The sequence below is a fragment of the Erythrolamprus reginae genome, chromosome 8 (genome assembly GCF_031021105.1).
Source record: "Erythrolamprus reginae isolate rEryReg1 chromosome 8, rEryReg1.hap1, whole genome shotgun sequence".
Classification (NCBI taxonomy): Eukaryota; Metazoa; Chordata; class Lepidosauria; order Squamata; family Dipsadidae; genus Erythrolamprus; species Erythrolamprus reginae.
In genome coordinates, this window is record NC_091957.1 from 1,565,359 (window position 1) to 1,636,417 (window position 71,059).

The 71,059-nt window shown below is 42.8% G+C and overlaps 3 protein-coding genes across 4 annotated transcripts in view; 2 read left to right on the plus strand and 1 right to left on the minus strand.

Moving 5' to 3' along the window:
* Positions 1-8,382: 8,382 nt before the first annotated feature.
* PRRX2 (paired related homeobox 2) lies at positions 8,383-31,942 on the plus strand. The gene is made up of 4 exons (XM_070758172.1): positions 8,383-8,650; positions 29,355-29,545; positions 30,208-30,386; positions 31,120-31,942. The coding sequence occupies exons 1-4, from the start codon at positions 8,383-8,385 to the stop codon at positions 31,256-31,258; spliced, it is 777 nt and encodes a 258-aa protein (XP_070614273.1). The 3' UTR covers positions 31,259-31,942.
* A 6,679-nt stretch (positions 31,943-38,621) lies between these two features.
* PTGES (prostaglandin E synthase) lies at positions 38,622-56,687 on the minus strand. Of its 2 annotated transcripts, none has more exons than XM_070758173.1 (4): positions 56,600-56,687; positions 56,339-56,503; positions 49,003-49,085; positions 38,622-39,330 (listed from the first exon to the last, which is right to left on the minus strand). In XM_070758173.1, the coding sequence occupies exons 2-4, from the start codon at positions 56,444-56,446 to the stop codon at positions 39,084-39,086; spliced, it is 438 nt and encodes a 145-aa protein (XP_070614274.1). In that variant the 5' UTR covers positions 56,447-56,503; positions 56,600-56,687; the 3' UTR covers positions 38,622-39,083. The 2 variants fall into 2 exon arrangements, with proteins under 2 accessions (XP_070614274.1, XP_070614275.1); XM_070758174.1 differs by having other exon boundaries at positions 56,607-56,685.
* Positions 56,688-68,283: 11,596 nt separating this feature from the next.
* The window catches only part of TOR1B (torsin family 1 member B), an 8,890-nt gene continuing 6,114 nt past the window's right edge, over positions 68,284-71,059 (plus strand). Inside the window, exons 1-2 of the mRNA XM_070758473.1 lie at positions 68,284-68,538; positions 69,556-69,821. Coding sequence (XP_070614574.1) covers positions 68,343-68,538; positions 69,556-69,821 — 462 coding nt within the window. The 5' untranslated portion in view covers positions 68,284-68,342. The remainder of the gene's footprint in view (positions 68,539-69,555; positions 69,822-71,059) is intronic.

Consider the following 71,059-nt stretch of genomic DNA (forward strand, 5'->3'; position numbering starts at 1 on the left):
CTCAACCAGCATAGAGAAAGAGAGAGAAAGAAGGAAGGAGAGAGAGAGAGAGAAAGAGAGGGAAAGAAGGAAGGAGAGAAAGAGAGAAAGAAGGAAGGAGAGAGAGGGGGGAAAGAAGGAAGGAGAGAAAGAAAGAAAGAGAGGGAAAGAAGGAAGGAGAGAGAGAGAGAAAGAGAGAGAAAGAAGGAAGGAGAGAGAGAGAGAAAGAGAGGGAAAGAAGGCAGGAGAGAGAGCGAGAGAAAGAAGGAAGGAGAGAGAGGGGGGAAAGAAGGAAGGAGAGAGAGAGAAAGAGGGAAAGAAGGAAGGAGAGAGAGAGAGAAAGAGAGAGAGAGAAGGAAGGAGAGAGAGAGAGAGAGAAGGAAGGAGAAAGCATAAGAACCTAAGAAGGGCCCTGCTGAATCAGGCCAAAGCCCATCGAGTCCAGCATTCTGTGTCTCACAGTGGCCCACCAATTGTCCATGGGGATCTTGAGCAGAAGGAGAAGGAAAACCCTCCCTTTCCCTTGACCCCCAACAAATGGGACCCAAGGGGACCCTGCCTGCCTCAACCAACATAGAGGCGGCACATGGACACCTGTTTCAATCACCACCAATACACTTGGCATCCATGAATCTGTCTAATCCTGCCTTGAAGCCCTCATGACCTCTTCTGGAAGGGAATCCCATCAACCAAGGACCCTCTGGGGAAAGAAATATCTCCCTTTATTTGTCCTCACTTTCTTACCTGTGAGATTTGGGGAGGGCCCCCTCGTCCTAGTATGGTGTGATAGAGAAAAGGATTTTTCTCCATCCACCTTTTCTATCCCATGCCTGATTTTATACACTTCGATCAAGTCCCCCCTTCAACGCCGTCTTTCAAAGCTGAAGAGACCAAGGCCTTGCAACCTGGTTTCATAAGGGAGGGGCTCCATTCCCTTGATCCTTCTTGAGGAGAGGAGAAGAGAAAGAGAAAGAGAGAAAGGAAAACAAAAACACTTTATTTTTCCACCTTCGGGCTTGGAGCAAATATTCCAGCAAAGCTTGGAAAACGTTGCAGCCAGAATTCTTTGCTCTTGTCACACAGAGACTTATATGGATTTCACCCTTAATTTATGTCCGTAGCGCTACAGAATTTACCCTCTGAGTAGCCAGCTAGCACTCCCGAGAGAGGAAGGAAAGTCTGTTTTCCCACGAAGGAGCGAAGGAGCGAGGGGAGAAGCTGGAGGAGGCAGGAGGAACTACGCAATGTGCAAATAAAAGGGAAGAAGTAGGGAAGACATCTTTGACCCCCAAAGCATAAGAAACTAACTTGAATCACCTCATTGCTCATTTAAAGAGTCAACATAGAATAACAGAGTTGGAAGGGACCTTGGAGGTCATCTAGTCCAAAGCAGGAGAGCCTACCGACACTTATCCAGTCAAATGGTTGCCCAATCTTTTCTTGAAGACCTCCAGAGATGGATGGAGGGATAATGATATAGATAAGAGAGAGAGAGATAAATACATATAAATAGATAATGAGAGAGAGAGATGGATGGATGGATGGATGATAGATAGATAGATAGATAGAAAGAAAGAGATAATAAGAGAGAGGGAGAGAGAGATGAAAGAGAGTGATAAATAGATTGGATGGATGGATGATGATATAGATAGGTGAGAGAGATAAATACATATAAATAGATAATGAGAGAGAGAGAGAGAGAGAGAGAGAGATAGATAGATAGATAGATAGATAGATAGATAGATAGAGCAAGCAAGAGAGATAATAAAAGAGAGGGAGAGAGAGATGAAAGACAGAGATAAATAGGTTGGATGGATGGATGATGATATAGATAAGAGAGATAAATACATATACCGTAAATAGATAATGAGAAAGCGATCAGAGATAGATGGATGGATAGATAGATAATAGATAGATAGATAGATAGATAGATAGATAGATAGATAGATAGATAGATATAGAGAGAGATAATAAGAGAGAGGGAGATGAAAGAGAGATAAATAGATTGGATGGATGGATAATGATATAGATAAGAGAGAGAGATAAATACATATAAATAGATAACGAGAGAGTGATGAGAGAGAGATGGATGGATGGATGGATGGATGGAGAGAGAGAGAGAGAGAGAGAGAGAGATGATAAGCAGACAATAGCTACAGAGTGCTAATAGGTAGCTGATTGGATGACAGAGATACAGATGATAGATAATAAGAGAGAGAGAGAGAGAGATTACTGCTTCAGTGTAAGGCTAATAAGCCTGTTAACGGGTCCTTATGCCTTGCCTGCAAATTTACTGATGGAAAACTGATCCCTCCTTCATCCATGGAAGGAAACAGGCCAACAGAGATAAAAGCACCTGATTCTCTTTAATTGTGACCAGACGGACTGCCCCCCCTTTCCCACCCACCCCCTCCGGGCACACCCCTCCTTATAACTGGGACCTCTTAAAAAGAACCAGACGGGCCCTCAAGGCATTTAATCCCATCCTAAAGCATTGAAGGTGGGGAGAGGAGAAGAGGGCAGAGGGGGAGGAGAGGGGGAGAGGTGAAGTAGAGACCCTCCCCTCTTCACCCCCTCCCCTCCTCAAATTCCCCCCCCCCCTTCTTACGCAGTGTCTTTAAGTACCCAAACACCAGGAAATGGCATTTAATGCCCCTTGTTTAATTTATTTATTTGACTTTGCAAATCACCACCTTGACCTGCAGGGCAGGGAAGTGTTTGCTTGTGTGTGTGTGTGTTTGTGTGTGTGTGTGTAAGGGCTTTGTGAGATTCCCAATCTGCCCCCCCCCTTTCCAACCTCCAAAATTTTCTCAATGACTTACTGTTCCAGCTGTGCGAGGAAGGGTCCAGGGCTAATTCTGGGGGTCCCGCAGAGCGCCCACGTCTTGGCGTGTCTAAAGAAACTTTAGCCGCCTGCCAAGAACACTTTCATCGGCCTCCCCCCTCCCGAAATCGGCAACCTTTAATTCCCCCTCTCGGGCTCTCTCCATCCCCCCCTCCCCAACCAGACCCCCCTCCCTCCTTCCTCCTTTTTTGCTTTAGAACTCGGCTCTCCTTTGATCATAAAAAAAATGAAACGCTCGTATTTCACTTTCCAAATACCAGCAATCATCGCAGGATCCGCAGGGAGGCTGGAGACTTGATTATATGCTCTCCACATCATTATTTAACGCCCTGAGCAGCTACTCAGATGCGTTAGGGGGTCTCTCTCTCTCTCTCTTTCTCCCCCCTCCCAACCTTGGCTGGCCTCCCATCCCCGGCAGAGAAACAGAAAGGAGAGAAGGAATTCCAAAGGAGCATCTCCTGGTTAAGACAGCCGGCTAGAAACTGGGAGATCGGGAGTTCTAGTCCGGCCTTGGGCATGAGAACTGTCTGGGTGGCTTTGGGTCAATCAGTAGGAGAGAAAAATAATAATTTCTAGTCCCTCCTTAGGAAGGAAAGCCAACTGGGACGTTTTGGGGACAATCTCACCTGGTGATGGGGAATTCTAGTCCAACCTTAGGCAAGCTGGATGAATTTGGGCCAATTATCAAGAGAAAGAGGAAGACAAGGAGGCGACAAAGAAGAGAAGGAGCAGATGAAAGGAGGAGAAGAAAGAAGAGGAAAAGGGAGAAGTTGAGGAGGAGGAGGAAGAAGAAGAAGAAGAAAGAAGAGGAAACAGGAGAAGGATTAACCAATCCTTGTTAACAGGAGATGTTCCTGAGGATTGGAGAATGGCAAGTGTTGTGCCTATCCACAAGAAGGGCAGTAGAGAAGAAGCTGGTAACTACAGGCCAGTTAGCTTGACATCAGTTGTCGTTAAAATGATGGAGACTCTACTGAAAAAGAGGATAAATCAGCACCTAAAAAACAATAAATTATTGGACCCGAATCAGCATGGCTTTACTGAAGGCAAATCATGTCAGACTAATCTCATTGATTTCTTTGACTATGTCACAAAGGTGTTGGATGAAGGTGGTGCCGTGGATATTGCCTACCTGGACTTCAGCAAAGCCTTTGATACGGTTCCACATAAAGAGCTGATAGATAAATTAGTGAAGATTGGACTTAATCCCTGGATAGTTCAATGGATTTGCAGCTGGCTGAAGCATAGACACCAGAGGGTTGTTGTGAATGGCGAGTATTCTGAGCAGAGTCAGGTTACAAGCGGTGTGCCACAAGGGTCTGTTCTGGGTCCTATTCTTTTTAATATGTTTGTGAGTGACATAGGGGAAGGTCTGGTAGGGAAGGTTTGCCTATTTGCCGATGACTCTAAAGTGTGCAATAGGGTTGATATTCCTGGAGGCGTCGGCAATATGGTAAATGATTTAGCTTTACTAGATAAATGGTCAAAGCAATGGAAACTGCAGTTTAATGTTTCCAAATGTAAAATAATGCACTTGGGGAAAAGGAATCCTCAATCTGACTATTGTATTGGCAGTTCTGTGTTAGCAAATACTTCAAAAGAAAAGGATTTAGGCGTAGTGATTTCTGACAGTCTCAAAATGGGTGAACAGTGCAGTCAGGCAGTAGGGAAAGCAAGTAGGATGCTTGGCTGCATAGCTAGAGGTATAACAAGCAGAAAGAGGGAGATTATGATCCCGCTATATAGAATGCTGGTGAGACCACATTTGGAATACTGTGTTCAGTTCTGGAGACCTCACCTACAAAAAGATATTGACAAAATTGAACGGGTCCAAAGACGGGCTACAAGAATGGTGGAAGGTCTTAAGTATAAAACGTATCAGGAAAGACTTAATGAACTCAATCTGTATAGTCTGGAGGACAGAAGGAAAAGGGGGGACATGATCGAAACATTTAAATATATTAAAGGGTTAAATAAGGTCCAGGAGGGAAGTGTTTTTAATAGGAAAGTGAACACAAGAACAAGGGGACACAATCTGAGGTTAGTTGGGGGAAAGATCAAAAGCAACATGAGAAAATATTATTTTACTGAAAGAGTAGTAGATCCTTGGAACAAACTTCCAGCAGACGTGGTAGATAAATCCACAGTAACTGAATTTAAACATGCCTGGGATAAACATATATCCATCCTAAGATAAAATACAGAAAATAGTATAAGGGCAGACTAGATGGACCATGGGGTCTTTTTCTGCCGTCAGACTTCTATGTTTCTATGTTTCTAAGAGGAAGAGGAGGAGGAAGAAGGCCAAGGAGGTGGAAGAGAAGGAGAAGGAGAAGAAGGAGAGGGAGAGAGATAAGGAGGAAGAGGAGGAGGAGAAGAAGAGGAAGAAGGAGGACAAGGAGAAGAAGAAGAGGAAGAGGAAGGAGAGGGAGAAGGAGGAGGAGGAGGAGAAGAAAAAAGAAGAAGAAGAAGGAAGAAGGAAGAAGAGGAGGAAGAAGAAGAAGAAGAAGAAGAAGAAGAAGAAGAAGAAGAAGAAGAAGAAGAAGAAGAAGAAGACTGTAACAACGTTGGTATTTTTATCAGCCAAGTTGTCCATCTTCTCCACTGGAAAACTTTTATCTTTCTTTAAAAAAAACCAGAGTCATGTGTTGTCAAGTCTTCCAATAAAAACAAATCGTGTCTGTGCCAGTAAACTGATTGTCAGCCAGAATCGAGGAAGGGAGAAGGGAGCAAAGCTCTTTGGCCCTGCTGCTTTCTTTCTGGGAGCCATAATCTGCCAGTAGGGAATCAACCCAACCCATCTTGGAAGGGCAACTTCCACAATTCTCCACCAGTGCAGGCAGGAGGTGTGCATTGTTTAATCCACGGCTTATTGAAGAGAGAAGGAGAGTGGCCACTGTTTACTTGCTGTGCTAGAAGAGGGGAAGAAGAAGGTCAGGAGAGGAAAAGAGGAGAGAAGAGGAGGAGGAGGAAAAGGAAGGAGGAAGAAGAAGGAGGGGAATGAAGAGGAAGAGGGAGGAAGAGGAAAAAGGAGGAGAAGGAGGAAGTAAAGAAGGAGAAAGAGGAAGAAGGACGAGAAAGGAGGAAGAAGAAAGAGGTTGAAGAGGAAGAAGGAGAAGGAAGGAGGAGGAGGAAGAAGGAAGAGAAGAGGAGGAGGAGGAAGAAGGAAGAGGAGGAAGAGGAGGAGCCCTTCAACACATATAATAAAGTTGAGTTGACTCTTCTAACCTTTAACATCAGGACCAAGATGTTTTGCGATTATCATCTTCGGAGGTCAGCTTCAGATCCGCCATCTCTCTCCGTCCTCTCCAGAGATTCCAGGAGTGGCAAGGACGCCTCAACTCAGGCTTCCCAAGGCTCTCGGATGCTACGGCTGGCCGACTCTACCCCACACCAAAGTTGGAATTTGGGCTATGGGGGTCAGAGGTCACGTATGGGCAGATCCTGGGCTAGTCCCCTGGGGAGAGACCTCTGGCCCCTCCGCATGTTTTATTTCTGCCTGGCCCCTGACCCCCAGCAGCATAACTCCGAGAACTTTCCTTTCGGACCTCTCCCCAAGACAATCCATGTTGTCCCCTCTTGGGACCTTCTCAAGACACATTTTACGACGGACTTTAAACACCAGATGCTGCCTTCCCAGGGTGGCCAGTAAAGTTAACGCCTTTTTTGCCCATGATCCCCCCACCCCATAGGCATAGGAATGACCTATACAATGGTACCTCTACTTAAGAACTTAATTTGTTCCGTGACCAGGTTCTTAAGTAGAAATGTTCTTAAGTAGAAGCAACCTCTACCTAAGAAGGCCTCTACTTACAAACTTTTCTAGATAAGAACCGGGTGTTCAAGATTTTTTTGCCTCTTCTCAAGAACCATTTTCCACTTACAAATCCAAGCCTCCAAAACTGTAACTGGTAAGGGCAGGGAGAAGCCTCCGTGGGGCCTCTCTAGGACTCTCCTGGGAGGAAACAGGGCCTCCACCCTCCCTGTGGTTTCCCCAATCGCACACATTATTTGCTTTTACATTGGTTCCTATGGGAAAAATTGCTTCTTCTTACAAACTTTTCTACATAAGAACCTGGTCACAGAATGGATTAAGTTCGTAAGTTGAGGTATATATACTGTCTATACAGTATATCAAAGGGGACTTTTTATATAGCAGAAAAGTTTTAAAAGTTGCATTGAAAGACAAGCGGGTCCTAATTGGACAAGCCTGCCCCCTTCATCTGCATAACTCCGCCCTCAAAAGCTGACACATTTAGGAAAACAAACATTGACTTATTTTAACACCCCTGCGGGGGCGACAATTTGCTATAAGCCCCCAAGGTCCATTGTTATTATTATTATTATATTTTCTTTATAGCTTTGTTTTCCTTCTGGGAAACTTTGCAAGTTTCAAATGTCCGACGATTTGAATTCACAAAACCTTTGCAAGGCAGCTCGGTTTTAGGAGGGGGGACAGCTAGCGCGGGGGTGGGGGAGGTCCGGGAAAGGCATTTCTTCCCCCCCCCCCACGCCACCCTTCTCCAAATTATATTTCAAACTCAATAAGCTGGGTTGGCTTTCCTCTAATTCAACTCTTATTTATTTATTGCATAATTCAACTCTTCCTGTTTCCAAAGTGGGACTGAGGGGGGCAGATTGAGGGAGTGCGGGGGGGGGAGGAAGGGCAGTTGAGGAAGGGGGGGGGGGTTGTCACGTTGACGGACTTCAAGAAGGCTCCGCCAGTCGGTTTCTGGAGAAAACAGCGGTCGGGGACGGGTCAATTTCAATCTGGATGGTGGGAAAAATAAAAGTTTGGTTCCAACTTTCTGACCGGGGGGAAGTTTTCCCGAGCGGCGGAGAGAGGGTGCGCGGGGGAGGAGGGGGAGGGCGGCAACGGAGAGACCCCTAGTAAAATGTTTGGAGACGTTCTTTCTCTCGCTGGGTTCACAAGCTAGACGGGAGAGGCCTTGAGAGAGAGAGAGAGAGAGAGAGGGAGGGGGGAGGGAGGGAGGGAGGCAAAATTAGAGCAAGAAAGACACCCAGAGAGGAGTGAAAGAGGGAGAGAAGGACAGAGAGAAAAGCAAAAAGAAGAAGTGAGAAGAAGAGAGAGAGAGGAAGAGAGAGAGGAAGAGAGAAAGGGGAAGAGTAGATGCAGAGAAAGAAAGAGTGAAAGAGGAGAGGAAGGAAGAGAGAAAGAGAGAAAGAAAGAAGAAAGAAAGAGATAGAAAGACATAAAGAGAAAGGAAGGAAGGGAAAGAAGGAAGGAAGGAAGGGAAAGAGGGAAGGAGAGAAAGAAAGAGAGAGAGAGAAAGAGAGAAAGAAAGAAAGGCGGTGGGTGTAAGAAAGACTCCCACGCACAACCTCAGAAGCAGGCCCACACATACATACACGCGCGCGCGCGCTCACACCCCACCAGGGAAACGTAGGTGGCGGAGGAGGAAGACTGCGCGTGTGTGCGCAAATCAAAGCAGGAGAAAAAGTTTCTTTGGAGGGGGGGGCCGAGGGGCTTTGGGGGGCGGCGAGGGAGGCCCTCCGGGCGGGGGTCTCCTCTGCCCCACAAGCTGGATCCCGGCGCGATGGAAGCGGCGGCGGGCGCCTACGGAGGCGCGGAGAAGCCCTTCGTGCCCAGCGCGGCGCGGATCTCGGAGCCCGCCGACTGCGCCCAAGCGCGCAAGAACTTCAGCGTCAGCCACCTCTTGGATCTGGAGGAAGCGGCCGTCGGCATGAACGGGGCGGCCCAGCAGGACGAGGCTCGCCCAGGCGGCAAGGGGGCTTTCGACCCCTTCGGGGGCAGCAGCGGCAGCGAAGGAGGAGGAGGAGGAGGAGGAGGCGAGCTCCGGGAAGGTGAGCGCGTCGGAGCGCGCGCAACGGGCAAAGCAAAGGCGAAGAAAGGGAAAAGGCGCAAGGCGCGGAAGAGATGGGGAGGGTCTCCTAGGGGAGGGGAGGGAAGGGGCCTCTGGCCTCGGGGCCCTTTGGGGAGCCTGCCCCCTCCCAGAGCCTTGGAGGGGAGGGTCCCCTGCGCTGCGCAAAAGCCCGCTGCGCCTTAACGGGCTTAGTTATCTCCTTGGCTTTTGGATTGCTCCGCTGTCCAGCGTCGGACAAACTTGGGAATCCCAGACTTGGGGGGGGGGCATTGAGCGGAGGGAAGTCTTTCTTTGGGGAGGGGGAAGCTCCAAATATGCTTTTTCAAGAGGCAACGGGTGAAGCGGAAGAAACTTCTTGGGTGAGGAGTGAAAGGTCTTCAAAGATAAACCAGAAAGTCCAATTTTGGGGGGCAAAAAAAAAAGCATTTTGGGGACAACTAGGACTTGATAATTGAGAATCTCTATAGACTTTGCAAGGGGAATAACCTTTGGAGGGAGTTTGGGGGGAGGGTTGTGTGATTCAGACAGTTGGGAATCAGGAAGAAAAGTCAATAGAGAACCAAGAACCTGGTCTTTGAAAAGATGATGTCCAATATCCACAGAATGAAGCTCAGTGTCTTTAGTAGTTGGTATTTAACTCATGGAAACATAGAAAATTGGCGGTAGAAAGAGACCCCATGGTCCATCTAGTCTGCCCTTATACTATTTCTTGTATTTTATCTTAGGATGGATAGATGTTTATCCCAGGCATGTTTAAATTCAGTTACTGTGGATTGACCAACCACGTCTGCTGGAAGATTGTTCCAAGCATCTACTACTCTTTCAGTCAAATAATATTTCCTCACATTGGTTCTGATTTTCCCCCAACTAACCTCAGATTGTGTCCCCTTGTTCTTGGGTTCACTTTCCTATTAAAAACACTTCTCTCCTGAACCTTATTTAACCCTGTAACATACTGTATTTAAATGTTTCGATCATGTCCCCCCTTTTCCTTCTGTCCTCCAGACTAGACAGGTTGAGTTCATGAAGTCTTTCCTGACGAGTTCTATGCTTAAGACCTTCCACCATTTTTGTAGCCCGTCTTTGAACCCGTTCAGTTTTATCAATATTTTTTTGTAGGTGAGGTCTCCAGAACTGGACACGGTATTATTCCAAACGTGGTCTCACCAGCGCTCTGCTTGTTATACCTCTAGCTATGCAGCCAAGCACCCTACTTGCTTTCCCTACTGCCCGGTTCACCCATTTGGAGACTGTCAGAAATTAGGACCCCTAAATCCTTCTCTTCTGGAGTTTTTCTCCATTTCTTCCTTCATCTTTGGATTTGGAACAGGGGAAGGGGAAAAAAAAAGAATTCACCTATTGCAGGTTAATCCAGGAAGCCCCATTTGGCTGGAAACAAACCTGGGGAATTTAAGGCATTGAGTTGAAATGGTGGGCACCTAATTTGGAAGATAAATCCTGCCTAAGTTGGTCAGGCACATTGCAGGGGGTAAAAAAACCCAGCAGTTGTGGAAACAGGCGGACAACTTCAGGTATCCTTGGGGCCTTTTGAGCTCCATAGTTTTCTTTCAGACGTTTCATAACCCAGCTAGGTGACATCATCCATGCTCTTGATAGTGAGCACTGATGATGTTATTTAATTCGGTCATGAAATGTCTACAAGAAAAACACTGAGCTCAGAGAGTATCAAAGAGTTCACACTTCAGCCTTGAGCAACAAATAATCCTATTAGTGGATTGTAATAAGGAGAATTCTACTTTATAGAAAGGCGAAGGCCTTTTAAAGACCCTTCATGCAGTTGCTTGTTTACTCTGTCCTGGGTACAAGAGAGAAAACCAGGCGTAGCTTCACCTGCTTTTGTGTTTGACATGATAAAACACCCTTTATTTTTATTTTACTCTGTTATTTTTTATTTTGTTATTTCATTTCATTTTTAAAATTTTATTCATCATCTTTCTATAACTCCAATCTCACGGGACACCGCACGACCTCCCTTTAAATTTGCCGTACATATAATTCACACACAAAACATTTGAAGGGTAGGAAACCAACCCTGATCGTCTTTTGGATACCAAACAGCTTGTCATATTTGAAGATGTGTGTTTCACAAGCCCAATAAATGGAATAAACAACATAAAAAGCAGGTTTTCATCTTGAAAACAAGGTTAGTGTCCTGGCCATTTTACAGAAAGGCGAAAACCCTGGAGTCAGCTTTTGCAGATCCATAGCCTTTTCCCACTTTTAGCCAGGTTCTCCTTGTCTGTTTCTTGGTTTAACGATCATTATAAAATTCCCGCGCTGATTTTCACCGACTGAACCATCCTTAAAAAGGACCTTCTTCCATCCTGCCATGCCAGTGGAAAATAATTTTATTTACTTATTGGCAAACCTTGTTGGTTGCCCATCTTACCATAGGGTAACCCCAGACGGCCTTAGAGTCGTAAAAGTTTGCCTGTACTTACAATGGAAAGATAAATAAATTAAAAACCAGTCATCAAAAGCCAAGGACAAGTGTGGAGGAAGGGAGGGCCGTTCCCAAAACAGAAATTCCAAATATTTTAGCATATTTCCTTCTGACTGGCAATATCAGATTCCCCTCTCAAAGAAGTCTTGGTTTTCCCATCAGTGAAATGAGTGTAATTATCACTGAACGGTTTTTTTGTGCTGCCATGAAAGCGAGGATGACGAAAGCAATAGGAGTTGTTTTGCCTCTTGGTGAGAAAAAATCCATGGATGCAAAAAGGGCATTCAAGATTATTCATTTTATCTATCTATCTGTCTATCTATCTGTCTATCTATCTATCTATCTATCTAGTATTGAAGTATTGAATTATAGTTAGAAACATAGAAGATTGATGGCAAAAAAAGACCTCCTGGTCCATCTAGTCTGCCCTTATACTATTTCCTGTATTTTATCTTAGGATGGATATATGTTTATCCCAGGCATGTTTACATTCAGTTACTGTGGATTCTTCCTTCGTTCCTTCCTTCATTTGTTCGTTCCTTCGTTCCTTCTTTCTTTCTCTTCCTTTCTTCTTTCCTTCCTCCCTCCCTTCCTCATTCATAGAAACATAGAAGATTGACGGCAGAAAAAGACCTCATGGTCCATCTAGTCTGCCCTTCTACTATTTCCTGTATTTTATCTTAGGATGGATCTATGTTTATCCCAGGCATGTTTAAATTCAGTTACAGTGGATTCTTCCCTCCTTCCTTCTTTCTCTTCCTTCTTTTCTCCTTTCATTCTTCCCTTCCTTCCTCATTCATAGAAACATAGAAGATTGACGTCAGAAAAAGACTTCATGGTCCATCTAGTCTGCCCTTATACTATTTCCTATATTTTATCTTAAGTTGGATCTATGTTTATCCCAGGCACGTTTAAATTCAGTTACTGTGGATTGACCAACCAAGTCTGCTGGATGTTTGTTCCAAGCCTCTACTACTCTTTCAGTCAAATAATATTTTCTCATGTTGCTTCTGATCATTCTCCCAACTAACCTGAGATTGTGCCCCCTTGTTCTTGTCTTCACTTTCCTAGTAGTTTGTATTAGCATAATAGAAGTAGAAAGTAGTGATAGAAAGGATAAGACCGTCGGACAGGGAGGGTAGGCACAATGGTGCTCTCATACACACCCCTTACAGACCTCTTAGAAACGGGGAGAGGTCGACTGTAGATAATGTAAGGTTGAAGGTTTTGGGGTTAGGGGAGGAACCGACAGAGTCAGGTAGTGAATTCCAGGCATTGACCCCTCTATTGTTGAAATTGTATTTTCTGCAGTCTACTTTGGAGCGATTTACATTTAATTTGCATCTATTACGTGCTCTTGTGTTGCTGTTATGGGGTAAGTTATAGAGTTACCGAGTTATGGAGATTATGCGTCGTTTTCATGGAAATTGAAGCCCCTTTGAAGTTAGATACATTCAGAGAAGCGTCATTTCCAAGCAACTGGTTCAGTCCCACAGAGATGGCCTTCTAACAGGTCCCATCAACTAGACAATGTTGCTTGGTGGAGCCTAGGGGAAGGGCCTTCTCTGTGGAGGGCCCGGCCCTCTGAAATCAGCTCCCCCTGGAGATTCACACTGCCCCTACCCTCCTCACCTTCCGAAAGAGTCTAAAGACTCAATTATGCCACCAAGCTTGGGGTTATTGGACTCTGCCCCCGGGCCAAGGAATGAGTTAATTTGAATGGATATGTGTGTATTTTAATAGGTTTTTTAGTTTTTAAATGTAACTTTCAATTCAAATTAACGGTATCTCGATGTATACTATATTTTTTATATGTTGTACGCTGCCCCGAGTCCTCGGAGAGGGGCGTCATATAAATTTAAATTAATAATAATAATAATAATAATAATAATAATAATAATAATAATAATAATAATAATAATACGAAGAAATACGAAGATCTAAAAATTGAGCTGCAACGACTCTGGCATAAGCCAGTGAAAGTGGTCCCAGTGGTACTTAGCACGCTGGGCGCAGTACCAAAGGATCTCAGCAGATATTTAAAAGCCAATCGGAATTGACAAAATCTCCATCTGTCAATTGCAAAAGGCCGCTTTACTGGGATCGGCAAACATAATTCGCCGCTACATCATGCAGTTCTAGGTGCTTGGGAAGCGCCTGACTGGTGATGAAATACGAGATCCAGCATAGTGATCTCGTTTGCTGTGTTGTACTGACATAATAATAATAATAATAATAATAATAATAATAATAATAATAATAGGATGAATTCTGCCAATGAAACTATTCTGATGGGACAAGGTAAGAGGATACGTACTTAGTAGAATTCGAGACCAAGGTATAAAGAATAAATTAGAATTACTTTATAATATGTAAATAGATATATTTGCTCTTAAGTTAAAATGGTATATAGAAAATAAGCCCCCATCTGGGTGGAGGCGTATGAATGTTGTCTGGTAGTAGGCACTTTGAGCATTGAGCAAATTGTTATATCTTGTGTGAAAGTTTTGCTGTTATTATAAAAATCAATAATTTTTATTATTATTAATAACAACAACAACAACAACTTCCCTCTGTGCCCAAAGAAAAATGTTTTTTTTTTAATTTATGTGTGATTCCTGCTCTAAAATAGCCTGGTGAAACATGGACCTTCTAACGTCACAATCGATACAGCAGCTTCGAGGGGCGGAAAGAGCCACGGAAAGGTAGACAGTAGACCTCACAAGACAAGATAGGAAGAGCTGCCCATGGATTTAGGGAAGGATGGAAAGTAGAGGAAATTGTCTGGTCACATAGCAAGAGGAACAGATAGCAGGTGAGTCTTAAGAAGCTTAAGTAGCCAAGAAGTGAAGAAGAAGGGACTGAAGATGTTGAAGAAGGAAAACAACACGGCAGGGAACTTTTGAGAAGAATTTTACTTCTTCTTTTGTAGCAAAACTATACTGCTCAAAAAAATAAAGGGAACACTCCAAGAACCCATCCTAGATCTGAAAGAATGAAATGTTCTCCTTGAATACTTTGTTCTGTGTAAAGTTGAATGTGCACAACAGCAGGTGACATTGATTGTCCATCAGTGTTGCTTCCTAAGTGGACAGTTTGATTTTACAGAAGTTTGATTGACTTGGAGTTATAATAATAATTATAATAATAATTTATTAGATTTGTATGCCGCCCCTCTTCGAAGACTCGGAGATATTCGGTTATATTCTGTTGTTTAAGCTTTTCCTTTATTTTTTTGAGCCGTGTATATTCCCTTATATTCGATTTACAGAACAGCAATATTATTTTACTAGACAGCACACTGCCACTAACCACAGACTACCACTAACCACAGACTACAAACCAACAACAAACCACACAGAACTATCCACTACGAACCACTACAAAACCACATTTATGCGAAGGTGCATTACACTTTATACAATTCTTAACCAATCAGATTGTAGCAGATTCATCGTGACTCAGCAGCTTTTCCCACTTTACAATAATTACAGCTTTTCTCCTGTATTTGGAATGTTACCCCAATACTAATCCTGACAAGGTGGCAGTTGCAGAATGGATCCCACTGGTTCGAAAGGGTCCATGAAAGCGACCCAAAACAAAATGGATCTGCAAATATGTCCAGACCCAACGGGCAAAAAAAGGAAAGAAAAGAGAAATAAAAACTCAGAACCATCTAGGTTCTCTCCGAGTCTCTGGAGAGGGGGGGCATACAAAACTAATTAATAATAATAACAACAACAACAACAACAACAACAACAACAATAATAATAATATAACAACAACAACAACATGCAGAAGAGGTCTTCATCCTGCAGTGGATGGACAGTGGCTAGAATGATGATGATGAAGATAAAGGTGAATTTTGTACAGGTAATTCAGAGTTCATGATGACACCTGCTCAGAAATGGTCCAATGGAGATCGGATAGATAAACCATCTTATTTTCTCATTCCTTCCTTCCTTCCTCTTTCTTTCTTTCTTTCTTTCCTTCTTCCCTTCCTTCCTTCCTTCTTCCCTTCCTTCCTCTTTCTTTCCTTCCTTCCTTCCTTCCTTCTTTCTTTCTTTCTTTCTTTCTTTCTTTCTTTCTTTCTTTCTTGCCAAATCAAGCAATAGATGTGCACATGTGAAAACGTGGCATCTCCAAAACCTATTTATTTTACTCCCCTTCATTCCATCGGGCTTCCTGCTGCCAAGTGAGAATTGTGATGGCCATGACTTAGAAACAACTTTATTACTTTCCCGGTGGATACACAGATTTCTCCCCGTGGTGTTTCCTCCGGAGTAGAAAGGCGGCATTCTCACTTGCTCTGCATCCTTGTCTGCCTTTAAACCAAACCTGGTTTCGTTTAGAAGATTACAGTTCTGCCGAATACCTTTTCCTTTCTTTTCTTCCTGGATTCCATTCTTCAGGCCTCATACATTTTATTGGCAGCTCCAAAATTCAATGAATAAGTTAGTTAACATGCAACCCTTTGAAATTCAGGAGCCTTTCGGAGTGGAGCTATAAAGAAAGAAGAGGAGGAGGAGGAGGAAGATGAAAGAGAAGAAGAGGAAGAGGAAGAAGCTAGAAGAGGAGGAGGAGAAAGGAGGAGGAGGAGGAGGAAGGGGAGGATGATGATGATGATAGATGAGGAGGAGAAAAGAGGAAGAGGAAGAAGAGGAGGAGGAGGAGGAGGAAAAAGAAGATGAAAGAGAAGAAGATGAAGAAGATAGAAGAGGAGGAGGAGAAAGAAGAAGAAGAAGAGTTTGAAGAAGGTTTGAAGAAGAAGAAGAGTTTGAAGAAGAAGAAGAAGAGTTTGAAGAAGAAGAGTTTGAAGAAGAAGAAGAGTTTGAAGAAGAGGAGGAGGAGGAGGAGGAGGAGGAGTTTGAAGAAGGAGGAGTTTGAAGAAGGAGGAGTTTGAAGAAGGAGCCTGTTGGCAGGGATTCCTTTTTCCATGGCAGAATTTTCCATGGCAGAATATTCTCTGCTTTTCTTCAGAAGGGCAAAATTTCTTGTTGATATAAAGAAATATAATTTTTGGAAATGAAGTGAAATACGAGAGGATGGATGGATGGAGAAAGGGGGAGCAGAAAGGGGAAGGGGAGGGAAGCAATGAAGGTAGGCAGTAAGGAGGAAGAGGGGAAGGAAAGACAGAAGGAGAGGGTGGAGTAAAGTAGGAAGGAAGGAGGGAGAGAGGGAGGAAGGAAGGAAGGAAGGAAGGAATTCTCATTTCTCCCCCCTCCCATTGCCTGGTGAAACACAATCTACATTGTGTCTTCCCAACATTTATCTCTAATATATAACAGAATAACAGAATTGGAAGGGACCTTGAAGGTCTTCTAGACCAACCCTTTGCTCAGGCAAGAAACCCTATGTAACAATGATGTCCTTTCAAAAGGTGGAAGAATGGAAGCGGGTCAGATCAGCCCGTGGGTCCAACGTTCTGTCAGTGAGGGGGGTCCTCACACACAGCTGGGGTGTTGCTGCTCTCACATTCCGTACAGTTGAGATCAGCCATTGCTCAACTGTGGCTGGTCCGTTTGCCTGTGCCAGGCTAAAAAGCGACAGGATTATTTTGAACCTATGGAGATGGAAACGTCACCTTCTGAACTTCATTTAGCCAAAACAAAAAACCCACCTGTTTATATTGGGACTACGGTAGATGCAATCCATGTTAGGTATTTCCTTCCTCCCTTCCTTTCTCCCTCCCTCCCTCCCTTATGGTATATTATCTGATTCCTCGCTCTTTCCCTCCCTCCCTCCCTTCTTTCCTCCCTCCCTCCCTTATAATATATTATTTGATTCCTCCGTCCCTTCTTTACTTCCTTCCTTCTTCTTCCCTCCCTTCCTTCCCCCTCCCTCCCTCCCTTATAGTATATTATCTGATTACTCCCTCCTTCCCTCCCTCCCTCCCTTCCTTCCTCCTTCCCTCTCTTATACTATATTATCTGATTCCTCCCTCTTTCCCTCCCTTCCTTCTTTCCTTCCTTCCTTCCTCTCTTATAGTATATTATCTGATTCCTCTCTCTTTCCCTCCCTCCCTTCTTTCCTTCTTTCTTCTTCCCTCCCTCCCTTATAGTACATTATCTGATTCCTCCCTCCTTCTTTCCTTCCTTCTTTCTTCCCCTTCATTACCTCTCCTTCTCTTCATCCCTCTCTCCATTTCTTCTTCCCTCCCCTTCCTCCCTTCCTTCCTCCCTCCCTCTCTTCTTCCCTCCATCCCATAACTATCTATCCAGATAATTTAGCTCCCAAGAAAACTAGACCACCAAAACTTCTGTAATAGCTACTATAAGATTAATCTTGAGATGAAACTTGGCTATTGTTACCAAAAAAACCACCCCATACTATGTAACGTAATAACGAAAAGTTCTGCAGATCTGGATATGGTTATAAAAGAATGAATAAGGAGCCGCACAAGACAGGAAACCCCTTCATTGGTTATTCATTTTATTAGGAGTCATAATGGAAAGTCAGCTCAGATCTTCCCCTGCTTCTGAAATGAAAGAGGAGAAGGTACCGCAGGACGAGAAGCAACCGATGGAATCTCATCAAGGAGACATCCAACCTTGAATTAAGGAGAAATTTCTGGACGATTAATCCATTGTCTCTGGAAGTTGTGGGTGCTCCATCACTGGAGGTTTTCAAAAATAGACTGGACCATCGTTTAACTGAGATAGTGTAAACTCTCCATGCCTTAAGCACTTGGACTAGAAGATCTCAGGGGGCCCTTCTACGAGGGTCGTCCAGAAAGTAATGCACCTTTTCCCCCCTCAACTTGCAGTAATGGTACAAATGCGAAACTTTAGATATACAGTGGCACCTCTACTTAAGAACTTAATCCATTCCGTGACCAGGTTCTTAAGTAGAAAATTTTGTAAGTAGAAGCAATTTTTCCCATGGGAATGAATGTAAAAGCAAGTAATGTGTGCAAACCCATTAGGAAAGAAATAAAAGCTCAGAATTTGGGTGGGAGGAAAAGGAGGAAGAAGAGGAGGAGGACAGTTGCTGCCCAGAATGAAGGGAGCGTTTCTTTTCTCTGGGCACTGGCAGAGGTTTATTCCCTGTTCAAGCGCCCAGAGAAAGGAAAATGCTTCGTTTGCTCTGGACTGCCAAAGCCTCCTTATGCACCACCAAAAGGCTCCTCTGGCAGCCCAGAAAAGCCCGAGATGGCCGGGATTAATGGGGGAATGGCAGGAAACTGGCCAGGCCTTTGTGCCACTCTCAAATTTCCTGGGAAAATTTTCCGGGCTCGGGTTCTTAAGTAGAAAATGGTTCTTAAGAAGAGGCAAAAAAAATATTTATTTATTTATTAGATTTGTATGCTGCCCCTCTCCATAGACTCGGGGAGGCTCACAACAGCAATAAAACAATTCATGACAAATCTAATAATTTAAAAACATTTTAAAAACCCAGTTATTAAGCAGACATACACACAAACATACCATACATAAATTGTATAGGCCCGGGGAAGTTATCTCAGTTTCCCCATGCCTGGCGGCAGAGGTGGGTTTTAAGGAGTTTACAAAAGGCAAGGAGGGTGGGGGCAGTTCTAATCTCCGGGGGGAGCTGGTTCCAGGGAGTCAGGGCTGCCACAGAGAAGGCTCTTCCCCTGGGGCCCGCCAAATGACATTGTTTAGTCGACAGGACCCGGAGAAGGCCAACTCTGTCGGACTTAATCGGTCGCTGGGATTCATGCGGCAGAAGGCGGTCCCAGAGAAAATCTTGAACACCTGGTTCTTATCTAGAAAAGTTCTTAAGTAGAGGTACCACTGAACGTTATTTGAATTGCTAGGATGCACATGTAAATTTTGTGTTTTTTCAGCCTCCCTCCGCCCAAATTAATTCATCTTGATCTCGATTCCCCGCACATCTCAGACACGCGCCATGCATCCGACTGCTACCTTTTTAATTTTCCTCTCAACCATCCCGCCTCCCTCTTTTCTTTTTTGGTCCTTGTGTATTTTCCTTAGTTCTTGAAAAATGTGTCTCTCTCTCTCGACTTCCTCTTCTCTCAGCCTGACCTGTCCGTCTCCTTTGCCGCTAACTGGAGCCAGGTGTGGGATTGTAAGGAAAGTTGGTTTAGGCTTTAGGGCTCTTAATTCCCACCTTGGACGTTGGGGAGGTGTAGTGATGCTAACTCCCGAGGAGAGAAAAGGAAGAGATTTGGGTTGTGTGCACGGTTGTGTGTTTTTTTAAGGGGGGAATCTTTGTAAACTCCAAACAGTGTTTCTGTCAACTAGTCTTGGGGGGGGGGTGTTAAATGCAGGAAGTGAACTAAGCCTAATTTGGCTTCAAATCATCTCCGATATTGCTTCCATAGGATTCAGCCAGTGCTACCGAGCAAGGAATATTAAGGTCATTTGTTGTGTTATTTTACAAACACACAAAACATAATAATAATAATAATAATAATAATAATAATAATAATAATAATAATAATGAGGAGGAGGAGGAAAAGGAAAAGGAGGTGGAGGAGAAGAAGAAGAAGAAGAAGAAGAAGAAGAAGAAGAAGGGAGAAGAAGAAAGAAGAAGGAAGAAGAAGAAGAAGAAGGAAGAAGAAGGAGAAGGAGAAGGAGAAGAAGAAAACAAAAACAACAACAACAGAATTGGAAGGCACCTTGGAGGTCTTCTAGTCCAACCCCCTGCTTAGGAAGGAAAATCTACACTACGTCAGACAGATGATTATCCAACATCTGCTTAAAAACTTCTAGTGTTGGGGCATTCACAACTTCTGGAGGCAGGCAGTTCCACTGATCAACCCCCTCTGATCGAGATAAATGGCTGGCGTCATGAAGACCTCCAATGATGGAGCACCCACAACTAAATTAAATTACATTAAACGAATAAATAAACTTCTGGAGGCAAGTCAGTCCATACCCCAGGTGTAAAATCACGAATGACTCATTGAACTTACTTGCTCAGGGATGTATATTCTGACCCAAACAGTGGTTGTAAAGTGAGGACTACCTGTCAAGATGCTCTTTTTGCCACTAGTAGGACAGGAGGCAAGTCTACCTTTGAGAAATATCTGGAAATTTTATTTTATTTTCCCCTTTCCCTGGAGAATTTGGAGGAATGTCAACCCACTCGCCTTCTTTGGCCAGAAATTTGGGGCTGGGGGTGGAAATGTTTGAAAGTCTGTGGGGCCCAGTTCTGTAACCATAGCCTGTTTTGGCTTCGGTTTATGGCAGAATAGAGGAGAAACAGTTTAGATATCAGAGCAGCAGCCAACAAAGGCAACGTGATCCTAGGCTGCATTAACGAAGGATGCCGGACAGGCCGTGAGGTGGCAGTTCTGAGCACGGAGGGAATCAAGGCCACGTGAAGTGTTAGTACCATTTTGTAAAGCTATAGTAAGACCACGCCTGGAATCCTGCACCCAGTCCTGGTCACCCCATTGTTGAAATCACTGACAAACTTTTCCCAGTGTGGCAACCGGAGTTAAATCTTGGGTGTTCTCACCCAACCTTACCACAACATTTTCAGTGCGATGCTGTGCAAACCCACAAGGACGCCAAACATTTGTAAGATGTTAAACAGTTGGAGGATTTGAGCCAGTTTTGGATAAAGAAACGAGGAGGATTAATCCTGGGAAGGCGGGTTGTAGGAGGCGGATGCTACTTACTTTCTCTTGTATATGTGGTACCTTGCTCAAGAGTAGTTACTGTGAGAGGGACCTTGGAGTCCTGGTGGACAACCGTTGAAATAGGAGCCAGCCGTGAGCAGCAGCTGCCAAAAAAGCCCACACAGTTCTAGGCTGCATGAACAGAGGGAGAGAATCAAGATCACATGAAGGGTTAATACCACTTTACAAGGCCTTGGTTCTTCTTTAGGGTGTGTTATTCCACACACCTCTGGGTTTGAGGGGTGGCCAGAGGCTGTGAAGTCATCCCTTTCTTACAGAGAGCATCTTCTCACAGCTGCCTGCCTCTTGCTTGCTTCTGCAGCCCTTTTTTCGCCTTCCTTCCTTACTTTCTTCCTTCCTTCCTTCCTTTCTTTCTTTCTTTCCTTCCTTTCTCTTTTTCTTCCTTTCTTTCTCTCTGTCTTTTTCTTTCTTTCTTTCTTTATCTCTCCTTCCTTCCTTCCTTCTTTCTTTCTCTTTCTTTCTTTCTTTTCTCTCTTTCTCTTTCTTTCCTTCCTTCCTTTCTCTCTCTCTTTTTCTTTCTTTCTTTCTTTCTTTATCTCTCCTTCCTTCCTTCCTTCTTTCAGTCTGTCTTTATCTTTATCTTTATCTCTCTCTCTTTCTCTCTCTCTTTCCTCCCTCCCTCCCTCCCTTCCTTCCTTCCTTTCTTTCTTTTCTTCCTTCTCTCTTTGTCTCTCTCTCTCTCTTTCCTTCCTTCCTTCCTTCCTTCTTTCTTTCTCTTTCTTTCTTTCTTTTCTCTCTTTCTCTTTCTTTCTTTCCTTCCTTCCTTTCTCTCTCTCTTTTTCTTTCTTTCTTTCTTTATCTCTCCTTCCTTCTTTCAGTCTGTCTTTATCTTTATCTTTCTCTCTCTCTCTTTCTCTCTCTCTCTCTCTCTTTCCTTCCTCCCTCCCTCCCTTCCTTCCTCTCTCCCTTCCTTCCTTCCTTCCTTTCTTCCTTCTTTCTTTCTTTTCTTCCTTCTCTCTCTTTCCTCCCTCCCTCCCTTTTTTCCTTCCTTCCTCTCTTTCTCAAAGGGCAGCACAGACCTGCGCTCTCCCTGAAAACCCCCCTCTCCCTTTGCAGCCATAGCCCCGGCTGGCTCGGCAAACTGTGTGCGTCTATTAAAGTCTGTGCGCCTCTCTCGACTGAAGTCTGTGGCTTTCGGCCGGCGCCAGCCTTCCACTTCGAACCAGATGTGGAGAGGCGCCATGGTTCCCAGCCAACAAGGCTGGCCTTCTGAGGGGCCTCACACGCGAGGAGACCTGGAAGGCACATGGAAGAGCCCGGACCGGTGCCGGCTGAGGGGGGGGGGCAGAGTAAAGGGGGGGGGCGCAAATGTCCTTGCCCAAAAGTTCTGCATGGAAAAAATCTGGGTGGGGCTGAGTGGGGAGGAGAAGCAAAGTTAGTAGAGGGGGAAAAGACCAGGAGAAGAAGCTGCAGGTTCAAAGGGGAAGAGGACAGAAGCCTTGGTCGCTTATAAGTCTGATTATAATAATAATTTATTCGATTTGTATGCTGCCCCACTCCGGAGACTCAGGGCAGATTATCTATCCATCCACCCACCTCTCTCTCTTTCTCTCTCTATCATCTATCTATCAACCCATCCATCCATATACCCATATACCTATCTCTCTACCTACCTGCCTGCTTACCTATCTATCTATCTGTCTGTCTGTCTGTCTGTCTGTCTATCTCCTGTGCATGCGTGTGTGTGTGTGTGTGTATATATATATATATATATATATATATATACTGTATACTTTCTACATCCAATTAACTAATTACCTATCTACCTATCTCTATCTATCATCTATCTATCTATCTATCTATCTATCTATCTCCATCTCTCTCTCCATCTCTCTCTCTCTCTCTACCTTCTTTCTATATCCAATTAACTAATTACCTAATTATCTATCTATCTATCTATCTATCTCCATCTCTCTCTCCATCTCTCTCTCTCTCTCTCTCTACCTTCTTTCTATATCCAATTAACTAATTACCTAATTATCTATCTATCTGTCTATCTGTCTATCTGTCTATCTATCTATCTATCTATCTATCTCCATCTCTCTCTCTCTCTCTCTCTCTCTCTCTCTCTCTCTATCTATCTATCTATCTATCTACCTTCTTTCTATATCCAATTAACTAATTACCTAATTATCTACTTCTATCTATCTATCCATCCATCCATCCATCCATCCATCCACCCATCCATCTATATCTATATGTATCTACCTACCTACCTATCTCTCTATCTCTATCTCTATCTCTCTATCCATTCATCCATCCATCTATATTTGTTTGTATGTATGTATGTATGTATGTATGTATGTATGTATGTATGTATGTACCTCCCTCTCTCTCTCTCTCCCTCCCTCTCTCTCTCTCTGCATCTACACTGTATCTACTGTATTCACCATCTATTTATCACCTGCACTTATGTACAGATGCATTACATCTGTAATGTATTTATCTGTAAAATTTCTGCTCGGCTTCTCTTGCCCAGAGCCAAAGTTCTCCACGAAGGCTGAGACTGGATCCTTCCTTCTGACTGACCGTCCCTCCTCTTTCCCAGTCCTGCCCTCCGTCCATCCATCGTTTCCTGGGGGGGGCAGTGAAGGGAAAAGAGGGGGGGGCTTTCTCTCTCCCCGCCCTGTGGCTTTTTTGACAGCCTGGATGGATCGGAAGGAAAACTGAGATGCCCTTAAACGTTTTCAGATGGAGGACTTCAGAAACAGCAGAGGGGGGGGGGGTCACCTGTCTTTGGCCCTCCCCCTCCTCCTCCTCCATTACCTCGGTGGGGTTTAAAAACTCTGCCCTTTTGCATTTTTCTAACCCCCTTGGAGGCAAAAAGTCAACGCTGCTTTTCAAAGGCTGGGGAGGAAGGGAGCCTGGGGTGGGGGGCTAGGTGGGAAGGAGGTGATGGAGGGGGGTTTCGTTCCCAAAAGAGCTCTGAGGCATAATAAATGAAGGAAGCTGTCAATCAGGGTAGATGGAGAAGCTTTGGAAAACCATTCCTGCCTCCCCCCTCTTTCAATCTTTCTCTCCCTTCTTCTCTCTTTTCTATCATTCTTTTTTTCTCTCTCTCTCTCTTTCATTCTTTCTCTCCCTTCCTCTCTCTTCTCTATCATTCTCTTCTCTCTCTTTCTATCACTCTTTCATTATTTCTCTTTCTTCCTCTCTCTTCTATCATTCTCTTCTCTCTCTCTTTCTCCATCACTCTTTCATTCTTTCTTTCTCTTTCTTCCTCTCTCTCATTTCTATCATTCTCTCTCTCTGTCTGTCGCTGTTTCATTCTTCCTCTTTCTTCCTCTCTCTCTCTTTTCTATTGTACTTTGTCTCTCTCTCTCTCTCTCTGTCACTCTTTCATTCTTTCTTTTTCTTCCTCTCTCTTTTCTATTATTCTTTTTCTTTCTTTCCCTTTCTGTCACTTTTTCATTCTTTCTCTTTCTTCCTCTCTCTTTTCTCTCATTCTCTTCTCTCTCTCTTTCTCTGTCACTCTTTCATCCTTTCTTCCTTTCTTCATCTCTTTTCTATCATTCTCTTTCTTCTCTCTCTCTCTCTCTTTCTGTCACTCTTTCATTCTTTCTCTTTCTTCCTCTCTCTTTTCTATCATTCTCTTCTGTTATTCCGTTATTCTCTTAGCTGGTCCATTCGAGGTCCGTTGTTCAAAAATTGTTGCTGTACAGATTTTGAAAAAAGAGGGATGGTTATGATGGGTACAAGCTAGAGAAACTTTCTAATATGTAATGGAATGATAATAGAACTATCCACTTAGGGAAGGATTTAGAGGATGGATGGGAAGTAGGAAGGAAGGAGGGAAAGAAAGGGGAGTGTGGAGAAAGAGTAGCAGGAAGGAGGAAAGAAGGAGTGTAGTAGAAGGAGGGAGAAGGAGTAAAAAGGCAGGTAGTAGAGGTGAAGTGGAGAGAAGAAAGCTTGAATACAGGTGAAATATCATAAAGGAAACCTGGAACGTGATTTAGTTTATTGTATTTCAATAATGATATATATATACAGTGTTCCCTCGATTTCCGCAGGGGATGCGTTCTGAGACCGCCCGCGAAAGTCGAATTTCCGCGAAGTAGAGATGCGGAAGTAAATACACCATTTTTGGCTATGGACAGTGTCACAAGCCTTCCCTTAACACTTTAAACCCCTAAATTACCATTTCCCATTCCCTTAATGACCATTTACTCACCATTATTACTGGTACTCACCATTGAATAAGACACTTAGTGATTCTGATATTTATAAACATAATTATTTATTAACAATAATTTTTGTGTGTGTTATTTATTTGCAAAAATTATTAGTTTGGCGATGACATATGACGTCATTGGGTGGGAAAAACCGTGGTATAAGAAAAAAACCGCAAAGTATTTTTTAATTAATGTTTTTTGAAAAACCGTGGTATAGGCTATTCGCAAAGTTCGAACCCGCGAAAATCGAGGGAACACTGTAATAAGATGTATTGAAGGTATATGAAGTTGTATGTTGGATGTGGAGAATTTTTTTTAAAAAATTTGTTGCCATATGATGCCCAGTTCGCCCAGTTCAATGATTGAATGATGTTTAAATGTTATTAGAGTTTTTAAAGTTTTTCAGCGATATTAATTGGATTTTTAGATATGTACATTGTATATTGCTTGAGATGTTGTGGGCTGCCTCATGTCCTCGGAGGGGGATGGCATACAAATTAATTAATTAATTAATTATGAATAAATAAATAAAATAAAATAAAGGTTACACACAAACAGGAGAGTTGTAATAGCGTATAGAAAGCCAAACATTGTGAGTTTTTCCACCCGACTCCTGAATGTGTAACTTCTGACCAAGGCTGTGAACATGAAAAATCCCCTTAAGAACCTGACCTGGGTCCTGTTTATTTTTCTTAATTCCCCGAGACCGGAGAACAAATTGGTATCCAGGAACGACCCGTGTTAATTAATAAAATCTATTTATTTGATTTAGGAGTCCTAGCACACACACACACACCAAGCTGTCTTGGCTATAATTATTATTTCAATAAAAAAGCAGTATCCGTCTTGGAGTTGTTGAAAGAAGAAAGGAAGTTGGAAAAGAGGCAGGATTTGTTTTTTTTTCCGGAAGAATTTAGGACTAATAGCCTTGAGGCTATTTCAATCCACTCGCATTTTTTAAAAAACAAAAAAGGGGGGCATGAAAAAAGGGAAAAAGGAGGGGAGAATAGAGAGGTGAGACAAAAGGAAGGGGGAAGGAGAGAAAACCAACTTTGAACCAGGGATAGTGCCGACGTTCAAAATTACTCCCTTTGTAAATTGAATTTGACATCCTTGTAATTCACAAGCCTGGGCTTCTGTCCAATTAATTTTTACAATTATGGAATTTGAATACGTACATCTGTATTTCCAAGGGCAATCGTGCTGTTTAAGAGCCCAGAGGCTTCCCCCCCACCCCCTTCCGTGAACTTTCAGGCATTCAAGTTGGCCTCTGGAGTTTCTAAATTATTTCTCCTTTTTTATTATTATTTCGTAACTCTTAAAAGGGTTGAAGCTTTGAGTTGTAGGGCTTTGACATTTTTTTAGTTTTGCAAAAGACTTTTATTTTCTTGAGAGATTTCCTTCCTTCTTTCCTTCCCCTCTCTCCTTCATTCCCCTCTCTCCTTCCTTCCCTCCCTCATTTCTTCATTCATTCCTTTCTTCCTTCTTTCCTTCCTTCCTTCCCTCCTTCCTTCCTTACTTCTTTCTTTCTCTCCCTCTCCCTCCCTCCCACTCTCCCTTCCTTCCTTCCTTCCTTTCCCTCTCCCTCCCTCAACTCCTACCTTCCCTCCCTCCCTCTCTTCCTTCCTTCCTTGTTTCTCTCCCTCTCCCTTCCTCCCACTCTCCCTCCCTTTCCTTCCTTTCCCGCTCCCTCCCTCCCTCAACTCCTTCCTTGTTTCTCTCCCTCCCTCCTTCCTTCCTTCCTTTCCTTCCCTCTCCTTCCCTCTCTTCCTTCCTTCCTTGTTTCTCTCCCTCTCCCTCCCTCCTTCCTTCCTTTCCTTCCCTCTGGTTGAAAGCACAGGCGGTCCTCCACCCACCTTCCCTGAGCCCAATGTTCTGTCGCTCAGCAAGACAGGGGTTAAGTGAGTTTTGCTGAGTTAATTACCCAGTGACAAATTTAAGAACCGAACCCCACTTCCCTTAACAAACACAGCCAGAAATGTTGTAAAAATGGGGAGGGGGGAGGATTTCCTTCAAAAATGTCTCACCAAGTTATATACATTTTGGGCTCAATTGTGGTCGTACTTTGAGGACTTAAAACACCTGAATTTGGCTCCGTCGTCGTTAAGAGGGATTATCAGAATGATGACCGACTTTTGTTGTCAGTAACTCCAAGCAGCTACCAAGTGTTCGTAAGCCGAGGACCACCTCTAAACGCTTCCAAATGTTGGCAAGAGGGAAGCATACTTTCGTAGCCAGGCACGCATTTGCAGGAAAGAAAACAACCAAAAGCAAAGATTATTTTAAAGCGAGGTTTTATTTCATTTTTTTTCATCGGTGTCCTTTTGCATCGCTCCGATTGCCGTTTCCGGACAAAATTCTCAAAGGTCCTTTTACGAAGGAATTCTCCGAGCGGGCGAGAGATTATATATATATCTATTTCTCTCCTTTTTTTGACTCCCCCCCGCCCCGTCATTTTTTTTCTCTTTTGCCACATCATAACTGCTCATGCTTGACATATAGCAGAGGAATTCCAGGGTAACTGGTACAAATCAGAGAGCTGTCATAAAAGTATTCCAAATTTTTAAAACCATCCCAAAATAAAGGGGTTTTATTTTTCCCAACCCCACCTTCCGTTAGAGACCAAATGGAAAGCAGATGTTGGGGCAAAAATGGCCAGATCGTGTTTCAGAGGAGAATTTAAATGAAGGCCTTCTCCTCTGCGGATTGTCCCTTCCCCAAAAGTCTAAATTTCGTGGGATTTGCTGCTGGGATCCTTGAATATGGGCTGTTGTCAGGAGGCATTTAAAAATATGCGAAGCGGAGAAAGGAGGCCCAGGGGAGATTTCAAGTCAGGTGGAAATGAGTCTGAATATGGAGAGATGTTTTGGCAGGGTTGTAGGGCGCTCTGCTGGTTAGAACATGGAATAATTGGAGTTGAGAGGGACCTTGGAGGTCTTCTAGTCCAACCCCTTGCTTGTGTAAACCACTTCGGACAAATGATTGCCCAGTCTCTTCTTCAAAGCCTCCAATGATGGAGCACTCACAACTTCTGGAGGCGAGTTGTTCCATTGGTTAATTGCTCTAGACAACTAGACAGAAGAAACATAGAAACATAGAAACATAGAAGTCTGACGGCAGAAAAAGACCTCATGGTCCATCTAGTCTGCCCTTATACTATTTTCTGTATTTTATCTTAGGATGGATCTATGTTTATCCCAGGCAGGTTTAAATTCAGTTACTGTGGATTTATCTACCACGTCTGCTGGAAGTTTGTTCCAAGGATCTACTACTCTTTCAGTAAAATAATATTTTCTCATGTTGCTTTTGATCTTTCCCCCAACTAACTTCAGATTGTGTCCCCTTGTTCTTGTGTTCACTTTCCTATTAACAGTTTTTCCCTGAATGCCATCACTCAGCTAAACAAATAATTCTCTCAAAACTGTCAAATTATTTCCAAAGTCTGCACTACTATTACTACTAGATTTTTCTCATAGTTCCTATCAGCCATCTCCTCCCACTTAGGACTGCAAGGCTGTGACTTGTTGCTTGTATCCTTACAATTTATATTAATATTGATTGTTTCTTCATTGATTTGTACCTAGTGATAATCATTAAGTATTGTACCTGATGATTCTTGACAAATACTATATATTTTCTTTTATGTACACTGAGAGCATCTGCACCAAGACAAATTCCTTGTGTCTCCAATCACACTTGGCCAATAAAGAATTCTGTTCTGTTCTATTCTATTTTATTCTATTCTATATTCTATTCTATATTCTACAGTATACTCTATTCTATATTCTATTCTATTCTATATTCTGTTCTATATTCTATATTCTACTCTGTATTCATATTCTATGTTCTAATATTCTATATTCTAATATTCTATATTCTATTCTATTCTATTGTCTAATACTATTCTATTCTATATTCTATTGTATTCTATATTATGTATTATATTCTATTTTCTATTCTGTATTCATATTCTGTGTTCTAATATTCTATATTCTATTATTCTCTATTCTCTATTCTATATCATATATCCTATACCCTTTACCCTATATTCTATTCTATTCTATTTATATTCTATATTCTATTCTGTATTCATATTCTATGTTCTAATATTCTATATTCTAATATTCTATATTCTATTCTATTGTCTAATACTATTCTATTCTATATTCTACAGTATATTCTATTTTGTCCTGTCCTGTCCTGTCCTCTCCTGTTCTGTCCTGTCCTGTTCTATTCTATTCTATTCTATCCTATCCTATTCTATATTCTATTCTAAATTCTATTCTGTATCCATATTCTATGTTCTAATCTATATTCCTCATTCCATATTCTATTCTATTCTATTGTCTAAAACTATTCTATTCTATTCTATGTTTTATATCCTGTATCCTTAACCCCAACCCTCTCCTGTCCGCAGGGCAGAGCCTGAGTCCGACCGCCTCCTCCTCCTCCTCCAAGCGGAAGAAGAAGCAACGGAGGAACCGAACCACCTTCAACAGCAGCCAGCTGCAAGCGCTGGAGCGGGTCTTCGAGCGGACCCACTACCCGGATGCCTTCGTCCGGGAAGAGCTAGCCCGAAGGGTGAGCCTTAGTGAAGCCAGAGTCCAGGTGAGAGGGATGGGATTCACCCACAGGTAGCCCTCGCCATGGGACCACACCTGGGAGCGGCTCTTCCGTGAGTCCCCTCCTCCTCCTCCACCTCCTCTCCACAAACCCTCCCTCCCTCTAGCCCTCATGGTGTTACCTAGTAGGGTCATGAAACGTCTGCAACAAAAAACAATCATTATATATGGTATATAATGGGGAGAAACCCCACACTCCTAGCATTGATGATGTTACTTAGCTGGGCCATGAGACGCCTCCATGGGAAACCTCTGCAAGCTCAGAGAGAACCCAGGAACCCCGTGCTACAAATCTTTATTATTTTATTTTAATTTATTTTAATTTATTATTTTATTATTATATTATTATATATGCTCAAAAAATAAAGGGAACACTTAAACAACAAACTATAACTCTCCAAGTAAATCAAATTTCTGTGAAATCCAACTTCTGTGGAATCAAACTGTCCACTTAGGAAGCAACACTGATTGACAATCAATTTCACCTGCTGTTGTGCACCATCAACTTTGTACAGAACAAAAGATTCCAGGAGAATATTTCATTCATTCTGATCTAGGATGGGTTCTTTGAGGGTTGCCTTTATTCTTTTGAGCAGTATATATAATATAAAATATAAAACATAAAAGCATATATTTTCTCCCCTCCAGGTGTGGTTTCAGAACCGAAGAGCAAAATTCCGCCGGAACGAGAGAGCGATGTTAGCCAACCGGTCAGTCTTGCTCCTTAAATCCTACACCCAAGACACAGCGATTGAGCAGCCCGTGGCTCCCCGGCCCACCACCCTCAGTCCCGACTACCTATCGTGGTCTAGCACCACCCCCTACAGGTGGGTTCTAGCTCCTCCCATCCCTCCCTCCATCCCTCCTTCCTCCATCCCTCCTTCCTCCATCCCTCCTTCCTCCCTCTCTCCATCCCCCCTCCATCCCTCCTTCCTTCATCCCTCCATCCCTCCTTCCTCCCTCCCTCCCTCTCTCCATCCCCCCCCTCCATCCCTCCTTCCTCCATCCCTCCCTCCATCCCTCCTTCCATCCCTCCCTCCCTCCATCCCTCCATCCATCCCTGCTTCTCATGTTTCCTTCCTCTCCAGGTTAGTTCCAATTCACAATGAGAGAGAGAGAGAGAGAGAGAGGGAAGGAGGGAGAGAGAGAGAGAGAAGATAGAATCCTTTATTGGCCAAGTGTGGTTGGACACACAAGGAATTTGTCTTTGGTGCAGATGCTCTCCGTGTCCATAAAAGAAAAAGAGACATTGGTAAAGAATCAGGCGGTACATTCTTTGGAGGGAGTAACAGTGAAAGAACCTGCAAAGTGAGAGCTGGGAAGACCGTTAGCACCTAGTTAGGGCTGGGGGGGGAAAGATACATTCAGAGTATAAGACCCCCCTGAATTTTCAGCCTCTTTTAGGGAGGAAAAAGTGTGTCTTATGCTCCAAAAATAAAGTATGTATCCTCGCCAAGATTAATAGAGTTGAAATCTTCTCCAATGTCTAATGCTTCTTTTCTATTGCTTCCCCTGTGTGTGTGCCTGTCTCCTTCCTCCCATCGCCCCTACCTCTTCCAGCAACACGATGCCTTCCTACGCTTCCAGTGGCCCCAACACACCCACGCCGGGTGTCAACATGGCCAACAGCATTGCCAGCTTGCGCCTTAAAGCCAAAGAGTTCAGCCTCCACCAGAACCAGGTACCCACCGTGAACTGACACGCCCATCCTTCCTCGGCTGTCCCTAGCCCTCTTCACCAATCAAGACATTGGAGATATTCATGGTCAATCGAGGCTCAAATGTCTTCTCCTGGCCCCTGACCTCTCCTTCTCTTGAAGGCCAAAGGAGACAGCTTCCACCAAGTTGAGAAACTTCTCAAAGCTCCCTTGGGGGATGAGGGCAGCCTCTTCGAGATCTTGCTGGTAGACCGTGACTTCTTCAAGGAAAAGCAAATGACCTAGTAGACGTGGCCTTCAAGAAATGAAGACGTGGATCTTGGAGAGCTTTCAGGTTAGCTTGAAAGCCTAAAGACCTAACACTTCAAGAACCCAAATATAACCTGGTTACTTCGTTTGCCTTTTCAAGCCTGATTATCTCGCCCTTTCTTCTTTGGGTGTGGTGACCTTGAGGGGGGGGGCACTGAGATTTGGCACGGAGCAGTTTTTAATTCCAAATGGACATGTCTCTCCTGTACACGTTAGTTTGCCCGTCTCCACAGAATGGTCACGCGTCAAGGACAAAGAGCCCCTGCTTGGCTTTAAAGCGGAAAAACAGTGCTTGTTAAATTCACCACGTGCCTCAAATTCACGGAGGAAGCAGTGATGGGCAGCTGTCTCAGAAGGACTCGGATGGCAGCTGATGGATGGCAGTCATAGCCTGTGCTTGGCAGACCAGTTGGGTTGCACGGCTGCAATTCCTTTCTGGAGGGGGCAGTACAGGAAAAAAACCAGGGCTGGACGCTGCAATTAAATAATTCCCGTTGCAATATCGGCTTTGCATTCCAATAACCCTCACTCGGTTTCATTTCTCTCCAGGTTTTCTTGGTTGGGGGGCAGGAATGGGAAAAAGTACATATTAATTTTGCTGGGATAATACATTGCCCCAAATTTGGGGAGGGCTTTTCATTCTGTTCTGTCGATGTGAGAAAGACATTGTGTTCCAGTACGTTCATCCGTTTCCATTCACCAGAATTCCCACAAGGTGTCCTGCCCCCCCTCCCCCCGCTACTGAAACCCTCAAATCTTCCCCAAAACTTTAATCTTCAAACAAAGAAATCCTTCTATTTTCTCTTCAACAGTTCAAAACACACACAGGGTTTTTTCTAGAAGCAAAACAAGCTGGCATGCAGGACTAGGAATTCTTCTATCTTAAAGGAGTTGATGGCTTTGTGGGGCAATTAACATTCCATTCCAATTAATTAATTAATTGGATTTGTATGCCGCCCCTCTCTGCAGACTCGGCAGCATACAAATAGCTGGGAGGCAAAGGCTATAAAATCTCTATTTAAGTGGAAATCTTACCAGTACACAAGGAGCACTTACCGAAACTACTTCTGTCTCATTTGCACATGATTTATCTAAAACTTTCTTTTCAAGGAGCGAATAACATGCGCCATATTTTATCAAGCAGTTTGTCCGAATGCAACCTTCTTTTTCCGGTTCCTCCTGGAAGCAACGGGTCCCAAACGTTGATTTTATCAGTCTCCTATATTTTGGGTTTAACCACTCACTGTTTGATAATTCACCACTATCTGACAGGGAACTACTCCCCCTAGTAACTTCAGCCCCGTGAGGTTCTTCTAAATCAGTGTTCCCTTCGCTCTCATCTCCACTGCCCTCTGATAACCTCCCTAAACCAGGATAAACTAAGGGATCTGTTTCTTCATCTTCAGAATCCTGAGGCTGACAAGGATCGCTCACAACATAACATAAGGTCCTCAATTTATGGCCATCCATTTAAAGCTAAGATGGGGATGAAAAAATAGGTGATTAGTGATTGGTTTTTCAGACCATCGTGGCATCTCCAGCTTCTGATGAGGAAAGTCAACGGGGAAGTCAGATTTTCTTAACAACTGCACAATTCACTTAACAACCTGTTCTGTCCGGCTCTCTGGTAGAATCCTCCCAAAAATGCACAGATACAATTTCAGACACACACACGTTTGAAAATTCAAAACAATGTTCTTTATACTGAAAATGCACTTAAACCAAGCCCTCTTTTTGTTGAGCAAAGAGCCCTCGTCTCCAAACAAACTGGTAATTTGTACAAGTCCCTGATCAGTTCCGTGATACTTAGCTTGCAGCTGTGAGGCAATTCACAGTCCTTCTTCTTTCACAAAGTGACACACACTTTGCTCTGGTTTAGTTTCAAAGCAGGGAAAAATCAGCACACACAAGGTCAAAGTCAGCAAAGCAGTCACGAAACACAACGATCAGATAATCCTCCACAATGGCCAAACCCACAGGCTGCTCTTTATAGCAGCCTCACTAATGACCACAGCCCCACCCGACCACAGGTGGCCTCATTTTCTGTGATAATAATCTCTCAGTTGTTGCTGCCTATGCATCGCTCTCCACATGCTTGGCTGTATCATTAACTCTTGTTCTGAATCCAAGGAGGAGCTAGATAATTGATCTCCTTCTGAGCTGTCTGCCACACTCTCCTCCTCCCTGTCACTCATGTCTTCTTGGTCAGAGGAGCCTTCATCAGCAGATTCCACCGGGGGCAAAACAGGCCTGCAGCATGTGGATGTCTCCCCCACATCCACAGTCCTTGGGGCAGGAGCTGGGCCAGAGCTAACCACAACACCAACCACTGGAAGAAAAGGCATAAGATTGTGAGGGACCCATTTAATGGCTCCATCGCTTGAGGACAAAAGCCCAGTTATTGGTCGTAAGCCAAGGCCTGTTAGTATTTGGATTTCCCAGAATCTCCCAATGAAAGGACTATAGTCTAATTTCCTTCCAATCAAAACAGACCCTCGAGTTTTTGCTCTGGAAATTCCGATCAGAATGGAACTTTTATCAGGAGACTCAAATCCTTGGAGCAATTTATACGTCTGTTTCCTTTGCCCACTCACTCCTTTGCCTAGAGAAAATAAAAATCTGAAATCTCAGCCTTATATAGTGGTTTTTTCACCCCATTCCACACACCTGACAAATATCTGTGCATTGCTTTTCATTTTTGTTGGTATTATTTATTTGGGTGTTTTTGTTTTTATTTATTTGTAGCCATCTTATTATTTTTACAAATAACTCATGGCGGTGAACATATCCAACATCCCTTCTTTCTCCTATTTTTCCCACAATAACAACCACCTTGTGAGGTGGACCGGGCTTAGAAAGAGACCCTGGCTCAAAATTACCGAGCCCACTTTCATGGCTAAGGCAGGATTAGAACTCGCCAGAACCATTTCTAAGCCAGCTGCAACTCCCGTTCTTTTGTGATCGTATTGGATAATTTCTAGCAGTCTGTTTCTGGGATCCAAGCCTGGTTTGTGGGAATTCTCTAAAATGCGACTTAGCGTGGCCAGAAAAAAGAATAAAAACAAAAATATAAAAAACAAATAAGTAAATACAGTATAACTTTAAAAAACTTAAATATTACATTTTTACTAGAGACACTAGAGGGCAGTGTTGTATCATCAAATGCATATTTCTGTTTTTATTCTCTCGGGTAATTTTAACTGCAGAATAATGTTCTGTGGATTAAACGATAGGGAATCATTTCTAAGGATTTTAATTTAGGGATTTTTCCCTTGTGGGATTAAGGATGAGTGTCCACATCCTTCTACATTAACCGAGGTGGTGCAGTGGTTAGAGTGCAGCCCTGCAGGCTACTTCAGGTAACTGCTAACTGTAGTTCAGCAGTTCAAATCTCACCACTGGCTCAAAGTTGACTCAGCCTCCTTCCAAGGTGGGTCAAATGAGGACCCAGATTGTTGGGGTTTGCAAGAGGCTGATGCTGTAAAATGCTTAGAGAGGGCTGGAGAAGCACTGTGAAGTGGTATATAAGTTTAAGCGCTATTGCTAATGCCACGAGGGTTGCCCAGAAAGTAATGCACTACATTTTATTTTCTCCAACAATGAAACATGAAACTTACACGCGAGAAAGAAGGATGTTTCTTCTACACTCCCTATCTTCCCACATCATCTCCGTCCCGTTCTGTGGCCTTCCTCCAGCGAGACACAAGGGCGTGAATGCCCTGTCGGTACCACTCCTGGTTCTGGTCACAAAGTCATTTCTGCACTGCAATGGCCTCACCCTCTTTGCCCAGCGACTAACCGTACCTCTGTCGACTGCGGATTCTCCATCAACTCTACACAAACGTTGGTGAATGTTCCCAACAGTTTCTTTCTCCGAAGTGAGAAATTCAGTGACAACCGTTGCTTGTAACATACATCACTGACAGACACCATTTCGAAACACGGCTGCAGCTACGCTCTCTGTCTGAAGAAACTCAAAATTTACACGTGCACTCCTGACAAGTCAAATATTGTATATCTAAAGTTTCACATCCATACCATTACTGTAGGCTGAGAGAAAAAAATGTGGTGCGTCACTTTCTGGGCGACCCTCGTATTAACCAGTGGAAGGACATGCCTCCAGAAATTGTGGGTTCTCCATCACTGAAGGATTTTAAAGAAGACACTAGACAGGGTGTAGGTTCTCCTACAGGAGGGTGGGCTAGATGACTTCCAAGGTCCCTTCCAGTTCATTTTTTCTATTCAGGCAGGGGCAACTAAAGGTGAGAAATTCGGACGTTAAGTCATGTTGAGTGGACTTCCAAAAAGGAGTCCACTTTGTTGGGGGAGAGATCAGAAGCAACATGAGAAAATATTATTTTACCAAAAGAGTCGTAGATGCGTGGAACAAATTTCCAGCAGATGTGGTTGGTAAATCCATAGTAACTGAATTGAAATATGCCTGGGATAAACATCGATCCATAAACATAGATAAAATACAGGAAATAGTAAAAGGGCAGGCTAGATGGACCAGAAGGTCTTTTTCTGCTGTCGGTCTTCTGTGTTTCTAAGAACAGAAGCTGTGAATTCAAAGTCGTTGATAACTTTACCTGGGTGACTCAAAATCTTCACTGACATACAGGTAAGAAACATTACTCAAAAAAATTAATAATAAATAAATTAGAAGCAGGGCAAGAGTGTTTCTGTCCTATTTCACTTCCTGCTTTCTTTTGCTTTAGATTTGCATTGAACTCTGCACGTCCTCTTGAGAAACTAACTGTTGTGGTTAGCTCTGGCCCAGCTCCTGCCCCAAGGACTGTGGATGCAGGGGAGACATCCACATGCTGCAGGCCTGTTTTGCCCCTGGTGGAATCTGCTGATGAAGGCTCCTCTGACCAAGAAGACATGAGTGACAGGGAGGAGGAGAGTCTGGCAGACAGCTCAGAAGGAGATCAATTATCTAGCTCCTCCTTGGATTCAGAACAAGAGTTAAGGATACAGTCACACATGCGGAGAGCGATGCATAGGCAGCAACAACTGAGAGATTATTATCAAAGAAAATGAGGCCACCTGTGGTTGGGTGGGGCTGTGGTCATTAGTGAGGCTGCTATAAAGAGCAGCCTGTGGGTTTGGCCATTGTGGAGGATTATCTGATCGTTGTGTTTCTTGCCTGCTTTGCTGCGTTTGACCTTTTGTGTGCTGATTTTCCCCCGCTTTGAAACTAAACCAGAGCAAAGTGTGTTTCACTTTGTGAAAGAAGAAGGACTGTGAATTGCCTCACAGCTGCAAGCTAAGTATCACAGAACTGATAAGGGACTTGTACAAATTACCAGTTTGTTTGGAGACCAGTGCTCTTTGCTATACCAAAAGAGGGCTTAGTTTAAGTGACTTTTCATTATAAAGAACATTGTTTTGAATTTTCAAACGTGTGTGTGTCTGAAATTTATACCTGTGAATTTTTGGGGGGAGTCTACCGGAGAGCCCGACAGAACACCCCTTAGGAAGCAACACTGATTGACAATCAATTTCACAGGCTGTTGTACATTTTCAACTTTGTGCAGAACAAAGTATTCAATGAGAATATTTCATTCATTCAGATCTAGGATGGGTTCTTTGAGTGTTCATTTTTTTGAGGAGTATATATTGTAAATATATGGATGACCAGAGAGCCCGACATAACACTAACCACCTGTTTTTCCCCCACAAAGTGCTTGGGGTCAATGGGGAAGCAGCCAGGAGGTTGATGAGTCAACCAAAAAAGGTTCCATTTGGAGGAAAAAACCCTCATAATTCACCATGGTGATAGTTACGGCCTTGAGATCACCGAGTGGTCTCCCCTTCAAGTACCAACGGGTTTGACTGTGCTTAGCTGCTTTTTTTTTTTTTTTGAGATGGGAACCTGCTTTGGAAGGGTGAGGCCCCTTGTTGTAACCTTGGTGAGGAAGTATAACAAATAGCAGTGCCTACACACAGAGTAAACACTCGTTCACAGACTTGGAAGAAGATTTCCCATAGAACCTGCTTCTCCGGAAAAGAATTCAAGATTCCCTGAGAGTGATCTGTCCTGCCCCAACCTGAATTCACCCAAACTTGAAGTTACTCATGTGGATTAGTGGTTCCACTCTCTAATTGCTTTCCTGTCTGGACATTCCCCCACTCTAACATTTATTGAGAACCTGGTATTCTGTACTTTAAGAACCGAAGAACCTAAGAAGAGCCCTGCTGAATTGGGCCAAAGCCCATCGAGTCCAGCATTCTGTGTCCCACAGTGGCCCCCAATTGTCCATTTATTTTATTTATTATTTATTACTTGGATTTGTATGCCGCCCCTCTCCGAAGACTCGGGGCGGCTCACAACATGTAAAAGACAAATCATAAGTAAGATCCATGGGGATCTTGAGCAGAAAGAGGAGGCAAGACCCTCCCTTTCCCTTGACCCCCAACAAATGGGACCCAAGGGAACCCTGCCTGCCTCAACCAATATAGAGAAAGAGAGAGAAAGAAGGAAGGAAGGAGAGAGAAAGAGAAAGAGGGAAAGAAGGAAGGAGAGAGGGAGGGAGGGAGAGAGCATAAGAACCTAAGAAGAGCCCTGCTGAATCGGGCGAAAGCCCATCGAGTCCAGCATTCTGTGTCCCACAGTGGCCCCCAATTGTCCATGGGGATCTTGAGCAGAAAGAGGAGGCAAGACCCTCCCTTTCCCTTGACCCCCAACAAATGGGACCCAAGGGAACCCTGCCTGCCTCAACCAACATAGAGGCGGTACATGGACATGCATGAAATCTATGTATCTTGACATCCATGGAATCTATGCATCTCAAGGACCTCCTACAACTCCCAAAATCCCCCAATCTTCCGGCCAAGAGACATAATGTAATGGACGTTTAAGAGGGTTGAGAAAAAAATATAATCTAAAAAAACAGGAGTTTTACACAATGGAAAAATGGAAAAATCCGCTCCAAGTCCTCAGAGAGGGGTGGCACACAAATCTAATAAATAATAATAATAATAATAATTATTATTATTATTATTATTATTATTATTATTATTATTATTAATGTGTAAAGAAACTTTCCCACCTATGGCAAAGTTTGGGGATGGAAAATGCCAGGACTTCAAATGTCTTTTAATTTTGGGTTTTTTTATTCGCTCAATTACAAACAGTGCGAAGATGAAGAGGCGTGTCCATCACTCAACCCACGCTGGACTCTGAACACCTTGTAGCTGGAATGGTCACCTCAAGGGATTTCCAATGAGGTTGGCTACACCCTGCCCGGTGAGAAAGTATTTCATCCTTCAACTGATGCAAGGAAGAACTCTTTGCACTCACAGCCACACAAGTTGTGATGTTCCTGGCTTGCCCACGTCTTAAATTTCTCCAAAGCAAACCTGGACATTGCAAAAATCACCATCCACGCTTTACAAGCAGAGAGCAGGAGATAAGAAATCTGTCCATTATAGTCTTTTTTTCTCCCAAAAGAGAGAAGCCAGAACGATAACTCAGCTGTAAGGCGAAGCATTTATTCTTCATGTCCTCCCTTTAAATTCACGCAGTGAGGAGGACGAAGGTCACGGATGGTCCCTAATGCCTGATCACTGAAACGAGGATCTGCAAAGCCATGGAGAAACACGGGATCTGAGCCACGCTGTAGGCCACGGAACGGGTGGGAGCTCTCAGTTTGAGGAGGTAGGCTGCGCTGTGGACCATCCGGCCCAGAAAGAAAACCAGGAAGTGGATCCGAGCCACCAATGGATTGGGATGCAGGAGGCTATAGACAGCCCCGATGAAGAGGAAGGGGTAGATGGTTTCCATGTCATTGCGGTGAACCCTGGAGACAAGAGAAAGACACAAGAGGAACGTGATTAGACTCAGTCATGTAGACCCAACATTGGGAAGAGTCATCTGGGCTTCTGGGTACTATTATAGGGTTCCAGATGGACAGGTTAGAGCTGGTTGGCCCAAAGGTGCTTTTTCAAGGCACCTGAACGTCTTCGTTTTTGCTTGAAGATATTCCACCTCATCCAAGAAGCTTCCTCGATTCTAAGCTGAAGGATGATGAATGGAAGACGTTTCTTGGATGAGAAGAAGTGAAACATCTTGAAGTAAAAATAAAGATATCCAGTTGCCTTTTGAAAAAGCACCTTTGGGTCAACCTTGACCTGGATGATGGAGAACCTCCACAAGTTCAGAGGTGTGGGTATGTGTGTGTCACAGGCAGTATGTGGACATGATTTCTGAACGTAGTCAAAGGACCTGGTGTTTCAGTCTGGAGGGCAGAAGACTGGGAAGGGACCCGTTGGCCCTATTCAGATATTTTATGTTGTTTGTTAGCTCTGCCCCAGCTGCTGCCCCAAGGACTGTGGGTGTGGGGGAGACATCCACATGCTGCAGGCCTGTTTTGCCCCCGGTGGAATCAGATGATGAAGGCTCCTCTGACCAAGAAGACATGAGTGACAGGGAGGAGGAGAGTGTGGCAGACAGCTCAGAAGAAGATCAATTCTCCAGCTCCTCCTTGGATTCAGAACAAGAGTTAATGATACAGCCACGCATGCGGAGAGCGATGCATAGGCAGCAACAACTGAGAGATTATTATCAAAGAAAATGAGGCCACCTGTGGTTGGGGGGGCTGTGGTCATTAGTGAGGCTGCTATAAACAGCAGTCTGTGGGTTTGGCCATTGTGGAGGACTATCTGATCGTTGTGTTTCGTGACTGCTTTGCTGACTTGGACCTTTTGTGTGCTGATTTTTCCCCGCTTTGAAACTAAACCAGGGCAAAGTGTGTTTCACTTTGTGAAAGAAGAAGGACTGTGAATTGCCTCACAGCTGCAAGCTAAGTATCACAGAACTGATAAGGGACTTGTACAAATTACCAGTTTGTTTGGAGACCAGTGCTCTTTGCTATACCAAAAGAGGGCTTCGTTTATTTGCATTTTTCGGTATAAAGAACATTGTTTTGAATTTTCAAACGTGTGTGTGTGTCTGAAATTGTATCTGTGCATTTTTGGGAGGAGTCTACCAGAGAGCTCGGCAGAACATTTAGAAGAGAAATTGGTGAGAAAAGTTTAATTCCGTTCTCCTTTTTCAGCTCACAAGTGAAATGCAAAACCTCTCTTAAAATTTTAAGCTTTGCAGAAGGAAGAAACAGATTCCGCATTCCAATACAAGACGCCATTATTCAAGCGAATGTATTCTGTTAGGCAGGCTGGCTTGGAAACCCCACGATGGAATTAAATAACGTTTAATTGCATCATTAGAAAGCAGGAACAGAAAGCCTGCCAGATCATTGCAATGAATATCGTCAAACTGGCTCCCCCAGTTAAAGTCACAGAGGTGATCTCAGAGGTGAAACAAATCAGGGGAAGCCACTTCCCAGCAAAGTTGCGGCTGGTTGGTTTTGCAAAATAAAATAAAATGAAAACACGATAACCAAAAAGAACAACAGTGAATGCCGACGACTTCTATTCACCAGAAAATAATTTGATATGCTGCAAGACTGTAACTCTCCTTCTCTCAAGAGGAAATTGATGATATTTTTATGTTATTTGTAATTTTGTAATTGTCCAGGTGTTTTTGGTTTGTTTAGAAGTGTATGTATGTTTTTCTATTTTCTTTTTTGTGTATTGCAACTATGTCAATGTATATATTTTCTTGATTATGCTTTTTAAAATAAATTTGTTAATTGTTAAAAAAATAAAAAATAAAATGAAAACTTGACAAACACCTTCAAAACAAACTTTGATTTCATCTTTTTCCCGACTAGTGGAAAATCCCTTCTAGCCTGAATCAGCTGCAGTCCGAAACAAACCTGGCACCTAATTGGTGAATTGTACCTGCAGTCCATACCTCTAACTGGGTTCACACATTTGGCAGAGGTGTTGCTTTTGTTGAACGGTGATTTATGCAAGACAGCAACAACAAAAGTTTTGTACAGGCAGCCCTCAATTTACATCCATTTCAGTAATGTGATCATACGAGTACAGTCAGGTGCACATAATCAGTAAAAAAAAATCCGGGCACGTAGAAAAAAATTGAATTTTCTTTTCCCTTCTGGGCTCTGGGTCTGTTTTTCCTATCATAGTAAATGAGGTTGAATGTGTATAATTTTAGAAGAGCTGTGAGTGTGTGTGTGTACATACACATACAGTTTATATAGTAGATAAAGTTTATTTTTGTGTGCCTCTGTGTAATATATACGTACACCTATGGCATATATACATAGAATTAAATAGTATATTTTGGATGTTCAGTCATAGTAAATAGAGAGGGAAATTCTCTTTGAAGCGAGGAGGGGCCAGGTACCCTAACCCTTGATGTGAGTGACGTCAAGTTGGCCACCTTTAAGCCAGTCACATGACCTTTAAGCCATCCCCCAGGTCACATGATTGATCATCAAGCCACTTCCAGCTGGTCACATGGTTGGCAAGCCACACCTGCAAAGTAAGCCATGTCTCAGTGTAGTAGTAAATTTTTTTGAAGCCCTTCCCTGGTCCATTTGCATAAGGAAGAATAGTTGCAGCTCAGGGTTGAAATGTTGGCTCTTTGGTGCTCCCTAAAAGCGCGATTGTTTTCTTGCAGATGTTTCATTGCCAAACTAGATAACATCATCAGTGCTGCCGTAGAAGGGAATGGAGTTTGGGAGGAGAAAGAGGACTGTGAGTTCCTTAATGCTCTCTGAACTTGGTTCTTTTCTTGCCAACATTTCATTACCAAAGTAGATAACAAGGGAGTGGAGTTTGCTCTCATATTATAAATTAAAATGCTGCATCAGTGAAAAATGTGGAAGAAATGCTTCGTGTGGCACCTTCTTCAGGTCTGTTGTCATTAAACCAAATGGTGGCAAGTCCAGGATTGCATGTACTTTCCTGCCTCACAACTTCCACGAAAAACTCTTAAGAGTCTTTTGCGTTCTCAGCCATGCAAATCCTTCCCAGAAGTCAGAGCAAGGCCTGGGCTTTTTACATAAGTCTCTCTACAGCTCATGGGCCAGAGATCACTGCAACTACGGCAAGCACTCACATCTGTAATCAGCCGTGTTATTTGCAAAGCAGATGGACGCATACTTAGCCCGATAAACACCCAATAAATCCACTTGAACGGAGACTTGGCGATTAGAAATCCCTCTGAAATGGGTTTTGTTTACCCATGCAAATGTACAGATGGCCGGAAGCCTCATCTTCAGGAATGACTCAAAAGAAGGTCCTCAACTCGCTAGCTTCAACTTCAAGGGAAGGACTCAAGGCCAAAAGAATCTCAAATCTCAACTCTCTAGATTCAACTTTAAGAGAAGGACTTAAGGCCAAAAGAACCTCCTCTAGTTTCTACTTCAAGGGAAGGACTCAAGGTCAAACAAGCTCCTCAACTCTACCTTCAACTTCAAGGGAAGGACTCAAGGTCAAAAGAAGCTCAAATCTCATCTTTCTAGATTCAACTTCAAGAGAAGGACTCAAGGCCAAAAGAAGCTCAAATCTCAATTATCTAGATTCAACTTCAAGAGAAGGACTCAAGGTCAAAAGAAGCTCAAATTTCATCTTTCTAGATTCAACTTCAAGGGAAGGACTCAAGGCCAAAAGAAGCTCAAATCTCAATTATCTACCTTCAACTTCAAGAGAAGGACTCAAGGTCAAAAGAAGCTCAAATCTCATCTTTCTAGATTCAACTTCAAGAGAAGGACTCAAGGCCAAAAGAAACTCAAATCTCAATTCTCTAGATTCAACTTCAAGAGAAGGACTCAAGGTCAAAAGAAGCTCAAATCTCATATTTCTAGATTCAACTTCAAGGGAAGGACTCAAGGCCAAAAGAAGCTCAATTCTCTTGGTTCAACTTCAAGAGAAGGACTCAAGACCAAAAGAAGCTCAAATCTCAATTCTCTAGATTCAACTTCAAGAGAAGGACTCAAGGTCAAAAGAAGCTCAACTTTCTAGCTTCAACTTCAAGTGAAGGACTCAAGGTCAAAAGAAGCTCCTCAACTCTAAGTTTGCATGGAATGACACCCACAGCTGGATTCCATCACCACCCACCCCCATTCACGAAGAGGCAAAAAAGAGGCTATCCAATGGAACTCTCCAGCCATTTCACATGAGTCTCACTCATGTACACATTTACACACCCACCTTGTCTGTTGTTAAAAATTGTTAATGGGAGATTATATAAACAATACAAGGTTATGACCTAAGGCCCTCAACTTCAGCTACTTCCGGCACATATTTCAGCCTAGGGCATAAACACAACTCAAGATTGAGCTATTTTATTTGTGCTGTTGAAGATTAACCTTCTGTTGACCTAATTTCGTGCCTAGATATTATACTTTAGAGAAACTCTGCCCTCTTTGACTAGGAAATTCAGACTGTAAATCATTCTTTGGCCCTCCAGGCAGGGAAGAAATACTGGGGAAGAAGGAATGAGTTACAACAAGTTCTTCTTGGATTACATAGAGGTTGTAACCAAGGAAAACCATAACACATCAAAAATATAGAAAGAGGACAATCCAATCGATTCACCAAGGCTGTAGACGTCAGTCATTACATTGTCTACCTCAACTTTCTCTTTTTTTCTGATGGGGAGGCCATTCAGTTCCTGCCCATTTTCTCAATTTCTCCCAGAGTTGAGAAGAACCAGGTGATGAAGAAGTAGCCTCCTTCACACATTCTTCTCCATCTATCATTACTAGCTACCATTAATGTGAGCCAGTTTGCCAAGCACTCAAATTCTGGTCGTGGGATCACATGGTGAGGCAGACACCGAGAGACATGGTCAAAAGCAACATTTTTTCCCAATGCTGTTACACCTTTGAACAGCCACTCAATGAATTGTTGTAAAGTTGAGGACAACCTCTACTAGAGTCCAATGAATAATGATAGAGTTGGAAGGGAGAATGATAGAGTTGGAAGGGGCCTTGGAGGTCTTCTAGTCCAACCCCCTGCTTAGGCAGGAAACCCTACACCACTTCAGATGTTGGTTATCCAACATCTTCTTATAAACAGTGTTGGAGCATTCACAACTTTTGGAGGCAAGCTGTTCCACTGGTTAATTGTTCTAACTGTCAGGAAATTTCTCCTTAGTTCTAAGTTGCTTCTCTCCTTGATTATTTCCACCCATTGCTTCTCAGGTGCTTTGGAGAATAGTTTGAACAGGGCTACCATGTCACCTTAGTCCTTCTTTTCATTAAAGTAGAAATGAATATGTCTTTACATTTGGTGGAAGGTCAGGGAGATTCAATCTAGGCAGTGTTTCTCAACCTTGGCAGTTTGAAGATGTGTGGACCTCAATTCCCAGAATTCCCCAGCCAGCGTTGGGAGTTGAAGTCCACCCATCTTCAAACTGCCAAGGTTGAGAAACACTGATCTAGAGTTAAGGATGAATTTCCTGATACTGAGAAGGATTAACCCGTGGAACCCCTTGCCTCTAGAAGGTGTGGCTACTTCATCCCTGGAGATTTTAAAGGAATTTTTGGACAAGCATTCGTCCGTGAAGTCTCCTGCCTTGGGCAGGGGATGGACTAGAAAACCTCCAGAGTCCCTTCTGGCCCTTTGATTCTGCAATTCTTTGACAGATATCTGAGCTACCAGGGTTTACCATCCCCCTCCCAACCCTACCAGGCTGCAAAAAAACGAACACAATTAAACACGCTGGAAGGAATCCCATTAATTATAGCCAATTCACTGAACGGCAACAAAGCTTAAATTTAAGAGGTGTTTCTTCCTCCATTGGGTCTCCCTCTCAGCTTTGCAGAAACAAAAATGGGCCGTCCAGCAAAATGCCAGAGGACACATTCCAGCCAGCCCTCAGCTGCGGAGGCCGACGTCTTTGCAAACTAACCAAGCTGAAAAATCCTAAACCCCACCACCATCCTTTCTTTTTGGCTTACTATCTGGAGCCAACTTTTTAGCTGAAAGCAAACAATATGTTGTAAATCTTCTCCAACCCTCCATTGCTTTCTTTGGAGTTCCCAAGTGGAAACAAACAGTATTATTTCTCCAGGCAAGAGAAAGGAATTTGATCAGGGGGGGGGGGGGGAGGAAGAGCGACTCTTGTTTATTTAACTTTTAAAAGCACCCACATTATTCCTCCTCGCTTCTCAGTCCTCTCCCCCCCTGCTATTTAATATCTACATGAAAACGCTGGGTGAGATCATCCAAGGGCATGGGGTGATATTCCTTCCTTCTTTCCTTCCTTCCTTCATCTCTCCTTCCTTCCTTCCTTCCTTCCTTCCTTCCTTCCATCCATCTCTGCAAACCACTTAGAAAGGGCTGGAAAAGCACAGTGAAGCAGTAGATAAGTGTAAGGGCTATTTCTTCCTTCCTTCCTTCCTTCCTTCCTTCCTTCCTTCCTTCCTTCATCTCTCCTTTCTTCCTTCCTTCTTTCCTTCCATCTATCCATCCATCCATCCATGGTGCACAGCAGTTAGAATGCAACATTGCAGGTTAATTCTGCCTACTGCCAGCAGTTTGATTGAGTCAAGGTTGACTCAGCCTTCTGTCCTTCAGCGGTAGGTAAAATGAGGACCCAGATTGTTGGGGGCAAGAGGCTGATTCTGTCAACCGCTTAGAGAGGGCTGTGAAAGCACTAGGAAGCGGTATATAAGTCTAAATTATATTGATCTTCCTTCCTTCCTTCCTTCCTTCCTTCCTTCCTTCCTTCCTTCCTTCAGGTTGATTCAGCCTTCCATCCCTCCAAGGTGGATAAAATGAGAACCCAGATTGTTGGGGGCAAGAGGCGGATTCTGTAAACCCCTTAGAGAGGGATATAAAAGCACTAGGAAGCAGTAAATAAGTCTAAATGCTATTGCTATTCTTTATTTTGCAACAGACCCTAAATGTCCTACGCGGTGGGAAAAGGTGAGGCAGGCCCCTATTTCCTAAATATTTTTTTTTACAAAAGAACATAAAATGCCACTGGGGTTTAAAAAGGAAACTTCTGTCCTGCTAAAACAACCAAGCGGAGAATGCCAAGAGGGGAGGAAAAATGCTTTGTTAACCTGGGTTGCATATTTTGTGAGCCCAACGCCCAACTCTCCTTGGCACCGTCTGGAGCTTCACATTCCTTTTCAGACCAACCTTGTCATCGCCAGCCTTGACTCAGGAAAAGGAAAGATTTACTAGTCTGAAACTGCACAAGGCAGCAGGATGTTTTCACACCAGGGGCCCTCTGGTCTTTCTATGGAGGGTGGAATAATCACACACATCGAGAGAGAGAGAAAGAGTGGGGGAATATATATATGTGGACAATCGGACAGACGAATTGGCAGGAAGATTGCAACATTAATCACCTCCCTTTGAAATATAAGGCTATTCTGCTCTTCTTACAAAAAAAAAGAGGCCTCCCTCGTCAGATAAATCAAAGTTTATTAGGCGACAAGATAACTGCCTGTCTGGCCTGTAGATTTTTGGTTTGAAAAGAGTGGACACAGTTGCAGCAGTGAGGAAAGATTCTGGAGGCCTTCCCAAAACGTTTGTTTGTTTATTTATTTATTTTGTCCAATACCCAATGAGGGTTTTGGTGGGTATATAAGTTATAGAGGAGATACTCATAGTAAAATATATCTATGAAAGAATAGAAAAGAAGATATAGGAATAGAACATATCAATGAAAGAATAGAAGAAGAGATATAGGAATAGAAGAAAGGTAGAGGAGATATAGGGGCGTACATAAGTGCACTGGAGTGCCTTTCGTCCCCTGTCCAATTGTCTTTCCTTTCTTTCACCTATCTTATATATTCTCTTCCTTTCATATATCCTCTCCTCTAAGTTCACTTTCACCCTTTTTTATATTATCACATGTCTATTTTCTTCCTATGTATTTATGTATTGGACAAATGAATAAATAAATGAATAAATAAAATATAGGAGAGCAATAGGATAGGGGACGGAAGGCACTCTAGTGCACTTGTACTCGCCCCTTACTGACCTCTTAGGAATCTGAATACGTCAATCGTAGATAATCTAAGGGTAAAGTGTTGGGGGTTTGGGGATGACACTATGGAGTCCGGTAATGAGTTCCACGCTTCGACAACTCGGTTACTAAAGTCATATTTTTTACAGTCAAGTTTAGAGCGGTTAATATTAAGTTTAAATCTGTTGTGTGCTCTTGTGTTGTTGTGGTTGAAGCTGAAGTAGTCACCGACAGGCAGGACGTTGCAGCATATGATCTTGTGGGCAATACTTAGATCTTGTTTAAGGCGTCTTAGTTCTAAGCTTTCTAGGCCCAGGATTGAAAGTCTAGTCTCGTAGGGTCTTCTGTTTCGAGTGGAGGAGTGAAGGGCTCTTCTGGTGAAGTATCTTTGGACATTTTCAGGGGTTTGGGGGTGACACCCTTAGGGGTCTCGGGCCTTCCTCTTAAACCATGGCAGGTCAGCCACTATTGAGCCCCCTGAGCCTAGAAAAACCACTGATGGGAATAAGTCTTGCTAGGACGTCAAAACTGGCTGGATAGAATTGATTGGCCCCAATATTATTTTTGCTTAATTGGATGCAGGGGGGCTGGATGTGAGAAGTTTCAAGTTTAATTGGATTTGTATGCCGCCCCTCTCCGAGGACTCGGGGCGGCTCACAACATATATAAAAAGACAATAGTAGGACCAGCCAATTAATATCCATTAAAAAAAACAATCTTCAAAATTCTGATTTTAAAAAAATCTTCCACTAACATTCAGTCAACAAGCATACTGAAAACATTCGTTGGTCAGGGGGGTGCGGAGAGGGGCGGCATACAAATCTAAATAATAAATAAATAAATAAATAAGATCTAGAAACCCCAGGTTTTGCGGTAAAGATGAGTTTTTAAACTCTTATGGAAGGCAAGGAGGGTGGGAGCAGTGCGAATCTCCGGGGGGGGAGCTGATTCCAGAGGGCCGGGGCCCCCACAGAGAAGGCTCTTCCTCTAGGTCCCGCCAGACAACATGGTTTGATCGATGGGGCCCTGAGAAGAACAGCTCTATGGGAGCTCACCGGTCGCTGGGATTCGTGCAGCAGGAGGCGGTCTTGGAGATGAGGAAGGACCCTTCCCCCAAAGAAAAACAGATCCATAACACAGGGGAGACATGCTGGAAGAAAGAGAAGAGGAGTGAGGAGGAGGAGAGAAGAGAGGAGCGAGAAGAGAGAAGGAGCGAGAACAAGAGGAGAGGAGTGAGGAGGAGGAGAGGAGAGAGGAGTGAGAAGAAGAGAAGAAAGGAGTGAGGAAAGGAGAAGAGAATGAGAAGAGAAGAGAGGGGTGAAAAGAAGGAGAGGAGAGGAAAGAGGAGTGAGAAGAGGAGAGAATAGAGGAGCAAAAAGAAGAGGGGAGGGATGAGAAGAAGAGGAGAGAAGAGAGGAGTGAGAAGAAGGAGAAGAAAGAGGAGTGAGAAGAGGAGGAGCGAGGAGAAGAAGAGGAGGGAAGCTTATTCCGCTTGCAAGACTCTGTTACCAGAGCTATTCTACTCAAAGTAGTTGTAGACCTACATGGCGCCCATGTCTTCATCCGGTCTACCTTGCTGAGCTGACCAGACTCGACCCCCAAGACAACTCACCTGAGACACCTCTGCACATAGGGATCTTCTCTGTGGAACTCCAAGCCACCGTGCCTAAGCGCATCCTCGGGATTGGCAAAAGCCTGGAAAAGGAACGAGATCAAAGGAGGAGATCGTGAGCCTCCATCCAATCACAACTGAGCAAAATCCCTTTTGACAAAAATCAAGACCACCGCCTTTGGGAGAATGATAACCTGGGTGACCGAGCATCTCCATAGACGTCCAAGGTGGGACTTCTCCTACCATTCATTCATTTATGTATTCATTTATTGATTTGATTTATATGCCACCCAACTCTGCAAGGATTCTTGGGTGAATTCATTCATATTCTACATTTTGTAAGTAGTGAATCAGAAACTAAGATGAAATATGTTTGGACAGGAGAGATTTCAGATAACAAAATGATTTTTAATCTTTGTGTAGTTTTGAAAAATGAGCTATACTAATTTGATTAAGAACAAATTGCTTAAATAAATTGTAACTAGCTTTGATATTTTACTTTTTACTACCGTATTAACACCATGTACGCGTAACAATTAACAATAGATTAGTATAGCTGAATGAATTTGAAAGGATTTAAACCAACGATATGAAGTACTGCAATGGCGTAGAAAGACATAAGCGAAAATAATTAAGTAAAGAGAGAACAAGGTTATCTCTCTTGTTTTTAATGTAATTTCCTTTTGCCTTTCTCTTTCCCTTTCTTTTGCTTTATTTATATTTATTCTTGAATGTAATATAATACATAGTTGTAAAACTATCTATTTTCTAATAAAAATTATTAAATTTTTAAAAAGTAGAGAATCCGGACAGAGGCAAGCAACCCCCATCGTCCGTTCTTCCCCTCTTCCCCACGTAGGAACAATTCTAATGTCTTATCAAGTCCAAACACCTGGGAAAGGTGTGGCTCTCCTGCCTGCAGAAATGATGGAGATACGAATGTTGCACCTAGTTCTGTAGAAACAGGGAAGGGTTTCAAAGATAAGCAGAGATCATCGTAGGTGTGAAAGAAGCCAACTTTATTCCAAGAGCGAGTTTTTGAATGCATCAAAAACTCCAATCCATTTGGGGGGAAATTGAAATATGAGAATTTGATTTAAATTTTGGAAGCCAGATAGCGGAGATGAGAAATGGTGGTAGGACCATTTATAACACAAAATGTACTCATTGTTTGGACTTTAAACATATAGAACTTTATTTTATGAAGTAGGTGATATACAGTGCATATACACTAATAATTATTATTATTGTTGCTGTTAATAATAATAATAATAATAATAATAATAATAATAATAATAATAATTTATTAGATTTGTATGCCACCCCTCTCCGAAGACTTCGGGGCGGCTCACAACAACGATAAAAACAATATTATGCTGGCAAAAATCTAATATTTAAAAAACTAAAAACCCTATCATAATTAAAAACCAAACAGCATATACATACCAAACATAAATTATAATAAGCCTGGGGGAAAGGTGTCTCAAATCCCCCATGCCTGGCGGTATAGGTGGGTCTTAAGTAGTTTACGGAAGACAAGGAGGGTTGCTGTTGCTGCTGCTGCTGTTGTTGTTATTGTTGTTGTTGTTGTTGTTGTTATTATTATTATTATTATTATTTCCTTCATTGGAAAGAGAATTCCCTGCAGGCGGAAAGCTAGCAGCTCAGGGACAGGACTGTTTTAACGCACCAATTTGTATATTTTTTTAAAAAATAATTTTACTGAAATTTTCAGTTTTTAAAAACAGCACAACATAAAAATAATAATAAATAACCATCAAGACTAATTTTCTCCCACCCCCTGCTCAGAAACAGCCCTTCCTGAATTCTCTGGCATCAGCCAAACATATATATATATTTTTTACAAGAGAGAGCTCAAGAGGCGAAGCCACCGCTTTGCTAGGGAAGATAAACAGTTCCTCCTGCTGCCGGCTTTCAAACCTTCATGGATTATGAATCCTGAAAAAAACCCTGGGTGTTTATTTTCTGCAGTTCTTTTCTCCTGGTGTGAAGGCTTATCGGCTTCTTTGCAGACCTCCATAGTCACCCCACCCACCTCTCGACAACCTTCAAATCGTGCACTTCTTTCCACCACTTCAAAACACATGCTTCTTATTAAAGAATAAAGCAGCATTGCCCAAGCATTGACGTCAGCCATTCCCGTCAAAATTTTCCCAATAAAACTACTTGAATAGACCCTGTTTCGACACTTTTGAAAAAACCAAGAACCCAAATTTGAAATGTCATGCCACCCCCAATTTTAAAAATTCCCATTACACTGCCACACTGATGCAATTTTTTAATTCTTTCAATTAAAAAAAATCCCATAGCACTGCCAATGATGCAATTTTAAAAAATACTTTGGCATCAGTCACGTTAGGAAAATGGTGGTAAGGTGGATGTGTAATACTGGAGTTCAGATGTCGCCAATGTTGCACAAGAGTTTTAAAAACTAGTTTCAAAACTTTAAAACTAAAATTATACTGCTCCAAAAAACAAAGGGAATGCTCAAAGAACCCATCCCAGATCTGAATGAATGAAATATTCTCATTGAATCCTTTGTTCTGTACAAAGTTGAGTGTGCACAACAGCAAGTGAAATTAATTATCAATCCGTGTTGCTTCCTAAGTGGACAGTTTGATTTGACAGAGGTTTGATTGACTTGGAATTATATTCTGTTATTTAAGTCTTCCCTTTATTATTTTTTTAGTAGTATAGTTTTAAAACTAAAACTATTAAAACTTGTTAAGCACAAAGAGTTTTAAAACTCTTTGTGTTTAAAACTTTAAAACACAAGAGTTTTAAAACTATTTTTTAAAACTATTATGTTCTGGGGAATTCTGGGAGTTGAAGTCCACCCCTCTTAAGGTTGCAAGGATGTTAAAATCTTGGTGGTAAGCCTTGCTCTTTACGTTTAATAAAACCTCATTGTAAGTGTTGGGGTTTTTTGGATTGGGGTGACATGATGGCAGTGGTCCAATATCTGAGGGGCTGCCCCAAAGAAGAGGGAGTCAACCTATTTTCCAAAGCACCTGAAGGCAGAACAAGAAGCAACTAATCAAGAAGAGTAGCAACCTGGAATTAAGGAGGAATTCCCTATGAGGACAATTAACCAGTGGAACAGCCTGCCACCAGAAGTTATAGGTGCTCCATCACTGGAGGTCCAGAGCAATCAAGAGTTAATGGCCTGGTGAATAATCCCCAGGGCTGAATTTAGATAGTTCCGCATCAAATGCCAAATATCCCATTTAAACAGGAGAATATGATTGATTGATTGATTGATTGATTGATTGATTGATTTGATTTGATTTTTAAACCACCCATCTCCTGATATAGATTCCTCCATGCTTAAATGCAAGCATGAACTCATTTGCATTAAGATTTGGTTAATAAAATGAGAGTCTGTTAATGTTTCTCTCGTAATATTTTATTGTAAAGTAGAGAAAAGGTTTTTTTTTCTTAGAGCTTTATAATTTTGCAATGTCATATAAATTTTATGGAATTTTTTAAAGGAGAAAAGAGAGATAATAGCCTCTATTGAATGATTAACAAGAAAAAGAAAACTTGTTTTCTTTTTAATGGTTAATGTTTGATTATAAGCATTGTTGTAGTGTTTGTTGTTATATGTTTTTATTTTATGATAGTTTTTAAAATGATACAATCTTTGTTGGTTTTGCCATGGAGTTATGCATCTGGCCTTCTGTTTAATCCCCAAACACAGCAGTTTTTTTAAAAAGCTATTATATTTATTTTATGTGCTGGCATTCTTAGAAACGAAGGCTCTGGTATCCGGTCTTATCCAGCTTCGCTCTAACTTCAAATCATTTACTCACAAAAATCCCATTTTAGAATACAGTGGTACCTCTACTTACAAACCAGGTTCTTAAGTAGAAAAGTTTGTAAGAAAAAGCAATTTTTCCCATAGAAATCAATGTAAAAGCAAATAATGTGTGCCATTGGGGAAATCACAGGAGGCCCTGTTTCCTCCCAGGAGATTCCTAGAGAGGCCCCATGTAGGCTTCTCCCATCCTTTTCCGGCCCTTTTTCCTCCCAGGAGATTCCTAGAGAGGCCCCATGGAGGCTCCTCCCTGCCTTTTCCTGTTACAGTTTCGGAGGCTCGGGTTTGTAAGTGGTAAATGGTTCTTGGGAAGAGGCAAAAAAAAATTGAACACCTGGTTCTTATCTAGAAATGTTTGTAAGTAGAAGCATTCTTAGGTAGAAGTACCACTATTGAGGATTATAACACAGTGTGGAGTCCGTATTCCCATAAAATAGAATAAATATTCAATTTTATTGAAGTTGCAAAGACGGGGATTTAAGTACACGGAAAGAACCTGCAGTATCCTTTTAAGGAATAGATTCAAGAGAGAAGTACAGTTTTTGTAAAGTTTTTTTAAAATAGATACAAGAAACGTGTCTCTGTAAAAGGAATATTTTACTTTTAAGATGACTAGGGGGAGACATGATAGCAGTCTTCCAATATCAGAAGACCTTTAATTAATCTCACTATTCTCCAAAGCATCTGAAAGCAAGATAAGTAACAGATGGAAATTTATTAAGGAGAGATGCAACCTAGAATTAAGGAAACATTTCCTTAACAGTGAGATTAACCAGTGGAACAGCTTGCCACCAGAAGTTGTGGTTCTGCTCCATCATTGGAGGCTTTCAAGAAGATTTTCAGCCATTCATCTGAAATGGAATAAGATCTCCTGCCTCAGCAGGGGGCTGGACGAGAAGATTGCCAAGGTCCTTTCCAACTCCAATTCTGATCTAATGGTCAACTTAAGGACTGTATTGATTTTGCATCAATTCCAATGGGTATCACATAGATTTATTTATATTTTTACTCTGGAGATCTTTTCAACCAAATATATCCAGGGCTTCCCCCCCCACTATATTAGCACTACTTTTTCCTGCATTAGATGTTTTACGCCTAAAATAAAAAATTTAAAATACTTACTCAGTGGAAACAAAAATATTATCTTAATTTTTAAACCACGTGTCATGCTGGACCTGCCAATATTTTATCCCAAAGGGACAAAGTTCTAAGCTATCCACCCATAAAGCCAAAATATAATTGTTTAGGAACAGTTTCAACTCCTTATGAAAAGTGACGCAAACCAGATGTTTATCATTTTCCATCTTTATTATTTTTATAAATAACCAAGTGGCAAACATATCTAATTTTCTGATTTTCTCCAGCCATCTATTCATTTTCCCCACTTTAATTGCACATTACTAATTACACTCCAGAAAAAACAATTGCTGCCCACCTGCCTTCCATTGAGGACCTGTACACTGCACGAGTCAAAAAGAGGGCAGGGAAAATATTGACTGACCCCTCGCATCCTGGACACAAACTGTTTCAACTCCTACCCTCAAAACATCACTACAGAGCACTGCACACCAAGACAACTAGACACAAGAGCAGTTTTTCCCCGAACGACATCCCTCTGCTAAACAAATAATTCCCTCAACACTGTCAGACTATTTACTAAGTCTGCACTGCTATTACTACTAGTTTTTTCTCATCAGTCCTATCACCCATTTCCTCCCACTTAGGACTGTATGACTGTAACTTGTTCCTTGTATCCTTACGATTTATAATAATATGGATTGTTTCTTCATTGCTTATTTGACCCCTATGACAAGCATTAAGTGTTGTACCACATGATTCTTGACAAATGTCTCTTTTCTTTTATGTACACTGAGAGCATCTGCACCAAAGACCAATTCCTTGTGTGTCCAATCACACTTGGCCAAGAAAGAATTCTATTATATTTTACACAGAGCAGCATGCTAAACCAACCTGGGTCTGGAACAGGGGACCATTTTATTATTATTAATATTATAATTAATTTGGGGGTTCACCCTGGAACCCATCCTCTGTCTGGCAACTTCTCTATGGGCCTTGGGCTATTCTGAATGTGGTATTTATATAGCCACCATATAAATACCAGAACCAATGACTGGTCAGCGTCAACTCCCCAATCTACATGTAAAACAGCCACCATATAAATACCAAACACAGAACAGCCCAAAGCAGACAATTCCTAGAGAATGGGCTCCAGGAAGCTCAAATCGTTTGTCCCACTGACTGACAGACCCAGATTGGATCCTAAAACAACATTTCCCTAAAAAAAATAAAATTCTAAAAAACGTCAAACATTTCTTCCCCTGCGCCTTTGGAGAAAAAGCATCGCTTCTTACAGCTTGCACTATGCTGCTGTTTTTTGGAAACATAGAAGACAGACGGCAGAAAAAGACCTGGTCCATCTAGTCTTCCCTTATACTATTTCCTGTATTTTATCTTAGGGTGGATCTATGTTTCTCCCAGGCAGGTTTAAATTCGGTTACTGTGGATTTACCGTCTGCTGGAAGCTTGTTCCAAGCATCTACTCCTCTTTCAGTCAAATAATATTTTCTCCTGTGGCTTCTGATCTTTCCCCCAACTAACCTGTTTGTGCCCTTGTTCTTGGGTTCACTTTCCTATGAAAAAACGCTTCCCTCCTGAACCTTATTTAACCCTTTAACATATTTAAATGTTTCGATCATGTCCCCCCTTTTCCTTCTGTCCTCCAGACTCTACAGATGGAGTTCATGAAGTCTTTCCTGATACGTTTTATGCTTAAGACCTTCCACCATTTTTGTAGCCCGTCTTTGGACCCGTTCAATTTTCTCAATATCTTTTTGTAGATATTGTGTGTCCAATCACACTTGGCCAATAAAGAATTCTATTCTATTTTATTGTAGGTGAGGTCTCCAGAACTGAGGACAGTATTCCAAATGTGGTCTCACCAGCGCTCTTTTTTTCCCTTCTAGGGAAGATAGATAGATAGATAGATAGATAGATAGATAGATAGATAGATAGATAGATGATAGGTAGGTAGGTAGGTAGGTAGATGATAGATAGATAGATAGATAGATAGATAGATAGATTTATTTATTTAGTCATACAAATATAGTATTGTATTGCAGTATGTTTAAAATAATATAAGTATAAAGTAGAGATAGAAAAGATAAAAAAGGCATTAGGGACAGGAACGGTAGGCACAAAGGTGCACTTATGCTCGCCCAGATCCCAACTTCTTCCGGAAAGCTCCGCTGGGGATAATGGATTCTGGAAACACCCCCTCCCCCTCCAAGCCTCCGATAAGCCAGGATGCCTCTCAAATGTGGTTTCGCGCCTTAAAACCCACCCCAAAAAGCAGAGAGGCGCGAGCGGCAGAGAGGCAGGCGGTTGGTGATGCTGCAAGGAGGGATTTCTCCCCTGGCGCAAAGGATTTGCAAGGGAAGGCAACTCCCTTTCGCTGCCCCCCACCCGCCCCGAACCCACCTTTCTCCGAAGCCTGACTTGCCCCGTGAGGACAGCCACGGCGTACATCTTCAGGAGCGAAAGCGTGGCGAAGAAAACGAAGGAGGCGAACACTTCGTTCTGTATCATTTTGGCGGACGGCGGCGGGAGAAGCGACGCTGTCTCTTTTACGCGTTCCGGCCCGGGCTATATAGGGTGGCGGTTAAAGAAAAGGGGTTGGAGGAGTTGCCGGGGGCCGACCAGCCTTCCTGCAACAAAGCATCGCCCCCCGCCGCCACTTACAACCTACTTTCGCTTCGTGGAAACGCGTCGGAGAAACCGTGCCAGGTTCTGGCTGAATTCGAACCAGAGGCGGAGCAGAAACCCATCTTAACTAGAATTTTTTTTTTTTTAATGCCCCTTAAAAAATGACGTGTGGGGAACGCCGACTCCAGTTTGAGCCAATCGGTTACCGAACAGATGTTGAGGCTTTGCGGGAAAGTTCCAAGAAGAGCAAACTAAGATGATTAAAAGTACATTATTTGACTGAAAGAGTAGTAGATGCTTGGAACAAACTTCCAGCAGAGGTGGTTGGTCAATCCACAGGAACGGAATGTAAGACATGGCTGGGATAAACATATACTGCTCAAAAAAATATAAAAATCAAGGGAACACTCAAAGAACACACCCTAGATCTGAATGAATGAAATGTTCTCCTTGAATCCTTTGTTCTGTGTAAAGTTGAATGTGCACAACAGCAGGTGAAGTTGATTGTCCATCAGTGTTGCTTCCTAAGTGGACAGTTTGATTTCACAGAAGTTTGATTTACTTGGAGTTATATTGTGTTGTGTAAGTGTTCCCTTTATTTTTTCCACCAGTGTGTATCCACCCTAAGATAAAATACAGAAAATAGTACAAGGGCAGACTAGATGGACCAGGAGGTCTTTTTCTGCCGTCAATCTTCTATGTTTCTAAGTGGGCAGTTAAATTTCAGAGAAGTTTGATTTACTTGGAGTGATATTGTGTTGTGTAAGTGTTCCTTTTATTTTTTCCAGCAGTGTGTATCCACCCTAAGATAATAGTATAAGGGCAGACTAGATGGACCAGGAGGTCTTTTCCTGCCATCAATCTTCTGTGTTTCTATCAATGAGGGTTTATTGTGGTATTGTGCAGAAAGGTTTGGCAGGGTGCTAAGCCAGAGTTTGCTGAAATGGTTGCTTCTAAAAGCATAGAAGAGGATATTTGTAGCATAATAGGGAGTCTTTGGTGCTCTCCAAGCTTGGTGGCTTTCTTGCAGACTTCTCATTACCAAACTAGGTGGCATCATCAGGGCACAGGACATGTCAATATCATCTGCAGTTTTTCCCCTGGGAGAAACTTTTCCCCTGGGAGTTTTCAGAGTAGCGTAGCTGCATTCAGACAACCTATTAATGCCAAAGTTGGTAATCTGGCTGTATTTTGAGATGGAAGTTTCCTTTCCACCTAATCAGGGTGCTTAATTTAATTTAATTTAAATTAAATTAAGTTACTTTAATTTCATTTATTTGTATTCTGTGCTGCCCAATCCCATGGGACTCATAAAGGAGCAGGAATAAGCAGCCTTAACTTAAACTTTCTCCCCAATAAAGGATTTGGAAATTTCAAGCTTCACAATGCAATTTCCATGAGCCCCACCCCATTCACACAATTGGCCAAACCAGGTTGCTGCCTGTTGAGCTTGTCTGGCTGAACTGTTGTTGTTTACATGGATTTGGGGTATAGCTCCCTATACTGGTTTTTTTTGCAGTGCATGGAGCTGTATTGCCCAGGTCAAAATCCCCTTTTGCAGACCGAGTGGAAAGGGAGTAATTTCACAAGGAGGTTGGATGAGGAAACAGCCCAAAGCCACTTCCTCTCTGCAGGTGCTCCTGGCAAAACCCCCTTCCGAGTTATGGGAAGCAACGTGTCGAAATACAGAAAGGGAGAATCAGGGAGAAAAAATGCACAATGCCATTTTTATTTCTGGCAATCGGATTCTTCTTTCTTGTTCTGGCATGTCCTCCCACTCCTGAAAGCAGTGTCCCAAAATGCCAAAACAATTGTTGGCACGGTTGTCTGAAATCCCACACAAGGACACACCTTTGCCTGGCATGCTAAGCTTCTTCGCTGTCTCTCGTTTTGGAGGTTCGGCTGCAGGCCACAAGTTTCCTCCTTGTTCAATGTCGGGAGGGGGAGTTTGCCTAGACCTGGCGGGTCCCTTGTAAAACTTCTGAACTTCAGCTCCCAGAATTCCCCAGGCAGCCTGGCTGGGGGATTCTGGGAGTTGAAGTCCACAAGTCTTAAAGTCACCAAGGTTGAACACCTTTGGTCTAGACGATTTGTGAATTGAGACCGGGAGAATCCATATAATGAGGATTCATTTCCATTAAAATCTCTAAGCCCACTCATAATTCCTGTTCTCAGCCCACTATAAACCTAGCAGGAAAATTGAATTGAATTGGATTTATTGGATTTATAAGCGGCCCAACTCCTTGTGGACTCTGGGTGGCATACAATAATAATAATAATAATAATAATAATAATAATAATAATAATAATAATGAGGAGGAGAAGAGGAAGAGGAAGAAGAAGAAGAAGAAAGAGGAGGAGGAGGAGGAGGAAAAGAGAAGGGGAAAAGAGAAGGAGGAGGAGGAGGAAGAAAAGAAAGAAAAGGGGAAAGGAGGAGGAAGAGGAGGAGAAGGAGGAAAATACACGGAGGCTTTGTAGATCCTCCACAAGAAGAAGAAGGAGGAGGAGGAGGAGGAAGAAGAAGAAGGAGGAGAAGGAGGAGGAGGAGGAAGGAAGGAGGAGGAGGAGGAGGAGGAGGAGGAAGAAGAAGAAGAAGAAGAAGAAGAAGAAGAAGAAGAAGAAGAAGAAGAAGAAGAAGAAGAAGAAGAAGAAGAAATGAGTCTTCGGAGAGGGGCGGCATACAAATCTAATAAACAATAATAAGAAGAAGAAGAAGAAGAATAGGAATAAAAGAAGAGAAGCACATGCAGAAGCCAAAACGAGGTGGTGCAGCCTATGGCGCCTTGGCGCTAAAACCGATCCAAACTGGGACGGATCCACCAGCAATAACAGGAGCTGAAACTTTCATGGAGACTTATTTGCTGTTGTCAGTGTTCCAATCAGCACTGGAGAAATAAATCAGCGTCCAAACCGCGGCCTTCTTCCAAGCTCCAGTTTATTAACAGAGCCGTGTGGGATACAAACTATAGCCAACCTGATACTAACTTTCCCTACAGTTCTCCACCCAGGGCTAAGGTTCATCCCTCGTCCCCACACCTACAAGTTCGTCACATGGACCACTCCGCTTCTCTCAACGTCCACGATCCTCCCCTGTACTTACTTCCGGCTGATGCAGAACAAAGGATGACCTTGAATCTTCTGGAAAGAATTTGTTTGTGGCTAATATCTTTCCCTTCTCCTGCAACCAACTCTCCCCAATTCCCACGGTATTTTTCTACTTGTGGCAGGCCAAAGTCTCCAACTCAAAACGATGGCATCAGGCCCCTTTTTCCTAGTGGGTTAAACCACTGGATTTATTTATGCAAGACTTCCTTAAGAAGATTAACAAACCATTAGTTTTGTCTCCAAAGGCCACAACAGCTGGGAAGAGGCCTAATGGAAGGGGAGGCTGGAAAGAGCTGGACCCCGAGACTCCGTCTGGCTTGCTTCTCCCTTCCCTTCCCTTCCCACCAGCTGTTCTGGTTCCACTCCAGCTGTTGTAAACAGGAGCCCTGGTAGAGAGAGGAGAAGAAAGCAGGGGCCATGTCAGTGCTGGTTCTCAGGCCCAGGGGCTCCAGCTGGGGAGCTTTGCCTGGGAAGGGTCTCCGCTCAGTGTGCACCGCTGAATTTGAGAGGAAGGGCCTGGATACCCAACCGTGATCAAGGATGGTAACATCGGAGTTACTCCAGGTGTAAAGATCTTTGCTAAGTTTTACAAAGAGAAGAGCAGGAAAGAATTAAAAAATGGACCTGGGGGCTAAAACATACAATGAATGATTGGGGGAACCCTCTGTCTGTCTGTCTGTCTGTCTGTCTGTCTGTCTGTCTGTCTGTCTGTCTGTCTGTCTGTCTGTCTGTCTGTCTATCTATCTATTTATTTATTGGATTTGTATGCCGCCCCTCCCCAAAGACTCGGGGCAGCTAACAGCAATAATAAGACAGCATATAATAATAATCCAATACTAAAAACAATTAAAAACCCATTATAATAAAAACCAAACATACATACAGACATACCATGCATAAAATTGTAAAGGCCTAGGGGGAAAGAGTATCTCAGTTCCCCCATGCCTGGTGGCAGAGGTGGGTTTTAAGTAGCTTATGAAAGGCAAGGAGGGTGGGGGCAATTCTAATCTCTGGGGGGAGTTGGTTCCAGAGGGCCAGGTATGCCACAGAGAAGGCTTTTCCCCTGGGTCCCTGTCTGTCTGTCTGTCTGTCTGTCTGTCTGTCTGTCTGTCATTTATCTATCATCTATCTATCATCTATCTATCTATCTATCTATCTATCTATCTATCTATCTATCTATCTATCTATCTATCTATCATCTACCATCTATTTTGTCACATAACATTTGGTAGTATGCAAATAAATAACACTGTTTATATACATGATATTGGTACTAATAAGAGAGAAACCTAGGACAAGGACGGAAGGCACGCGGGTGTACTTAGGCACACCCCTTACTGACCTCTTAGGAATCAGGAGAGGTCAATGGTGGACAGTCTAAGGGTAAAGTTTTGGGGGTCAGGTGATGATGCTACAGAGTCTGATAGTGAGTTCCAGGCACCAACTACTCGGTTACTGAAGTCGTATTTCCTGCAGTCCACTTCACTGGTCGAGTCTAGTGAAGAGAAGGGACCAGGGGAGACATGATAGCCAGACAAAGAACAATGGATGGAAACTGGTCAAGGAGACATTCAATTTGGAAATAAAGAGAAATTTCCTGACAGTAAGGACAATTAACCAGTGGAACTACTTGCCTCCAGAAGTTGTTACTGCTCTAACATTGGAAGTTTTCAAGGAGAGACTGAAAACAGCCTTTTGACTGATATATAAGATCTCTTGTTGGGCTAGAAGACCTCCAAGGGCATCTGTTATTCTGATCTTATCCTGTACAGAATAATTTTTATCCTGTACAGAATACTGTAATTTAATTTAATTTAATTGATTTATATGCCTTGCTCATGCTGCCCCCCGGTGGTCAAAATAAAAATCCCTAAAAACTGCATTAATGCCACATTTCTTACCTCCCAGAAATCTGATATTTTAATTTAGGGATATAAAACTCCTCTCTGCCTACCATCACCACCCAAAACCATTACATAATATTGAAAATACATCTTTGCAGTCCTGAACAATGGTCCAAGGTAGTGTTTCTTATGAGACACACTGAGGAATGGCTGAGGAATTCTGGGAATTGTCCAAAGAGAAATTTTATTTTTCTCCAGCATAGAATTAAAAAAACCAATACATAGGTACAAACACTAAAACCTTGCTTAAAATAAAACATATAATTTTTTTCTTTTTCTATTGGTCATTCAATGTAGGCTTATTTTCTTCCATTAAAAAAAAAACCTTATAGAACTTATATAATATCAAGTTTAAAAAACATCAGAAAACCACAGTCTTTTTCCCACCTTACACTGAAAAATTACATTACATCAGTATAAACAATATCAAACTCTCTATTATGCCCATCTTAATAGAAACTTTCATTTTTACATTGAGTTAATTAACCCAATATCAGTTTATCCTGTAATTACTATAGATTCTTTATATATCTAAAATAGAAAAAAAATACTTATCATATATCACATAAGCTGTATTAGAAAAATCTATATGTTTGAATTCTGGCTAACAATATTTTAGTTCAATTTTCAAATCTCATCCTTCCCCAAAATAACTAAATATTAGTATTTATTTATCTTTTAACGTTCCATCCAATCATAAGGAATTCTGGGAGTTGAAACCTGAGTTAAGGCATTCCGAGGGCAACCAGGTTAGTGCTCTTGTAAACCTTCTCTAAGCAAATCCAGAAGTCTTAGCCAATGTTGGACTGGAGCCAGTCTGTTGAGAAGATGAAGCCACGAGTCCTTCTTCTTGGAAGATGTCAACAACAATGGACCCCAAAGAATCAGAAGATCCATTGGATGAAGGAGACACCAAGCTCGGTTTTCCGTCAGAGAGACTAGAGAGCTCCAAGGAACTGGATGATGTTGGCTTGTTGGTCACATCCCAGATTTCCACCAAGGGGAAGCAGACAGCTGCTCCCATCATATGAGGCTGGATCCAGCAAGGTGAGAAATGGCTTAACAATAATGGAGGCCCACTGATGTGTTCAAGTTGGTCCATTCAGTTGGCCCAAGGTCTTTGCAATGTGCCTTCAAGACCTGGGAAGATTGGAGAAGCGTTGGAACCCACCATTTAGTCCTTCAAGGCTCCATGGTGGTCTTCTTCTCAGCTTTACTTCATCCAAGAGCCAGAACCCGAATCCACGTCTTGATGGTGGCTTGAGGATTCCGATGAGAGAAAGGTTGGATCTGTTGCATCAAAACAAGGCACAGAAGGGAGGTGGAGTGTCTGTCTGAAACTGGGTCCCATTGATTGAAACCGTGCAGGAAACAACTTCTGTGGGCAGGGGGGAGTTGGAGGAGGAAGAAAATTAAGAGGAGAGGAAGAAGAGAAAAAAAGGAAGAGAAGGATGATGATGAAAAGAATGAGAAGAAAGAAGGGGAAGAGGAGGAGGAGAGGAGGAGGAGGAAAAGAATGAGAAGGAAGAGAGAAAGAACAAGAAGGAAGAAGGGGAAGAGGAGGAGGAGAGGAGGAGGAGAAAAAGAATGAGAAAGGAGAAGAGGAGAAGAGGAGGAGGAGGAAGAAAAGAACAAGAACGAAGAAGGGGAGAAGAGGAGGAGGAGGAAGATGAAAAGAAGAAAAAGAAGAGGAGAAAAGGCAAAAAAAAAGAGGAAGAAGGGGAAATAGTATAAGGGCAGACTAGATGGACCAGGGCTGCTGAACTGAGCTCAACCTCTGCCTATGTTTTTGCTCGACTGGCATGAAATTTTGCCCAAAGATGTCAATCAGTTGGCACCTTCTGAAGCAGCTAGATTTCAGCTTCCAGGATCTTCTGGAATTTCACACCAAGACATTTTGGGGACCTTTGCACCCTTGAAATTGATGAACACCCCCCCCCCCCCCCGCAGATCCTCTCTTACCTGTCCCCCCCAAGGGTGTGGTCCTTCGTTTTTGCACACCATAAAAGCAGAACGCAGCTCATTTGCACACCAGCAATAGACTTTTGCATGGCCTGGCGTATCTAAATAATTGATTTACATCTCGGCTACAGGCAGGACAAGATCTCTTTTCAAAAAGCTACCAGATCATTTTTCCTTCTGACCCAAAAGGTCACCACCTGGCTAATCCCATTCAAATTACATCAATGTTTACTCACGCATATACACGGCTCAAAAAAATCAAGGGAAAAGGAACCCACCTAGATCTGAACGAATGAAATATTCTCATTTAATACTTTGTTCTGTACAACAGCAGGTGAAACTGATGGTCCATCAGTGTTGCTTCCTCAGTGGACAGTTGGATTTCACAGAAGTTTGATTGACTTGGAGTTATAGTGTGTTCGTTTAAGGGTTCCCTTTATTTTTTGGAGCAGTGTACATTTTCCAAAGCCAGCTTCCCTTAACCACTATTATTTATTTAGTGATAGTCCAAAATGATCATGACACCATGGGGGAAAAAATAACCCACGGCGGTGTTTCACACTTACACACTTATGTTCTCAGCATCCACGGGCATCAAATTTCAGAGCCTTGGCAGCTGACTCATATAACCAGCTAAAATAAAGGAAATAGTATAAGGGCAGACTAGATGACCAGGAGGTCTTTTTCTGTCATCAATCTTCTAGGTTTCTATGTTTCTATGAATCAGATATCCCTTTAACTTGGCTTATCCAAAAAGAGATCACATGGCCATGGGACATTGCCGCCATCATACATTACTTTTGGAATGCACCCTGTATGTTTATCCCAGGCATGTTTCAATTCAGAGACTCTGGATTTACCAACCACATCTGCTGGAAATTTGTTCCAAGCATCTACTACTCTTTCAGTCAAATATTTTCTCAAGTTGCTTCGGATCTTTTCCCCCAACTATCCTCAGATTGTGCCCCCTTGTACTTGTGTTCACTTTCCTATTAAAACACTCCCCTCCTGAACTTTATTGAACCCTTTAACATATTTAAATGTTTACATCCTGTCCCCCCTTTTCCTTCTGTCCTCCAGACTCGACAGTTGGAGTTCATGAAGTCTTTCCTAATATGCTTGATGCTTAAGACCATCCACCATTTTTGTAGCCCGTCTTTGGACACATTCAATTTGATCCATATCTTTTTGTAGGTGAGGTCTCCAGGACTGGACACAGTATTCCCAATGTGGTCTCACCAGTGCTCTATACAGCGGGATCACAGTCTCCCTCTTCCTGCTTGTGATACCTCTAGCTATACAGCCAAGCATTCTACTCGCTTTCCCTACCGCTGACCACACTGTTCACCCATTTGGAGACGGTCAGAAATCACAACCCCTAAAACCTTCTCTTCTGAATTCTTCTTTTCTACCACCTCTGACATCTATTCTCTGCCTCCCAAATCCCAAGAAATGGCAAGACCCAGCAGTAAAAAAAAAAATTGAAACCCACCACTGACCCTAACATAGGGTTCTCTCAACTTCAGCCACTCCAGCAACATGTGGACTTCAGTTTCCAGAAACCGGGGAGTTGAAGTCCAGGTATCGTAAGAGTTGACAAGGTTTGTTTATTTATTAATTTTTAATGTTTATTTATTAATTTTTTATGTCGCAGATGGGAAGCGATTCCTTGTGGCTTATGTGATGGGGAGGGTAGCTGTCCATGGTGCTGAAAAGTCACTCTTGACACATTGGCACAAAGGCTGGAAAAGTTTCTAGTATTGTCAGACCACAGAAAGTTCAGATTTTTGCCAGATACCCAGTTACAAAATACGGAAAGTTTGGGTGGCTTCAGAGGACATGCAATTTAGAACTTAGGGATCCCTTTATGTAGACTTTTAGCTGTCCCCACAAACACACACACACCCTGCTTTAACTGGCTGAGCAACAGGGGGCTTGAAACCTAAGACTTAAATCTTATGTATAAAAATAATAAAATAAAAAATAAAAATAAATCTAAGACTTCTGGAACGCGTGACGTGCCTAAAGGTTGCTTGAACTTTTTAGTTTACACAGAGGACATATTATTGATCTATGGGTGGATCAGTGGGTCACTCAGGTAGTGTAATCCAATGTCATGAACAATTTTGCCCAAAGTTTACGTCATAATTTTTTTTAAAAAATGTCCAACAATACATGGTTTCCGACACAAAATCAAACTTATTATCAAACGTATACAATTTTTTTCTTTTTACTTTGTAATCACTCAGTGGAGACTCTTATATCTCTTTCTTTCACAAAAGGGCTGTAGAAACATATAATATCTATAATGTAAAAATGTATAAGAGTCCATGGTGAGGGGCGGCATATAAATCCAATTAATAAAAATAAATAAAATAAACAATATCTATAATGTTCAAAAACCTCCTACAATATAGCTTTTCTCCATCTAATATTAAAATGTTAAAATAACCTTTACATTAATTGCTGGTGATCAAATTCACAACTTATTTGAGTGTTACAAATCTAATTGTTCCAAAAAGCAGTAAATTTTGCTCAATGTTTTATGGACGAGGATAAATTTATTTCCAAGATTCCCAGTTTCCCCGGTGGAATCTGGATGTGGAGTGGCAACCTCAAAAATACAACCCTTGAAAAGGTTACAGATTGAGAGTTTTATGGGTCGGTGAATGTTGTTGTGTTAAATTTGCCCAATTTCATTTCCATAGAGTGCCAGGCCCTGAATTCTGGGTACATTATTTTAAGAAAGCGTATTTGAGATTCATCGGATCAGAAATTGTTGTCCTAGGGGCCCCCCTATTTTGACCCATTAAAGATTAAAGAAAGAGCATGCGGAAGTTGTTTTATTAACAACTCCCACTTAGGATTGTATGAGTAACTTGTTGCTCGTATCCTAAGATTTTATTAATATTGTTTCCTCATTGCTTATTTGACCCCTATGACAATCATTTAGTGTTGTACCACATGATTCTTGACAAATGTATATTTTCTTTTATGTACACTGAGAGCATCTGCACCAGAGACAAATTCCTTGTGTGTCCAATCAGACGGCCAATAAAGAATTCTATTCTATCCTATTCTATTCTAAATTTGCCATTTTTCAATTACACAGAGACTTCACTCCTGAAATCTGGGTACATTTTATAATAATAATAATAATAATAATAATAATAATAATAATAATAATAATAATTTATTAGATTTGTATGCCACCCCTCTCCGGAGACTTGGGGCGGCTCACAACAACAATAATAATAATAACAATATGACAATATAACAAATCTAATATTTAAAAGAAAAGATATAAAAACCCGACATTTAAAAACCACACAACACAAGCATACCATACATAAAACTATATAAGCCTGGGGGAGATGTCTCAATTCCCCCATGCCTGGTGATACAGTTGGGTCTTAAGTAATTTGCAAAAGACAAGGAGGGTGGGGACAGTTCTGATCTCTGGGGGGAGTTGATTCCAGGGGGCTGGCGCCGCCACAGAGAAGGCTCTTCCCCCTTGTCAGTTTGAGAGATCTGGATTCAAAACTTTCTCCTACGAAGCAGCGTTTTTGCTAGTTAAAGTTTAGATAAGGAGAGTTTTAGGAGTAGAGAGATGAGCTTTCCCCTGTGGGTGTAGTATTTATTTTAGGAGCTTCCCAACGCCTCTTGCGTGTGTTTCATATTACTTCACCGTTTACTCAGGGCTTCCCCAAAGTTTGCTTTGCAGGGACAGAGTTTATGTCAAGTTTACACATGGCTTAAAACAAACCCGTCCAAGCAGGTGGGGTGGGAGGGAGTCCTGCCCTTTGACACCTTATCTCTATGTGGCCATTGAAGGATTTGGCAAAGGGGAATTGGGAGAGGGGAAACTGATGAGCAGGAAACCGCAGCAAGGCTTGCTGGGAGTTGTAGTGAGTTGTAGTGTAATGAATTTTTTTCTACCAGTTCTGCATATCTGACCGTACCCCGTAGGAGTCCATCACTGCTGCTAAGCCCTAAATTAAAGATAAGGCTATTATAGAATCCAGTCATTCAAGAAACCCTGATCCAACATGCCACAACTCAACAAGCCAGAATCCAACAGCTTATAATCCAACAATTGGGGGAACAGCTCAGCCATTGGGGTTTTAGACCACAGCACAGTCAATAGAGGCGTCTAAAACAGGTGTCTCCAACCTTAAGACTTCAACTCCCAGAATTCCCCAAGCAGCCAGTTATCAAAGTTGGTCACCCAATGAAAGAGGGATGGAGAATTCTGGGATTTGAAGTCCCCAAGTCTTTAAAATAATAATAATAATAATAATAATAATAATAATAATAATAATAATAATAATAATAATGATGATTTATTTATTATTATTATTATTATTATTATTAAGATTTAGATTTAGATTTCGATGCCGCCCTTCTCGATGTAATGCAGGGCAGCGTACAACGTCCAGAGTTTATGGAGAGGGGCGGCATACAAATCTAATAAATAAATAAATAAACAAATAAATGCAACAATATGTAAGAAATCTAAATAACTATAAAAGATTATAGAAAATTTACTAAAAATTGCCAAGTTGGAAGACCTTTGCCCTACCTAGAAGGTCCCTTCCGACTCTTATTGAACCCATCCTGCCAGCCATCGTGGTTTAGAACAAGCCACGATGGGGAGAACCAGAGAATCCAGGCTGCCCGGCTCCCTGGGGTTTGGTTTACCCAGGTGCAATACCGGGGCCGGCCAGCAGAGGGCTGGTCCAAGGGCCGGGCGGAAGCGGCGGCCGCGGGGCGTGCCGGGAGTTGTAGTGCGTGGGGGCGAGGCGGCCATGGAGCGTCCGGCGGGGCTGCTGGCGCTGGCGCTGGTGCTGGTGGGCTCGCTGGGCTCGGCGGCGCTGGAGCCGGTCACCGTCAGCCTGGCCATCGGGGCGGCCTCGGTGCTGACCGGCTTCCTGGCCAAGCCGGGCTTCTACTGCTCCTTCGTGGAGTGCTGCCCCCCCGACGACCCCCCGCCCGACGCCGCAGGTACTGGGGGGCCCATCATCCCCGGCCAGCCCCGCCCTCCCTCCCTCCCTGGGGATCTTGGGGGAGGGGAGGAAACGCCCCCCCCTTCCCATGCGCCCCAGCCTTCCAGGGCAGAGGACTCCCTCGCCTATGCGCCCCAGCGTCAATCGGGTAGCCCATCCTCCCCAGCGGTCTTGGCCCGTGTTGGGGGTGTAAAGAGGTGGAGGGAGGGGGGGACTGCCCGTCTCCCATCCCCCCCAACTGACCCCCCCCCTCCAGGGAAGCAGGGGAATACACTGCCCATCCTCCCCAGCCCTGCTCTGCACCTGTTGGAACTCTTGGGTGGGGAGGGAATCCGTTGGGGGAGGAGGAGGGGGGAGAAAGACTCAAAACAGCCCCCTCCCCCTCCCTCCCTCTCTTCTCTTTTTTTCTTCCCTTCCTCCCTTCTTTCTCTTCACTTTTCCTTCCCTCTTTTTTCCTTTCTTTCCCTTCTTTCTTTCTTTCTTTCTTTCTTTCTTTCTGTCTCTCCCTTCTTTCTCTTCATTTTTTCTTCCCTTTCTTTCTCTCTCTGTCCCTCCCTCCCTCCTCTTCATTTTTCTTTCCTTCCTTCCTTTCTTTCCCTTCTTTCTCTTCACTTTTTCTTCCCTCTTTCTTTTCCTTCCTTCCTTCCTTCTTTTCTTCCTTTCTTTCCCTTCTTTCTCTTCATTTTTTCTTCCCTTTCTCTCTCTCTCTCTCTCTGTCCCTCCCTCCCTCCTATTCATTTTTCTTTCCTTCTTTCTTTCTTTATTCTCTCTCTCTCCCTTCTCTTCATTTTTTCTTTCTTTCTTTCTGTCTCTCTTCTTTCTCTTCATTTTTTCTTCCATTTCTTTCTTTCTCTTTCTCTCTGTCCCTCCCTTCTCTTCATTCTTACTTTTTCTTTCTTCCTTTCTTTCTTTCTTTCTCTTCAATTTTCCTTCCCTCCCTCCTTTTCTTCCTTCTCTTCAATTTCCCCTGCATCCCTCCCTCCCTTTCCTTCTTCTCTCCCCTTCTTCCCCTCAGCCCTGCAGAGGTCCCTGGACGAGAGGCTCTTCGGACAGCACTTGGCCCAAGAGGTCATCCTGAAGGCGCTGACCGGCTTCATCCACAACCACCACCCCAAGAAGCCGCTGGTCCTCTCGCTGCACGGCTGGGCCGGGACGGGCAAAAACTTTGTCAGCCAGATCGTTGCCGACGGCCTCTACCCCGCGGGGCTGAAGAGCAAGTTCGTGCACCTGTTCCTCTCCACGCTGCACTTCCCCCACGAGCACCTGGTGCCCCTCTACAAGGTGAGAGCGGAACCGGAGCCACGTCAGGTCGGGGCAAAAAAAGGAGCCACGTTTGCAGAATCTTTGGTCAGAATCTGCAGCCGCTTCCAGGTTGTGTCCATTTTGCAGAGAGTTGAGTCTTCCACCCCTGAGAATTGTGACTGAGGAACCCAACAAACTGATCAAATGGAACCGGTCCAAAGACGGGCGACAAAAACAGTGGAAGGTCTTAAGCCTAAAACTGACCAGGAAAGACTTCATGGACTCCATCTGTAGAGTCTGGAGGACAGAAGGGAAAGGGGGGACATGATCGAAACATTTAAATATGTCAAAGGGTTAAATAAGGTCCAGGAGGGCAGTGAACACAAGAACAAGAGGGTACAATCTGAGCTTAGTTGGGGGAAAATCAGAAGCAACGTGAGAAAATATTATTTTACTGAAAGAGTAGTAGATCCTTGGAACAAAGTCCCAGCAGGTGTGGTTGGTAAACCCACAGTCACTGAATGTAAACATGCCTGGGATAAACATAGATCCACCCTAAGATAAAATACAGGAAATAGTATAAGGGCAGACTAGGTGGACCAGGAGGTCTTTTTCTGCCGTCAGTTTTCTATGTTTCTAAGAGTAGGAGCCCCCCCTCCAACCCACTCCCCAATATTAAGGGGAGGAAATGAACCAATGGTGTCTGTTGTGGCTTGGTGGTATCTCCAGGACTCGTGCGAAGCTGGACAGCCAAGCAGGAAATACTATTTATTTGTGATCTGCTGATCTTTCGGAAGAGAGCCAAAAAAACAACCCCCAACAAGCTGAACTGGTTCCACAGGGCATTGAAATCCTCTTTTATAAAATAATAATAATAATAATAATAATAATAATAATCTTGTGACTTCTAGAAAGCAAAGAGGAAGCTGAGAAGAATGGGAAGTGAAATTTGAAACGTTCTGGGTATTTAAGGTTAATAGAAAAGAGAAGAGAATTGAATTCTTTATTGGCCAAGTGTGATTGGACACACAAGGAATTAGTCTTTGGTGCAGATGCCCTCAGCGTACATAAAAGAAAAGAGACATTGGTCAAGAATCAGGAGGTCCAACACTTAATGGTTGTCATAGGGGTCAAATAAGTAATCAGGAATCAATCAATATTAATATAAATCTTAAGGATACAGGCAACAAAGTTACAGTCATATAGTCATAAGTGGGAGGAAATGGGTGATAGGAATGATGAGCAAAAAAACCTAGTAGTAATAGTAGTGCAGACTT

Bases quoted from the DNA above. Each gene is read 5' to 3' on its own strand.
- PTGES (XM_070758173.1), bottom strand. From the start codon at position 56,446: ATGATACAGAACGAAGTGTTCGCCTCCTTCGTTTTCTTCGCCACGCTT. The intron at 49,086-56,338 runs GTGGGTTCGGGG...TTCCTTTTCCAG, and splicing joins AAGTCAGGCTTCGGAGAAAG to GCTTTTGCCAATCCCGAGGA. The intron at 39,331-49,002 runs GTGAGTTGTCTT...TCTTGTCTCCAG, and splicing joins TATGTGCAGAGGTGTCTCAG to GGTTCACCGCAATGACATGG.
- PRRX2 (XM_070758172.1), top strand. From the start codon at position 8,383: ATGGAAGCGGCGGCGGGCGCCTACGGAGGCGCGGAGAAGCCCTTCGTG. The intron at 8,651-29,354 runs GTGAGCGCGTCG...TCCTGTCCGCAG, and splicing joins AGGAGGCGAGCTCCGGGAAG to GGCAGAGCCTGAGTCCGACC. The intron at 30,387-31,119 runs GTGGGTTCTAGC...TACCTCTTCCAG, and splicing joins TCTAGCACCACCCCCTACAG to CAACACGATGCCTTCCTACG.